Source organism: Eucalyptus grandis, chromosome 10 (genome assembly GCF_016545825.1).
Source record: "Eucalyptus grandis isolate ANBG69807.140 chromosome 10, ASM1654582v1, whole genome shotgun sequence".
NCBI lineage: Eukaryota > Viridiplantae > Streptophyta > Magnoliopsida > Myrtales > Myrtaceae > Eucalyptus > Eucalyptus grandis.
Genome location: NC_052621.1, coordinates 7,384,783 through 7,452,497, shown reverse-complemented (window position 1 = coordinate 7,452,497; position 67,715 = coordinate 7,384,783). Strand labels below are relative to the sequence as shown.

Genomic DNA, 67,715 nt, shown 5'->3' with positions numbered 1-67,715 from the left:
TGTCGAGGTCGACCCAGTTGGCGGTGAAGTTGTTGGGGTCGAAAAGGATGGCCTGCTTCAGGGCTTGGAGGCGACATAGGCATTGCAGAGGTGTGGGTTCTCGAATGAGGCAGAGGGGTCGATGGCGACTTGCTCGCCGCAATTGCTGAACTCGTTGAGGTAGTGGAGGAGGTGGCGATGCTTGGCGGCGCCATGGGCGGTGGCGGAGAGGATAGTAAGGGAGGAGAGGAGGATGAAGAGGGCAGTGGTGGTCGAGATTATCTAGCAAATTTAGGGTTTAGGATTTTGAATTGGGGTAGAGACACCAAACGGCGTCATTTTGTTGTTTAAATGATGACTGTACTCTCTGGCGAGCCACATTAGCTTCAAAAATAAATAAAAAAGTACTATGTCGGATTTCTGGCCAACCGGATCGGCATTGGCACTAAAATGATTTGATTGAAACTTTTGGCACAAAAGTGAGCGCTATACACAACTTTTAATACTGATAGTGTACTTATCCTCCCAAAAATCTGAATACAACCAAGAACAAGAATTCACTTCTTTCCCATCCCGCCAATCCATGGCCCTCGTAACTTCGACTGGATCCCCATCTCGACTCATGTCACAACCCAAGAGGACAAATTAGGAAGCAAACCTGCGAACCGTTCTATATATGTGCCAACACTGCCTCATCTGTTTTACAGGGTCTCTCGCATACGAACCATGTTCTTGCTTCTGATCTTGGTCTCGATCTTCATCGGTTCTCGGGAAGTTTATTCTTCGACTTCTTCTTCTAGTCTTGAGCCTACAAATTTCTTTTTCCCTTCTTTTGACCTCAGCTCTTGCACCTGCGAGGAGCTCATTAACATGGGTTCAGCGAGCTTGCAAGACAGGTATTTGAACATCACACCAGAGCTGAAGGAGCAGGGTAATTTGAGCCTTGTGCCCATGCTGACAAACTGGGTAGGGCGGGCTCTTTATTCCCGGCCGGTCGTGGCTTGGCCTGCCATGATCTCCACCATGTTCGCTGTCAGGATCACCACATTACCGAATTCCACAGCCTCTGGCGACGGGATGTCTTTTCTCTTTGCACAAGATAATAGCTCCTCACCATCGGACAATTACGGCTCATCTATCTGAATTTTTTATCAGTCCACTCAAGGTACCTCCACCTAATCCTTCGTAAGAAGAATATGAAATCTGTGGTACTTTGCCGGAGTGTTGATTGAAAGACAATCTCTTTTCGACTGAATATATATAGGCGGCGTTGTCCGACAACTAGCCGTGGAAATGTATACTTTCACGAACAAGTTTGATCCCAACGGGAACCACGTAGGCATAGACACAACAAGGTTATTAATCCAGTCTATGCTGAGAGCCTAAACAACATAGGAGTGAACCTAAAAAGTGAAAGGGACATCAAAGTCAGAATTGACTATGATGGCTATAAATATAAACTCCACATCTCATTGGCATATTCTGGGAATTCGCTAATAAGCGTTCTCAATCATTCAATCAGAATGTCGGAAACGCTCCCCAGTCTTGTGTAAGTGGGTTTTTTGGGATCTACTGGGCCTCTACCCGATAGCCATCAGGTCATTAATTGGGTATTCGTCTTTTTTCCTTTATCATTGGAGAAGCGGCTCAAGAGAGACGACAGGATCAAAACCACACTGATCTGGTGGTGCCAAGCGTGATGACAGTATTGTTCATCGTGTTATGCGTCTACCTACTCATTGAGAACACGCCCAGGAAGAGAAACAAGAAGGATGCCGACATGGAGAGCTAATCGAGGCAGGCTGCGAACGTTCCAAAGATGTTCACCTACAAGGAGCTAGCGAAGGCCACTCACAACTTCAGAAAGGAGCCGCTTGCTACTGATGGTTTCAGAAGAGTTTACAGAGGTTTGATCTCAGATCCTCCGGTTGTCACGCCCCGATCCTCCGAGTGCGCGAACATCCCACTCTGGTCGATAGAAATGCGACTTCCCAGGACACGTCGCCGACCCATTCATTTTTATTACGCATGCGGAAGCGAAACAAATCCCCTGACAACATTAAACTTGGGATAGAAAAGCAGGCAATCAATCACAACCAAACAAGCTTTCTTATAAACACATAGGTTTATATACAACACTAGATTGTCTACAAAATAGACAGGCTCAACAACTAGGGAACCGTCCTATGACCAACTTGTCGACACGTTCACCGATTCTTCAGCCTCCACCTTCCGAACTCAGACTTCCGGTCCTCCACGACCGTCATCTAGGGACCTGAAATATTATCCCACAACCGGGATGAGACTACGTCTGCCGAGTCCTACCATCTAAAACTCAATTAGGAAGAAAATACGCCTCGGGCGCTCTAGCCACACAAATAGGATAGAGGGCTTACCTCGCCTCAATTCCTTCCCGCATGTCGTACAATTCATATTCAAACAATGCTCGCACAAGCTGAAACTACCGACATACCCATCGGTCTATCAATTCAGTCAATCCAATTGATATCATACGATCCACATATCTATCAATTCATATCATCTATTAAACCATACCATCTATTCATCCATCAATACAATTATGGCTCGCACAAGCTGAAATGGATGCAATGCTCTCACAAGCCGATATAGATGGTAGCTCGCACAAGCCGATATATACATAGATGATAGCTCGCACAAGCCGATATATGGATCGTTGCTCTCACAAGCGATAAACGATCATTGCTCTCACAAGCTGATATATATATAGATCGTGCTCGCACAAGCCGATAAAACGATCTTAGCTCACCGAAAGCCATATATATATATATATATGTATATGTGTATATCATAATTGCTCGCCCAAGCGATACATATATATAAACCAATTCATATCTCAATTCAATCAATCAATCAATCCAATCGATTCAAACGGGTCACACAAACCAATTACGGTGCTAAAAGCTAACACCGGGTATTTTCAAGTTAAATACCACAACTTCATAAATTTCACACAATTCCACACTTTTGGAATTATTAACCATAATCATCAATCACTCAATTTCTCAATTTAAACATACAATTAACACAAACCGACCGCACTTCTTCGCGATCGCGCGAAATTCTAACGACCGGCCATCCCGCATAATTTTCGAAATTATTAAATAATTAAATTTAATTCCGAAAATTAAATAATTAAATAATATATTATAATAATATAAAATAATAAAATAATATTTAAAAATTCGAAATAATTATTTAATTAAAAATAATTAATTAGGGCTTAAATTAGATTACACTAATTTAAACATACAATTAGCCCTAATTAAACATCCATTAAACTAATCATACAACTAATCTAATTTACATTAAAATAATCTAATCTAACCACCTAAACCTAATTAGACTAATCTAAACACCCCTTAAGCATGATTAACTTGCTAAGCAAGGTTTAGAGGATAAACTCACCGGTTTTAACGCGCCGGTGAGTTCACGGCGAAGGCGACACCAAGGCGGTCGATAAACCCCAAAGCGGCGACACCAACGGAGGCCGGGAAGACACTGAAAACGGGCCTTGAAGTCTCCAAAACCTTGCTGTCTTCTCGCTTCGATCTGGCTGAACTGCAGAGAAGAAACCAGCAACTTCAACGGCGAAAACGGGCCGATCGGAGCTCCGGCAAGCGGGTGGTTGGCAACCAATGGCTCCCGGGGTCTTGGGGATCTTGTAGGAGGTTGGATGGGCAAAGGAAGGGTCGGAAAGGGGAAAATGGCAAGAAAACGCGAACAGGCGGAACCGGGCGATTCCAGACGGTCCGGCGAGCGGCGCAGCTTCGGGCGGCCGTACGGGACGACCGGAGAATCGTTCGGCGAGCGGCGAGGTGCTCCGGAACGGCTGGATGTCTTCTTCGCGGAGATGGGTGGCTCGTTCACTGATTCAACCGGGAAGTTAACTTTTACTCGGATCTTTGGCGAAAGGTCGGCTGGAGCAGAAACTGGAACGAGGGAAAACAAGGAGGAAATGGGGTCCGATGGGCATGCGACGATGGAGGGCTGGTGAGCTCGGTTTCCTCTGGTTTTTGAGCTTTCCCTTCAACCAATGGAGAAAGCCATGAATAAAGGAAGAAGAGAAGATGGAGAGAGGAGGAAATGGTTAAGGAGAGGGGGTTTCCGAATGGGAGGGAGAGCTCAACACTTGCCATCTTCTCATTGGCTTTGCCCCCACCATGACACCACATGACCTGCCACTCTCTCTCCTCCAATCTTCCTCTACAACCTCTTCCAATAGGTGCAAAATGTGGTTGCCATGGAGCTACGAATTTTGGACATTCCCCCATTCAATCCAATCAATCAATCAATTCCAATCAATTGAAGCTCAATTGAAGCTCAAATAAATCAACCCATGTGTCCTCGGCCTTCTCATGACATTTCCCCATCAAATGATCCAACTTGCATCCCGAAGATTCGATTAAAAATGGCCCTTTGACAATCCCGAACAAAAACGGCATTACTTTGCTTTTCCGCCAAAAATCTTGGTTTGTAGAAAAATCTTCTAAGAGATGAGTCGACATTCCTAAAATGAATTGTGACTTGACAGAACTTCCAATTTCTCGTAATCGGGTTCAATTTCACGGTTAAATTCAATCGGCGCGACTTTAGCGCGTCCTAATCTACCGGGTGGCTTTTATGAATTTTCTGTGCAATTGACATGTGGAAGCCACAAAGTGTATCTTCGACACATTTGCAACTCTCGATTGTCGTAGAAATCTCAAGGTTTCAAATACGAACACAGGGTACCAGAACGACAGAGAAATCGGTCTAGTGCCGATCAACAAGAATTGTGCAATTAGGTGGAATCACCCCACACTAAATTACATGGTTCGTTGAATCGACCTATCCCCGGTCTCTAATCGGTCCGACAATGCCGTAATGACCCTTGCAGATTAGTACGGTCGAGTAGCCGTTTCTGGTCGAATTCTCAAGTCTATTGCGTTTAGATTCCTTAACGGCTTCACCGATAGACTAGTTATCTCGTGAGTGGCCAACTCGAGAATAAAGCTATAGACGCGAAGATGAAATGCCCGACTTATTTAATTGAAACCAGAATTGGAAAATCGGGATGTCACAACTCTTCCTCTTATAAAAATTTCGTCCTCGAAATTTAAACCATTAAAATTCTTCTTCAAAATGGTGGGGTATTGTCGTCTCATCAATTCTGCTCCTTCATTCTGCTTCGCACTGCTATCCAAGATCCTCGGTGCCAATGAAACATTTCCAAATTGACCAAACCAATTCTTGATTCCCAAAAAGGCTAAGCACTTGTCCATCTTTACAAAAATTGAAAATTGCAAAAATTTTGGTTCTCTTTTTTTTTTTTTTTTTTCTTTATTTTTCCACAAAGCGGCTAACTGCCGCGTCGGGATTCGAACTCCCGACTTCGGACCACGAGCTTCATCCCGGATACCAACTTGGCTAGAAGCGCCGACGGTGTCCCAAATCGCTTTCTTTTTCCATTTAGAGCCAAATTTCTTAATTGATCCCAAACTCGAAATATTCCGCCATTTAAACAGTTCCAGCTCTCCTTTCTTAACAATTCGAGATGTCCCTATTCTAGGCGACATCCAAGGATGAACAGGATTCTCAACCTGAAAATTCAAAGGTTTTCGACGCTTAACTGCGTAAATTTCCCGGCGGCTCTGAGCGGTCCTTAATCTGTCACTGATAACTGCAACTGAATCACTGATTTCTGAACCAACTATGGACCTGCGATTTTCGATTCTCGATTCAACTCAACCAACTATGAAGTTCAACACTCGCTTCCGCACCGACTAAAAGGAACTATCCGACGATCTCGGAACCTCTAGTCAAGATCGACATAACTCGACACCGTATGCAAACATCCGATGCACAAACACCTCTGCATGCCTTATCCAATCAAGATCCTTCCGCATAGCCATAGGTGGGTTGATTTCATCAATCTGTCCATTACTACCCAAAATGAAATTATTACCACACCGACTCCTCGATAGACCTGAAATGCCATCTCAGACTGGCCATTGGTCTGAAGATGATAAACATTACTATACTGTAACTTCGTTCTCAAAGCACTCTGCAAACTTTTCTAGAAGGTAGCCACGAACCTCGGGTCTCGGTCTAGAATAATCATCACCGGCATTCCAAATAGACGAACTCTCTGACGTACTTACAACTCAGTGTACTTGTCTAAAACAAGGTCATTTTCTATTGTGATGAAGTAAACCGACTTCATCTATCTATTCACCACTATTCCAATCGAAATCATTACTCCTCTAGTTCTTTGATAAGCCTGTCACAAGATCCATTGTGACACAATCCCATTTCCGCATTAGGGACTTTGAGAGGTTACAAGAATCCTCTCAGATTACAATGTTGAGTCATCACTTGCTAACACGTCAAACGTTTGGCGACATGCTTGGCAATGTCCGTCTTCATATCAGACCATCAATAATGTTCACGCAAATTCTGATATATCTTCATACTAACAAGATGAATGATGTAACTGGTACGATGAGCTTTCGACCAACTCCTCTTTAAGCACTGCATCGTCAAGTACACGCAATCGTCCTCAAAACCGCAATGTTCCGCCTTTAAAAATCTGAAAATCAACCTTTCTCTCATTATGCATTTGCTTGCACGACATTCTAAAACTCTTTGTCTGACGACTGAAGCACTCTGATTCTGATCTATACTTCCGACTCAATTCTGAGGATGGCCATAAGATTTAAAAGGTGGCCTACCTCAGATTTGAAAACTGAATTTCAAACTTTCTCAAGTAAGGTCCATACCTTAACCAGCATATGCACAAATGAAGACTCTCGACTCAATGCATTATGACTTCTTTCATCCTTCCAAGGTGATACCAGATACCACCATCCTAGTCCTTCAAAAGATCTGGTTCGCAACGCTATCTCATATTCAATTTCTTCTGAGAAAATTAATACTTTGAGACTTTAACGGTCAGCGAAGATCTGGAGTCTTTCTTCACACCAACAATATTTCTAAATCTTCAGAGCGAAAATTATTACTGCGGTTCCAAGTTATGCATTTGTAATTCCGTTCACGAGGTCTCAACTGACGGGACGAGTATGCAACAACCTTGCCATGCTGCATCAGCACGCAACCCAATCCTCTAAATGACACACCATTGTAGATCTCGTAACCTCCAAGACCAGATGGAATGGTCAGCACAGGTGCGGTAGTCAACTTCTGCTTAAGCTCTTGGAAACTACGCTCGCACTTGTCTGTCCACATGAACTTCTTTTCTTTCTTTAGTAGTCGAGTCAACGGTGATGCTAAAGCTGAAAACCCTTCCATAAACCTTCTGTAATACTCTGCTAAACCTGGAAAACTTCTGATCTCTTTCACTATAGTCAATCTCAGCCAACTGATCACTGCTTCAATCTTGGACGGGGTCCACGGAGATTTCTTCACCTGAAATCACGTGACTTAGGAACGCAACACGAGTCATCCAAAACTCGCATCTGCTAAACTTATTGTAAAATTCCAGAGTCCTCAAGGTCTGAAGTATCATCCTCAAATGTCTCTCGTGCTCCTTAGCACTCTTTGAACACACTAGGATAACTTCAATGAACATGATCACAGACTGATCCAAGTATCCAATGAACACTATGTACATCAAATCCATACAAACAGCTGAAGGGTTCGTCAAACCGAACAATAATGCAGTGAACTCACAATTGCCATATCAAGTACGAGACACTAAATTCGGTATGTCTTTCTTCAAATCCTCAATTGATGATACCCTGTCCTCAAGTCGATCTTGGAGAATATCAATGCACAAACACAACAAACCATCCTTCTTCTTTACAAACCAAGGTGATGCACTGGAAAGTAAAAATCCCTTATCTAACAATTCCTGCATCTCCACATTCAGTTCTTTCAACTCAGATAAAGCCATTCGGCAAGGAGCCTTAGGGATTGGCTCTATCCCGGGTGCTAACTCAATCACAAACTCGATCTCTCTCTCTCTGGCGGTAGACCTGGCAACTCTTCAGGAAACACCTCAGAAAACTTATGTACCACGACTAAGTTCTCCTTACTTGGTCTTTCAACTGTCGCATCCACTATAGTTGCCATATAGATTAGGCAACCTACATCCATAAACCAGGTCGTCTTCAGTGACGAACAACAGGATCGAAGGTCCTTTTTGACTTCCGGTAAATCAAAACTTCTGTACTTTAACTGAACAAACTGAATTACATCATTGCCACAATTCATAACAGCAGAAAGCTCCTCGAGCCAAATCTTTTTTTATAAATGACTCCCAGGTCATATATAAGCAAACCCCTCAGGTACAACTATAGTCAGAGATTCATCTTCATTTTACTTTATTACAACAACGGAAACTTCACAACTTTCACTCAAAATCCTGCTGCGCTACTCTGATAATAACTCCTCAAAACATTCTTCCCTTGATCGATGCATAGTCAATCCATTCCTATTCCTTTCGCCATCCTAGTGGCGTCATGTCGGCGGTAGCGATGCTCGAGTCCTCTTGGACTTACATGGACAGTTCCTAGCCCAATGGCCATGCTGGCCACATTCAAAGCATGCTCCCATTGCACTTGGTCACCAGGCTGACTCACACTTCTTTTCTCAAACTTGACACACAATCAGTGAGTCCTATCTCCTGTCAGGTGACAGCATGCACTCTTTCTTGTACTGAAGGTCTGTTCCAAAAACCCCACTATGCGTTCTATGGCGCATTCCTTTCAATCTGTCCCATCGGCTTTCTAAGACCATTTCTGGTTAGGTAACCCTGTTGGTTACTCACAGAACAAGCACCCGTCTTACCAGGACATGGGGCTAATCCATGTCGGCTTCCGTCAGCACGACACTCCATTCTGATTCATTGCTGACCTGACCATCCCACATTTCCATTTGGACGGAAATGGGATACTTTTCCCCAATCATAGACTCTTCCCAAACCGGTTTCCATCTTTACTTATTTCGAACCTCGACTCGGATGCAACGGCTTGCTCCCAGATCACATTTCCATGCTGGACCTCAACAGGCACGACAACAACAACGGTTACAACACTGGCGGCGGTAGCAACAGCGGCAACAGCGGCGGCTCGGTCCTGAGCTTACTGACTCAACAAGCTTCCAAGGAACACTAGCGCCTGAACGATCCCATTGAACTTAGGATCGCTCGGTGTTGCTACACTAGTACCGACCTACAGCGGTACTCTCACACACGCGCTGGTCTAAGCCAGTGCTTCACCACGACCACCTCGGGTACCGATCCCTGTCGGCATACCACCCCGAGTAACTGGTCTAAAGGTTCTCTCTAGGAGTCCTCTGCTCCCGATCACTCAACTACAGGATCTTTACAGAAACCTGTTTCTCAATTCTAATCCTAGATTAGAATTTGAGTGATCATCACCAATCAATTTACAAAACAACTATCAGAAACATGCACCAGCATGAATTAAAAGCCATTCCTACTAACTATCCCATAAACAATCGCACCTTATCACTCCAAACACAGACCCGCTCTGATACCACTTAAACGGGGATGTCACGCCCCGATCCTCCGAGTGCGCGAACATCCCACTCTGGTCGATAGAAATGCGACTTCCCAGGACACGTCGCCGACCCATTCATTTTTATTACGCATGCGGAAGATAAACAAATCCCCGACAACATTAAACTTGGGATAGAAAAGGATCAATCAATCACAACCAAACAAGCTTTTCTTATAAACACATAGGTTTATATACAACACTAGATTGTCTACAAAAAGATAAAAGCTCAACAACTAGGGAACTGTCCTAATGACCAACTTGTCGACACGTTCGCCGATTCTTCACCTCCACCTTCCGAACTCTCGACGACTTCCGGTCCTCCACGACCGGGGTCCGCCATCTAGGGACCTGAAATATTATCCCACAACCGGGATGAGACTACGTCTCGGCCGAGTCCTACCATCTAAAACTCAATTAGGAAGAAAATACGCCTCAGGGCGCTCTAGCCACACAAATAGGATAGAGGCTTACCTCGCCTCGCCCCCTTCCCGCATGTCAAGACAATTCATATTCAAACAATGCTCGCACAAGCTGAAACTACCGACATACCCATCGGTCTATCAATTCATCAATCCAATTGATATCATACGATCCACATATCTATCAATTCATATCATCTATTAAACCATACCATCTATTCATCCATCAATACAATTATGGCTCGCACAAGCTGAAATGGATGCAATGCTCTCACAAGCCGATATAGATGGTAGCTCGCACAAGCCGATATATACATAGATGATAGCTCGCACAAGCCGATATATGGATCGTTGCTCTCACAAGCCGATAAACGATCATTGCTCTCACAAGCCGATATATATATAGATCGTGCTCGCACAAGCCGATAAAACGATCTTAGCTCACCGTAAGCCGCCATAATATATATATATATATATATGTATATGTGTATATCATAATTGCTCGCCTTGCTCGCCCAAGCTGATACATATATATAAACCAATTCATATCTCAATTCAATCAATCAATCAATCCAATCGATTCAAACTGGTCACACAAACCAATTACGGTGCTAAAAGCTAACACCGGGTATTTTCAAGTTAAATACCACAACTTCATAAATTTCACACAATTCCACACTTTTGGAATTATTAACCATAATCATCAATCACTCAATTTCTCAATTTAAACATACAATTAACACAAACCGACCGCACCGCGCGATCGCGAAATTCTAACGACCGCCATCCCGCATAATTTTCGAAATTATTAAATAATTAAATTTAATTCCGAAAATTAAATAATTAAATAATATATTATAATAATATAAAATAATAAAATAATATTTAAAAATTCGAAATAATTATTTAATTAAAAATAATTAATTAGGGCTTAAACTAGATTACACTAATTTAAACATACAATTAGCCCTAATTAAACATCCATTAAACTAATCATACAACTAATCTAATTTACATTAAAATAATCTAATATAACCACCTAAACCTAATTAGACTAATCTAAACACCCCTTAAGCATGATTAACTTGCTAAGCAAGGTTTAGAGGATAAACTCACCGGTTAACATTCCGGCGAGTCCACGGCGAAGGCGACGCCAAGGCGGTCGATAAACCCCAAAGCGGCGACACCAACGGAGGCCGGGAAGACACTGAAAACGGGCCTCGAAGTCTCCAAAACCTTGCTGTCTTCTGCTTCTGATCTGGACTGAACTGCAGAGAAGAAACCAGCAACTTCAACGGCGAAAACGGGCCGATCGGAGCTCCGGCAAGCGGGTGGTTGGCAACCAATGGCTCCCGGGGGTCTTGGGGATCTTGTAGGAGGTTGGGATGGGCAAAGGAAGGGTCGGAAAGGGGAGAAACAGCAAGAAAACGCGAAACAGGCGGAACCGGGCGAACCAGACGGTCCGGCGAGCGGCGCTTCAGGCGGCCGTACGGGACGACCGGAGAATCGTTCCGGCGAGCGGCGAGGTGCTCCGGAACGGGCTGGATGTCTTCTTCGCGGAGATGGGTGGCTCGTTTTCTGATTCAACCGGGAAGTTAACTTTTACTCGGAATCTTTGGCGAAAGGTCGGCTGGAGCAGAAACTGGAACGAGGGAAAACAAGGAGGAAAACGGCCGACGATGGCCTTCCGGGCATGCGACGATGGAGGGCTGGTGAGCTCGGTTTCCTCTGGTTTTGCTTGAGCTTTTCCTTCAACAACAATGGAGAAAGCCTTGAATAAAGGAAGAAGATGAAGATGGGGGGAGGAAATGGGCGGCAAGGAGCTCAACACTTGCCATCTTCTCATTGGCTTTGCCCCCACCATGACATCACATGACCTCAGCCACTCTCTCTCCTCCAATCTTCCTCTACAAGCTTCCAATAGGTGCAAAATGTGGTGTCCCATGGGCATACGAATTTTGGACATTCCCCCATTCAATCCATTCAATTTAATCAATTCCAATCAATTCCATCCAATTGAAGCTCAATTAAATCAACCCATGTGTCCTCGGCCTTCTCATGACATTTCCCATCAAATGATCCAACTTGCATCCCGAAGATTCGATTAAAAATGGCCCTTGACAATCCCGAACAAAAACGGCATTACTTTGCTTTTTCCGCCAAAAATCTTGGTTTGTAGAAAAATCTTCTAAGAGATGAGTCGACATTCCTAAAATGAATTGTGACTTGACAGAACTTCCAATTTCGTAATCGGGTTCAATTTCACGGTTAAATTCAATCCGGCGCGACTTTAGCGCGTCCTAATCTACCGGGTAGCTTTTAGGAATTTTCGTGCAATTGACATGTGGTTGATTATTTTCAAGCCACAAAGTGCATCTTCGACACATTGGCGACTCTTGATTGTCGTAGAAATCTCGAGGTTTCAAATACGGACACAGGGTACCAAAACGATAGAGAAATCGGTCTAGTGCCGATCAACAAGAATTGTGCAATTAGGTGGAATCACCCACACTAAATTACATATCTCGTTGAATCGACCTATCCCCGGTCTCTAATCGGTCCGTGCCGTAATGACCCTTGCAGATTAGTACGGTCGAGCAGTCGTTTCCTGGTCGAATTCTCAAGTCTATTGCGTTTAGATTCCTTAACGGCTTCACCTGATAGACTAGTTATCTCGTGAGTGGCCAACTCAGAGAAGAAAGCTATAGACGCGAAGATGAAATGCCCGACTTATTTAATTGAAACCAGAATTGGAAAATCGGGATGTCACACCGGTTGAAGTAGCCGTGAAAAAGATCTCAGCAACCTCAAAACAAGGTCTGCTTCCATACTTGTATCACATCCTTTTAGCACATTTTCTTGAACATGGTCCTGTCAATAAGATCTAAACATCACGTAAATATGGTGCTGGAGCAATTCTGTATTTCGCTTTTGTTCATATTCATCACTAGTCACCACAACTGCGAAGATCCTGTGTGAAGAAGTTCTCGATTTCACTATTTGCCAATTAACTTTAGGGTAATTTTTCAACCTCAAATTCAATAGGAGAAAGAAAGTATTTGGTAGAGATATGCACCATTGGAAGGATGAGGCACATGAACATAGTATAGCTCCAACATTGGTGCAACGAGGGGGAACAACTTCTACTAGTCTACCAATACATGGCTAACGGTAGCTTGGACCGCTTTATTGGCAAGTAGTCCCTCGGCTGGGAGACCCAATACAAGATCTGACTGGCCTGGCATCAACGTTGCTCTACCTCCATGAAGAATGCGGGAACCCCGTGGTCCACCAAGACGTCAAGCCCAACAACGTCATGATGGACTCCAAGTACAATGCCTACTTGGGTGACTTTGGTCTCGCAAGGCTGCTCCAGAACGACGCCTCAGTCACTACCATTCTTGTGGGCACCCCAGGTACCTGGTCTCGGAGGTGGCATACACAGGGAAGGCCACGCTGGAGCCGGCCATGTATAGCTTTGGGATGGTGGTCTTGGAGGTGGTGTGTGGGAGGAGGTCAAAGGGAATCATGGAAGAGAACAGCTTGGTGGATAATATGTGGAGTCTCTACTAAGGAGGCTCACTCTTGGAGTGCGTGGATGGGAAAATGGGAGGCCAATCTGAGGAGGAGCAAGTGAAGGGGGCATTGATAGTAGGTATTGCTTGGCTGCACCTATACTCTGCGTTTAGGCCAAGGATTCAAAAGGTGGTCCAGAACCTGAACAAGCCACTGATGGAGTTGCCCGAGTCCTGACCAGCGGGGTACCGGTCTCATTCTCGAGCTTGACCACCATCGGCTTCTCCTCCAGGACCAGGTCCGCCTTCCATCCCTCACAGCTCAATTCACTGCATGAGATTGAACTTGAGCATGAATTGGGGATGCCGGAGTTGTGATGATGCCATCGAGAACTAGAGATTGAATTGGAAAACTTCGAGCAGTTCGTGTTTGAATTGTACAAGATTGAGTTTTCTTTTTGAGTACTTGTTATGTTACACATGTTGTGCAGAATGAATATTCTTATAAAGCTAGGTGTGTTTACGTTCCTCTGTGAGTATTACATCCTTACATGAACTAGGGAAACGACAGACGTACATTGTTTGACCAAAATGAAATTGAACTTAGTATTTCAAGTCATGACACCTCATGGCAGGAGTTACATGGAGCACACAAAGAAGAAGACTCATTTGAATTAGGAACAATTTACATATGTTGATTCACATTTAAAAATAAAAATAAAAATCAAGGCTCAAATTAATCTAGTGAAAGAAAATGATTAATACCATGAAACATCCTAAATTGACATACATATGATAAATTTACATAAAATAATTTTTTAATCACAAAAAAATCCCTAACTTATTAAAAACGTGGAAAGCAACGTGTAAATGTGACGAAGCAGGAAAAAGTCCAACACCACCGGTTGTTCCTATTGGGAAATCACTCTTGGTTTGTTGGCTGGGTCCACCTTCATATGGAGCCTATCTAGCATTAAATAAAAGAAAAAAAAGAAAAAAGAAAAGAACAAAAAGAAGTGGAAGTGGTGATCGTGCATGTGTGTCCAAAAAGTGAAGAGAAGAGAGAGAAAACAAAAACTGCAGAAGCAAGGGGGAAGAGAAGAAAGAAGAGGGCTGCAACTTTGTGACTCTGGTTCGAAGGCCAAATATTGATGGAATGGGCTCAAATTTCAGTATGTTGTTCGTGAGATCGAGGGCTACAAGTTGATGATTTTTGTTCGTCAAGAACCATCTCCAAATTCTCTAGTTAATGTTTTTTTGCTCCAAACTTATTTATCTACCTATGTGGTGAGAAAATGATTATTATAAAGTTAATATTGAACCTCTAGTGTGTGATTAGAGAAGAATACTTTGTGTATCATACTATTCTTGGTGATTAGTGGATGTTTTTGGGTGGTCCGTGGTTTTTCCCGCATTGGATTTTCTACGTTAAATCATTAGTGTCGTTATTTGCTTTGTCTACTTATTATTTTAGCATTATATTTGCATATTGTGAGGCTATACATTACTGGTTGTTGTTGGAAGTTAAGAGAATTTTATTTGATTTAGTTTCTGGGAAAAATTGATCCTAGATTGCATTTGGCTGTGGTGAATTATTGTACCCGAGTTCTCCCCAACATGGTCCATCCCTCCATTCTCAAAGGCCCTTGCAAGTGCCCCCCCCCCCCCTCCCGGTCGGTTTTTAGGTAGTAATATCATTTAAAAAAGCTAATTGGAAAAAAATTAAAAGAAAAGAAGACTCTAGAGATGGTCATAAAAAGAATTGTTTTTTTTTTCTTTATTGTTATTTAAACTTTTTGAGATCACAAACAATGTCTATTGCCAAGATTGTCTTAGTGCATTTACAAGGTTGTTCTCATGGAAATTTCAATATTGGGCAAATTACAATGGCCTTTCAAGTTAATTTTAGGCTCTATTCATTTCACAAAAAAATATAACATTTTGGAAAATGTTTTCTACGAAATATTTCTTTTAGAAAAATGACAATATTTTCTGATGTTCAATTGAAATCTAAAAATAAAGTGGAAAATATTTTCCTTCAATAAAGAAAATGTATTCCTTCATTTTCAATAATTTTTTTATTATTTTATCTTTTTAAATCAATTTTAAGTTTTTTTCTTTTCTTTCTCTTTTTCTTCTTCTTCCTCAGCCACAATGACTGGCCACAGGCTAGCTCAAGTCTCACTACAGGTTGACAAAGCTCCTCGCCCAAGGCTAGCAAGCTCTAGCCTCACCAAATCCAGCGAGATAGGTGAGGCTTGAGCCTTGCTAGCTTGCTGGATCTAGCAAGGCCCGAGCTCACTAGAGGTTGTCGGGCTCACCTGGGTGAGGAGATGCTCGTCCTCATTGGAATCTAGTGAGCTCGAGCTTTGTCGGCTTGTGGTGAGGCTTGAGCTCGCCGTAGTTAGTTGCTAGCCATCGTGGCTTCGACCAGCCATGGTGGGCGACCAATCAAAGAAGAAAAAATTAAAAATTAAAAATTAAAAATGAATTTTAAAATGAATTTTTTATAAAAGAAAAAAAAAGGCAAAGGTGTTGAGTGAAAAAAAAAAAAACTTGGTTTAGAAGTAAAGAAAGAGGATGGAAAATGTTTTCACTAAAAAGTGAAAAACATTTTCCCATATTTTAGAAAAATTTTGTTGGTGGAAAATGCTTACCAGTTCATATTCCGTCAATCAAATGCCAAAAAATCCTAAAAATATTTTCAAAAGGTTATTTTTTATGAAACGATTGAAGTCTTAATTAGACCGTTTTAGACCTGACCGGAGTGAAAGGCAAGATGGGTTGACTTGGACAAACGAAAATGTTCTCAGACTTTATTTGACCCATTTTGGCCCGCCCAAGCTTGATCAAATTTATATGAAAAAATTTATACTCTCTGTATGGAGCGATTTTAGGCTTGACTACCCATTGATAAAACCTCATTTTTTAAAGGTAAATTGCTCATTAAGAAGGGTGCCAAGATATGTAATATGAGTTTATCGATTTGATCTAATATGAAATATTACGAGTCCCAAAAATCTTTTCTAATCGTTTTATTGAGTAATCAAATCTTAAGAACTACAAAATATGAGAAGTTTAAATAAAACATGTCTTAGGTAATATTACAGCGCCTACCGAAATAGAGGAATGGGAGAACTGTTAACCTAGGAGCTGGATTTGCTTTCTAGGGATCACGAATTTGATAGCGGGCGGGAGCGAGCGTGGTCATAATTGGCGGAACAGAGTCAAGTCGTATCTCTTTTCACATGATAACAACCACCACCCTTTGTAAAAGCCCTAAGGTCAAACCCCTCTTTTTATTTTATTTTTATTTGGAAAATTTTATTTTTTTTTTTTTTAGGTCTACTATAGATGAATTTTAAAATATTGCATTTAAAGGACTTCCTAGAACATACCAACCAACCTAAATGGAAAAGTTTTAAAAATTTACAAGGAATTAGAAGAAGACTTTTCCATTTCCTCATGAGCTATTACTCCGTGCACGAGATGCATGTGAGTCCGATGTTCTATAATTGACGATAGGTCGTGCATGACCAAACCTAGCATGACCGTTGATCACATAGATCTCAGTTGAATCTATTGATCCAAATTTAGGCAAGAATTTCTCCCCAGATGGATCTATCGAGATTAAAATTGACGCCACATTGGGCTCACAAGGCATTTTTATTTCTAGGAATTTTTTTTCTAAATCATTCACTTTCGGCAAAATAAACGCATCCTTAGACTTTATTTATTTTCCAAAAATTAAATAATTCAAAAAATATTTTTCTAACAATGATCGTTTTTATCACTTGATATAATCATTCATTAAAAATACTTTCATTATCGACATAATTTATGTCCGAAGATTGTTGTGGATGATAAAAATATTTTTATTTCATATATTTTTATAAGTGATACGGACAATTATTTTTTAGAAAAATATTTCTTTGGATTATTTATTTTTTGCTAAGTAAATGGAGTCTCAGCTCTCAAATTCCCATGATTTTGTTGACTTTTTTTATTGTTGTATTGATCCAACGAAAATGTGGGCGGGCGATGGCGATCGCCACTATGGGTGGGTGCCCGTGCATCAACGTCACCGGCGTTCAGTGTGGGACCGGCCATGGAATTAGGTTTGCGTATTTAACTCAACTGAAAATGGTGCGAGGATCAAGACATGGGAGGTTGGTCGGTATACATTAATTTTCACAAACTAATAACAAAATTAGGCAAAAGAAAATATACTTATATCCAAATTCATGTTTGCATTGATATATTTTATAGTGAATTCATCATCTTTATTTTATTGCATGTAGAGTGGATCTAGTTATGTTAGTAGTATTGATTTTCAAAATTGTTACTATTTCCTACACTCGTAACCTAATAATAATTGACCAGGACTATTGTGATGATCAATAGTATTGTTGTAAGGTGAAAAACTATGTTTCTAGTTAATGCTTGCATGGCTTATTAGGGATTTTTTAAATTGCTAATGTGTGCTCATATGGCTGCAATCATAAATCTATGTATAAAATGCATTGAAGCAATAGAACTTGTAATTCCCGTGGTGTCTCATTCAAACTGCGATTGCAGATAATGTCATCGACAGTAAAGGTAAACAATGTGACGTATCCAAACGTGAGAGAGACTTCGAGGATGAGCCATCGATTGTGTTGCATTCCACTAGAGGGGATGGGTTGCATGGACATTGTGACGAAGCACATCAACCTCGACTCTTCGGAACCCAAGAAGAGGAGCAACGCCCATTGCAAGAATGTTGTCACTGCTAGTTTCACTTCCGTTGATCCTCCCATTTCTTGCCACACTTCATATGGTTAATTGTTGTAGCTGACAACACCCATGCAATAAGCTAATCGAGGTAGTTTTCTTTTCTCGACCAATGATCAAGATAGATCATATCATTAGTTTAATCACACTTACATACGCCCGGTGGTCAAGATAATTTGTGCAAATTTTGTAATTCATGGGAGGGCCCAAAAAGTGTTAGAATTGATGTTCGGATGAAATTATTTTCATGCCCCTTTTTACTTTATATCGCACCATTTTGAGTCTTTTTTATAAGTACATTTGTTTTGTCGTCTTTTACTTTTTTGGTGGAATAGAACCATAGCATCAATATAAATGCAAGTACATAAAGAAAGATTTCTCCAAGCAAGGTTGTCGGCAATGCTATCGTTATAAAAATGGATAGTATTGACACCTGAATTTTTTCGGCGGATGCACTGAATTTTTTTTGTTAACTAAGAAAGTTAACAAAGACTCCAGTCAACTCAACTTGACCCGGGATTCACCCTGCCCATTAGGCCCGGACCGATATGACTTGATCCAATCCGGGAATAAAACCGTGCCTCTCTCTCTTTGGCCAAATCTCCTATACCACATGGACTCACGTTCCCATTAGTGAATGTTCTCACTATTCACAATGATCGCTCGGGCGTCTATTTCTTTAGGTCAGGTAACGCAAGGTTGGAAACCCCAGAGAAGACAGAGGCGTCTCTTTCACACTCGAACGACTTCTTGCGTTGACTGTAGGGCAGTTGGAAATATGGAGCTGTCTTCGGATTTAAAGAGGTTTCACGTACGAAAGGAGAAAAGGACAGCACAAGGAAAATAGGTCTTATTTTATTCCAAGATATCTTAGAAGGAGAAGGAGAACACGGTTTTCCCTAGGCGGATAGTTCCTATCCTTATCTTGGTCGCTCTCCATTAGCCAGCAGTAACTACCAGTCCGCCATTGCCGGCCACTGACGAGCCTCCTCTTTAAAAAGAACAAAAGCAGAGGGCATGGACTGAGGAGAATTGCGGCCTTTTTTGGGCGTCCAGAAGTCGCTCCCTCCAGGATTCTCTCCGAGCCATTTCTTTCCTTTTCTTTGCCAATCCTCGCCGTCGCAGGATCGCCGTGTCGTCATTGTTGGTTCAGCAAGCGCAGCGAACCCTGTTTTGCCCCTGTTTTTGGGCTGTCAAGATCCGAAGCAACTCGTACGTGTTTGAAGCTTCATGGCCGGCGTGCACTCTCATCGGCAATACTTTTCAAACATGTAAACTTGACCAGCAACCGCAACCCAGAACTCCTCCTTGGTAAGGTAATGTTGAACCCTCTGCCTTTCCCTGTCATGAGTGGAACGCCGAGACTCGGTTTCTTCCGTTCATGCTCGTGTCGGATCTGAATAGGTTAGTTGTGTTGATTTTTGAACATTTCTGAGAGACTTCTTTCGAGCCTGGATGGGAGTTCAAGTCTTGAAACGGTTAAGTACTTTTTTTCCTGAATCCACGTTCATAACCTGTGTGAGGAAATGCTATAACGTTTCTATTTTAAGAATAATTTTTATTTAAAAATAATTATTTTATATTTCTATTCTCGAAAATAAAGATATAGGTGTTTTTACTTCTTTTTTCAAATATATATTATTTTTATTCCGAAAAATAAAATAAAAAATTAATTAATGTTATCAAATTTATTTGTGTTATGAAGAACAAAAGAACAAAAAAAGAAAAAGAAAAATAGGATGTTACCAAAGATGTCCTAACAATCCAGTGCAAGTTAGTTTCCTTTTTTGTCTAACTCGAGAGCATATTGCCCCGGATTAAGTCACCTTAATTGTTTTTCAAAGTCTTTCCAATGACTGAACGCGTTTTTTTTCTCCATCATCCGTTTTTCTTGTGTTCTATGCTCTCGAGGTCACCAATGGCGATTGTTAGTGAGTTGATGATGTTGTATCCGTGGATGAGTGTTTGACCATCATGTGCATCTAAACCGGTACAACGTCCCTTTATCTGCTTTGTCCTAACCATTTAGTTTATGTGTGAACGGTGTTGATGATAGAAGTGGGTATTGATGGCTGGCAGTCAGAGGGGAGAGTAAGCCGTAAATTTGGTGGTGGTTCCGGGGTGAGCAAAGGCGATGCTTGGTTTAAAGCTTTGGGGGTGTAAGTCATGGATGGAACCTTATTTCTTTTTGAGGTGATGCTAGCGGTCCGGAGAATTGCAACAAAAACTTTCTTTTTCCAACACAACCGCGTGGAAATTGCTAGGTAAAACTCAGCTTTCTCCCCTTCATGGAAAATGTATGGTCGAGGGTTCACCGTTTATTTTCCTAAAACTTTCTTTCTCCAACAAGTGCGTGAAAGTTGCCAAGCAAACACAGAGTTTTCTCCCTCTGATGGAAAATGTTTGGATGAGGGTTCACCTTCTATTATTAGCAAATCAATTCCCTCATTTTGTCGTTTATTGTAAGGGGTCCCTTCTTTTTGTACTCATAAATGCTCAAAGGTAATTTATTGTAAAGGAAATTGATTGGCCGGTTGTACTGTTAGTTTGGAAAACAGATGGCGAACCCTCAGCCATATATTTTTCATGAGAGGGAGAAAAATTTGTATTTTGCTTGGCAATTTTCTCGGGAAAAAATCGTCAGATGGTCACATCATCATGCTAGCATCACCCTATTGTAAGAGAACACGGGGTGGAGTTCTGGGAATGGGAAGTGGGAGTGGAAGACGACGAGAACACAAGGAAGAGGAGACTGGGTTTGGTGAAGGTGGGCTTAAGTGAGATTTTTGGGCTTCAATTCGTTTGATATATTTGGGCTTAGTTGTTCTAGTTATGATTGGGTTGGTAATTTTCGGGCTTGGGAATTGGGTTGATGGATCCAGGCTTAGAGTGGGCTTGACGCTTCCCTTTAGTAAAAATGGGCTTGCGTTGTGGTAGGTTCCAATGTGTCTAGTTGATTTGGGCCTAATCTGTTTCTAGTAAAAAGGGGCTTGGTTTATTTCCAGAGGAAATTGGGCTTTTGAATTTCTACTGGAGAGAGGCTTAACTAGTAAGCCCTTTTGCCTGCGGTGGCCCGTGTCCATGTGAAGCCCATGCCTAATCCCACACGCGGGTAATAATTTTTTTTTAAAAAAAAGGGAAAACATTAGAAAAAAAAAAAAAAAATCAGAAAACGGCTAGGAATAAAATCCTTGATTAGGTTGTTAAATCTTAGTGATATATTTAGCTTAGTTTCGGTTGGATAACATAACTCTTAATTTTTCGAGTTTTAGTAGTTACTTTTGAGATAGCTTTGACTTAGATAGATCAATCTTTTAAGTAACAACTTCAACCCAATTTGAACTTAACTCATGGGGTTGCTATCCAGGCCTTAATAACAGTGCTATGTGTATTTTGTAATTGGTGCTTCATTGAGTATACTTTTGAATGCTTTATCTTTATTGCATTGATTATGATTGTCTACTTATCTTTGATCACGCTCATGCATGGATAGCATTTATAGGCATAGGTTAATTAAAAATGTTCAAAGATTAAGTGAATTATTTAGGTACCAAAAGAGCACTAGTTAGACAATTAGTGCAATTAAGTCTTGGTCTTAAATCTCTGATTGCATAAGAAATAAAGTATCCTCCGCTTCACTTGACTTCTAGTCGATCAATTTCAATCGTAGTTTCCTAATGTTGAGCAAGTTAACAGTTTGGGAAAATCCATGCTTATTGAAGACTATTGGTTCCAAACTCGACATTACCTCCAAACCTATCATCTCCTTGACATCAATAGATAGTGCTAGAATTATAAGCTTCTTTTCTTTTTTGGTTTGTGCTAGTATTTTAGACTTACTTTGTAGAATTGTTAAAAAGAATCTTGTCAGGTGATTGGATATTACTTGGTAAACCATTCTTATTAGTAAGTTTTAATATCTCTAGCCAGCAATACACTATATGCAATTTGAGTAATCAGATAGTGATGTCTTCTATTAATATGTTAATAGTCACTTAAGCAAAAATTGAAAGGACAATTAATGTCTAAAACTCATTAGTACAATAAACTAATTAAAATAATTGTTGTAATCCCAACTTATATGGAAAAAGATAAACAAGGGAAATGCGCAAAATGAAAATTGAGATGTACTATAATATCATATTATAAAGGAAGCATGCCAAATGCCCTCCTCATTTTTTCACCTTTTTGCTCTATTACAACTTTCTCTCCTTTATTTTTTTAAAGGGATAAGTGCACTAGAATTCTTAAAACTTTTTAAAAAGTGCAATTAAGTCCTTAAAAACTTATCAAATGATACAATCAAGTCGTTCTATTAATTCCTTCTTATTGTTTTTAGTCAAAAGCTCCATCCTACTTGGTTAATGTAAAATGTTTATTGCTATTTTCTCTCTCCTATGTAACGTTGACATTACTAAAACATAAAACATGTCGCTAAAATGACATTGTTTTTATTTCAAACCAAATTTGAGTTAAATTAGATTAAAAATAAAAATGCCATTTTGTTTTATGAAAAAAGAACACAAAACAAATCAACCCTTGTCGCTATCATCCCACCATTACTAAAAATGGCAATGGGGGGTTGGGGTTGGGGTGGGGTGGGGTGATGCCCGATTGCTCAGGTCTCTAGCTAATAGTCACTAGTTCCTAGGTCTTTAGTCCCTACCTAAGGTTGAAAGTGTTGCAAGGCACCATTCTTTTTCTTTCTCTCTTTTTAAAAAAAAATGTAACCTTTTATTTAAAATTTGGCTAAAAAAGAATTAGATTTAGACCAAAACGATATCATTTTAGTATTATGTTTTTTGTTTAGTGATGTCAACATCACGTAGTATAGAGAAAATAGCAAACAAGTCATGTTACTTTTTTTTTTTTTTCCAATAGTCAAGTTGGATAGAGTTAACAACAAGACTAGATTACATTAATTTATAAATCTTCGAACTTAATTGCACTTTTGAAAAAATTAAGACTCAATTGCATTTTGGTGATAAATTTTAAAATTTCAAGTATATTTATCCCTTTTTTAAAATACTGTTCTGCTTCTTATTAAACAAATTATCCAAAGAACCAAATCACTCTCCCTGGAAAAAAAAAATATCAACCTAGATCTAATATTACCAACCACAAACTCATAACAAATCTCCAAAGCCTAGTCTTCTACACCCACATACACTTGCACTCGTTGATCATGGCTAGCTATCACAGGCACTGCAGCTTTGCTCTCTAGCGCAAGCCCACTGTCTCTCTCTATCTCTCTCTGTCTCTCTCTATCTCTCTCTCGCAAGGACCGTGAAAGGGCATGGCGACCTCATGTCTTAGGGTGGTGAAGGCCATGGAGACAAATGACGGTACGAAGTTGTTGGGGGTGGACGGGAGTTGGGGAAATCGGAATTTGTGCTAAGGAATAAAAAGCGGTTCTGTAAGTCTAGTCTGTCAACTGATATGAGGTATATGGTTAGCTATCCAACGTAAGACTTATGTTACAAACTCTTATTTTGATATTAAAAATAAAGGATACAAAGCATATTTTCTAAGCTTTGTAGTCATTACATCGAAGTGGTCAATTGCGCAATGAAGTGAAACATGTCATTTTCCAATGTGCATGGACGCATTATGCTTTGATTAGGAAAATAAAAACATAATTGTTCTTTTGGGCTTCTGCTTTTGCTACATCCATTTAAATTGAATTGCCTCTTTAGCTCAGCACTCGTAACTTAAATTGCATCACCATCTCTTGACTCGTGTCACCACCCAACACAAAAAATTAGGCACTAACAATGCCTCATCTGGTGTTACAGGGTCTCTTGTGTCCAAACCATGTTCTTGCTTCCGATCCTTGTCTCACTCTTCCTTGGATCTCAGCAAGCTTATTCCTCAACTTCCTCTTCAAGTCTTGAGCCTACAAGTTTCTTTTTCCCTTCTTTTGACCATGGCTCTTGCACCGGTAAAGAGCTCATTTGCATGGGCTCAGTCAGCTCGCGAGATGGGTATTTGAACATCACGCCAGAGAAAGGTAATTCGAGCCTTGCGTCGATGCCGACAAACCAGGTAGGGCGGGTTCTTTATTCCCAACCAGTGGCTGCTTGGCCTGCCATGATCTCCACCACGTTCACCGTCAGGATCACCCCACCGCCAAATTCCACAGTCTCTGGTGACGGGATGGCTTTCCTTTTCGCACAGGATAATAGCCCCTCACCGCCGAACAGTACTGGCTCATACATGGGGATTCTTGATCGGTCTACTCAAGGTACTTCCACCCAAGAATATGAAATTTGTGGTACTTTGCTGTAGAGTGTTGATCAAAAAATGATTTCTTTTCAATCAACTGAATATTTAGGTGGTGTTGTTCGACAACTAGCCGTGGAGTTGGACACTTACATGAACGAGTTTGATATTGACGGGAACCACATAGGCATAGACACGACGAGCACTACTAACTCAGTCGTTGCCCAGAGCCTAAAGAGCACAGGAGTGAACTTAAGAAGTGGAAGGGACATCACGGTCGAAATTGAATATGATGGCTATAAAAATGAATTCCAAATCTTAATAGCATATTCTGGGAATTCACTAACAAGCGTTCTCAATTATTCGATCAAAATGTCGGAAACGGTCCCTAGGCTCGTGTATGTGGGCTTTTCGGGAGGCACTGGTCCTCTTCCCGAAAGCCACCAGGTGATTAATTGGGCATTTAGCTCTTTTCCTTTATCTACAGTGGAAAAGCGGCTCAAGAGAGACAACAGGATCAAAACTATATTGGTTTTGGTCGTGCCAAGTGTGATGACGGTATTGTTCATCATTATATGCGTCTACCTCGTTAAAAGAGCACCAAGGAAGAGAGACAAGAAGGACACCGACATAGAGAGCCAATCGAGGGTGGCTGCGAACATTCCAAAGATGTTCACCTACAAGGAGCTAGCAAAGGCCACTCGCAACTTCAGCAAGGAGAATCTGCTCGGGACTGGCGGTTTCGGAAGCGTTTACAAAGGGGTGATCTCAGATCCTCCGGTCGAAATAGCCGTGAAAAAGATCTCGGCAACCTCGAAACAAGGTTTGTTTCTTTACTTGTATTATGTCCTTTTAGTACATTTTTCTTGAACACGGTTCCCTAGATAAGATCTAAACATTACAAAAACATAATGCTGAAGCAATTTTAGCACATTTTGCTTTCATTTTTATTCATCGCCAATTGTTGTGAATAAAGTGGGAGAGAGATATTCTATATATTTTCAATATATCTAGAATAAAGTACTTGGAGTCTATTTATAGGCTTGAATAGACGACAACCTAGGGAAATCAAATGGGATATGCATAATCATAATAATTAAAGAAAATGTCCTTAATATCTCTAGAAGATACCTAAATATCTCTAATACTCCCCCTTACGTTAGAGCATAGATAATAGTCACATCTAGCTTATTATAAATATATTCTATCCTCCCATTACCTAGAGGTATAGTAAATATGTCTAAAAGTTGTTCACCAGTCGTAATGTGACTTGGAAGGATCACTCCACTCTATAGCTTCTCTTTTATATAATGACAATCGATCTCAATGTGTTTTGTTCTCTCATGAAACATAGGATTGGAAGTTATATATGCTGCAACCTTGTTGTCACACCACAAAGGCATAGAAACCTAAGTTTTAAAGCCTAATTCAATCAATAGCTACTAAATCTACACTAATTCATGTGTCACTTGTGTCATGACTCTATATTCTGATTTAGCACTTGAGCGGACAATAGCATTCTATTGCTTACTCTTCCATGATACCAGATTTCCTTTAACCAAGGTACAATAGCTAGTGGTCAATCTCCTATTATCTGGAGACCTTGTCCAATCAACATCAGAGAATCCTAAAACTCTGCTATGGCCATGATTTTGGTAAACAATTCATTTCCTCATAATCTTCTTCAAGTGCCTCAAAATCCAATGATTGCATCCCAGTGAAATGTACAAGGAGAAGACAAAAATTAGTTTACCACACTAATTGGAAATGCAATGTCTGGTTGAGCAATTGTGAGATAATTTAGTTTGCCTACTGGTTTTTAATTATCTCTTAGGATTATCAAGAATCTCTCTTCCCTTAGCAACTAGATTATCTCCTTGTTCCATTGGTGAATCAAGAGGTGTTGATTCCAACATGCCTATCTTAGCGAGCAAATTATGGGCATGCTCTCACTATAATAGAACAATACCTTTTTGTGACCGTGTCACTTCAATTTTTAGGAAATACTTCAACTTGCCCAAGTCTTTAGTCTGAAACTATTGTTAAGGGTAGAGCTTTAGTTAAGCTATACTAACCAAGTCATCTCCTGTGACAATAATAATATCATCAATATATGCAATTAAGAATAACTTGCCTCCCCTTGATTGTTTATAAAAGGAGTAATCATTTCCATATCTAAACATTCCAAAAGAATGTTAACTTTCAGAAAATCTTCCAAACCACGCCCGTGGGGACTGCTTCAAAGCGTGCGGCTTTTTTAACTTGTAAACTAGTTTCCCAAATGTCCCCTAAGCAACAAATCCCAGAGGTTGCTCCATATGCATATTCTCATATTCAATAAAGCATTCTCGACATCAAGCTGAAATAATGGCCAGTTATATGTGGCTACAAGAGAGATCAAAATACCAACATATGTGAACTTGGCAATAGGAGAAAATGTGTTTAACTAGTCAACCCCACACAATTGAGCATACCATTTCACAACAATTCTTTCTTTTAAATGAGCAAGAGAACCATCGGGAATGACTTTGATAGCATACACCCATCGACAACCAATATCAATGTTGCCTAAAGGAAGAGGTGCCAAGTCTCAAGTTTGATTAACTTGTAAGGCTTTTAATTCTTCTACCATAGCTAATCTATAGCCAAAGTCATGTAATGCCTTGGCTGCTAGCTTAAGGACAAAATATTGTTCAATAGTAGATAAAAAGGATTGAAAGAAAGGAGACACGGAAGAGTATGAACTAAAGTTTGCAATAGAATATTAAGTACAAGCATGATATCTTTGTGATGAAGAATATGGGTCAGCTAATGGCAAATCTAGAGCTAAAGATGACATAGTAGTGGTGGGAGGAAGGGAGGAGCAGTAGCTACTTGAGGATGCCGAGTATAGACCTTGAGAGAAGTTGGTTCTTGTGTAAATATTAGGGAAATTGGTGGATCAATTGATCAAATGGTGATCACATGTAAGATTTCATCCACCTCAAAAATAGTAATTGAAACATCATGATATGCTATAGATTCAAAGAAGAAAACGGTAGTACGAGAATAACATAGAAACGTTAGAAGAATAACAATGGTATCCCTTTTAAGTGTGAGAATAACATAGAAACGTATACTTGATGGCCCTAGGATCAAATTTTAATACTCTAGGTCAATGACCATGGAAAAAACAGACACAACAAAAAATATAGGGTGGTAAAAAAAATAATGATTGATTGAGAAACAAATTAGAAAATGGAATACAACATTGTAAAACATAAGAAGGAATGTGATTAATTAGATAGTATGCAATCGGGGCAACATAAAAAAAGAAAAAGAAAAAGGTTTTACAAATCATCATCTCAAATAACATGGACCTAGTGACTTCCAATAATGCCTATTCTTTCTTTCAGTTACATCATTTTGTTGTGGTGTATCATAACAGGAAGATTCATGGATCATACAAGGTTGAGTCATAAAGTCAAAAAAGATGCGAAAAAGTACTCTTAGCATTATCAAAACAAAAAATTTTAACATGTATACCAAATTGATTATGAAATTCGGAATTAAAAGCACAAAATATATAAAACAATTCTAAACGACTTTCCATTAGATGTAGTCAAGTGACTTTGGAATAGTCATCAACAAAAGTAACAAAGTATCTAAAATCTACCAAATATCTAAATGAACTAACGAAAAATGAGGCATTACTAGCTTAATGACTCATGGCAAGTAACTAACACGATGCAATTTGCCAAGTTGACATAACTCACACTCTAAACTAGAAAGAGATTGCAAACTATAATCTAAATTTTGTAGATTGTGCAACCAAGGATGGCCAAGACAACAATGGATTTGATGTAAGGAAGCAACACTAGAACATGAAATAGATGAATCATTTTCAAGCACATACAACCCCCCACCTCACGTCCTCTACCAATCATCATCTTTGTAGCCAAATCTTGAAAAATACAAGAATCAATGTAGAGTGTCACCTAACACTGAAAGTTTTTGGTTAATATTCTAATAGCCATAAGTTTAAACAGAAATTGTGGGAGATAAAGCATTGAGGATAATGTCAATGAAGAAGTTGGATGAATTCCATCAAGCCCCTTAACTTGTGTAGATGAATCATTAGCTAGGGTTACAATGGATGATGATGGAGTAAGAGACAAAAATAAAATAAAATGAAAGACCTAACAAGGGACAAGATATAGCTAAAAGGCATGTGGTAGTATTACTTGTTCATACAAGAGTAGCAGTGAAAGAATTAGGCTGTGTTGAAACTAGTTGTATCGAGCAAATTCCTTATTAGACATAGCCATCGCGTTGCCTTTTGAAAACTATGGCAAAGAAGAAGAGTAGGTACTAGATGCAACATTTGCAAAATGTAGTTGCTACCCTAGTCTCCCATGTAACTTTGTAACAAGATTTTTGAATGCGACTAGTTTTGCCACATTAATGACAAGTCCAAATGGCCCTTGAACTATTAGTGGAATTGTGGGACTGTCCATAAAGCTCTTCTTGGCCTTAGCTGCTTCTTGTTCCTATGCCTTAGCCAACACCATGGCCACCACAAGCGTTATGTCCTCTACGTGTTCCTTTATCACTCCCACTACCGCCACTGATTCAAGACTAGGACACAAGAGCTATCTACCATAGACATAGTGTCCTCAGAAGACTCATGAGATACCCAAAGAACTCAAGCAAAGGTATTTGTGAGTGATGCAATAGTCTCTCTCTCCTAAGAATTTGGAAACTAATAGTTTCTAGTTTGGACCGAAACCTCCTTAAATCCCAGTACAACCAACTATTCTCTCTGAAGTTGCTTTTTCTCAGCAGTGGTTGAAATAGGGAGAAGATGATTTAACTCCTCATACATCTTCTTAAAGTTAGCAAAGTACTGTGTAACGGAACACCCCTTCCTATTAGATCGGTAAAACTATTGGAATAGCTAATAAATTCGTGAAAGGTTATTTTGGCCAGAATGCAATATAGCCAAATGTTGCCATAATTATTTAATTGTGTCAACATGAGTTACGAGATCAACTATATTACTCTTCATAGAATTCAGCATCTGACCAAGAATACGTGAATCAACTGCATTTTAAGTTGCATCAATACTAAGTTTAGGCTTAGTCAAGTGTGTAAGTTGATTATGTCTATCGAAGTTAGCTTCACAATTTTCTTTTATTGTTGAAAGTCGGCACTATCCTCAAGCTTCTTATTGATAATTCGATTAGAAGAAGAGGAAATCAACTTGGTCATCATAGTATTACTCTTCTCAAAATCACCCATTGTTTAATAAGAATAAGAAAATTACCACAATATTTTCCTTCAAGCAACTCAACTTCAATAATTCAACACAACTGATCATCAATGGATTGTCAACAATGTTGTCACAACATTGACAACCAATTGAACAAACAATCCAGACATAGGTATAGAGTACCTGTAGCCTTCGAAGGTTCTTTAGGTAGAAAGTTCATATATCGATGATCATTCCAACTGACCGATCATAGGAACAAGGGCAACAAAGACCAAATTAGATAACCCTCCTAGATTTTGTATAAATCTCAAAGAGTCTTGCAAAGTCAATTTTCGCAATCCAATTTCCTTGAATTTACCCTTGAGATTCCAAACATCCCTACCTCTAGAGACCACACCAATTAACTTCACCAAACTGTGCAATAGCTCACCACCCACTCACCTAGTGCATTGCATAATGAAACATCTCAATTAGTGCAAGCTAAAACTACTAGAACATTCCAATCTAATCCAATATAGCTCGACCATCGAACATAAGGCCTGATCTAGGCGGTCTTGGAAGACTTTGAAAAAATAGCAAATAGAGGAAAGCACCAAATTGACCTTAGTGAAGAGTATGAGTTAAGCCCAAGAACCTATGCTCCAGTGGTGAAAAGCCGAAGAGAGGGAACATGTGGCATTTGACGGTGCCAAATTTGACCTAGGTCAGATGGCGACGCTCGGTGACACTAGATCTAGGCTAGCGACTTTTTTTATTTATTTATAAGAATTTCTACAATGGGTGGCAACTCTAATTCTAGTGAATAAAGTGGGAGAGAGAAATTATGTTTAATTTTCAAAGTATCTAGAAAAGAGTACATGGAGTTTATACATGGGCTTGAATAAATGGCAATCTAGGAGAATTAAATCGGAGATGCATAATCAAAATAATTTAAGGAAATATCTTAAATATATTTAGAAGACACCTAAATATCTCCAACAATTGCCACAATTGTGAAGATTCTCTATGAAAAAGTTCTCTAGTATTTGTTAATGAACTTCAGGCAATTTTTCAACCTCAAATTCAACAGGTGAAAGACAATATTTGGCAGAGATATGCACAATTGGGAGGATGAGGCACAAGAACATAGTGCAACTCCAAGGTTGGTGCCATGAGGGGGAACAACTTCTATTAGTCTACCAATACATGGCCAACGGTAGCCTTGACCGCTTTATCGGCAAGTTGTCCCTCAATTGGGAGACTCGATATGAGATTTTGACTGGTATAGCCTCAGCGCTACTCTACCTCCATGAAGAATGTGGGAACCCTGTGGTCCATCGGGACATCAAGCCCAATAACGTCATGCTAGACGCCAACTACAATGCCTACTTGGGTGACTTTGGGCTTGCGAGGCTGATCCAAAGCGACGCCTCATCGACAACTATGCTTGCAGGCACCCCTGGGTACCTAGCCCCGGAGGTGGCATACTTAGGGAAGGCCACACCGGAGTCGGATGTGTACAGCTTTGGGATGGTGGTCTTGGAGGTGGTGTGCGGGAAGAGGTCAAAGGGGATCACAGAAGAGAACAACTTGGTGGATTATGTGTGGAGTCTTTACGGAGAAGACTCGCTCCTGGAGTGTGTAGATGAGCAAATGGAAGGCCAATTTGACGAGGAGCAAGTGGAGAGGGCACTGATAGTGGGCCTTGCTTGCCTGCACCCGTACTCTGCATGCAGGCCGAGGATGCGAAAGGTGGTCCAGATTTTCTTGAACCCGGATGAGCCACTAATGGAGTTGCCCAAGTCCCGGCCTAGCATGGCATTTGTGCCAGTCTCATTCTCGGGCTTGACCACCGTTGGCTACTCCTCCACCTCTAGGACCAAATCTGCCTTCGCTCGCTCACCGCTCAGTTCACCACAGGAGATAGAACTCAATCATGAATAGGGGATGTCGGGGTTGCGTTAATGGTCTTGACAACTAAAGATTGTATCAGAAAATTTCAAGTGAGAGTCATACATGAATAAGTTTTACTATGTATTATGCTACAATGTGGTGCAGAATGGATACACTTTGAAGCTAGGTGTGTTGTATTTACATTCCTCTATGAATATTATGTTCTTATGTGGAATCAAGTTGGAGTCGTTCAAGTCATGCCGCCTCATTGCAGGAGTTACATGGAGCATGCGAAGAAAAAGACCCACTTAAATCAGGAACGATTTACATATGTCAATTCATATATTTATGAATTTCAAGGCTCATGGCTCAATTCACCACCAGAGATAGAACTCGATCATGAACAGGGGATGTCGGGGTTGCGTTAATGGTCTCGAGAATTAACATTGGATTAGAAAATTTCACTCGATTCATATATGAGTCATATAGGAATGAGTCTTACTCTGTATTATGCTATGATGTAGTGCAAAATGGATACTCTTTGAAGTTAGCTATACTGTATTTACATTCCTCTATGAATATTATGTTCTCACGTGAAATCGAGTTGGAGTGGGTTGAAGTCATATCGCCTCATTGCAGGAGTTACATGGAGCATACGAAGGAAGACCCACTTAAATCAGGAACAATTTACATATGTCAATTCCTTTTTTTCTTAATGAATTTCAAGACTCATGGCTCAGTTCACCACCAGAGACATAACTTGATCATGAACAGGGGATGTCGCAGTTGCATTAACGGTCTTGAGAATTAAATATTGTATTGGAAAATTTCACGCAATTCATATCTAAGTCAAACAGGAATGAATTTTACTTTATATTATGCTACGATGTGGTGTAGAATGGATACTCTTTGATGCTAGCTATGCTGTATTTACATTCCATGGTGAATACTACGTTCTTATGTGAAATCGAGTTGGAGTGGTTCAAGTAATGCTGCCTCATTGCAAGAGTTACATGGAACATACGAAGAAGAAGACCCACTTAAATCAGGATCGATGTACATAGGTCGACTCATATATTTACGACTTTCAAGCCTCAAATTAATCCAATGAAAGAAAAATAATGTGTAAAATGAAAGAGAATTGTTTCATTTGCTCACGACTCAATACACCATGGGAGATGGAACTCGATCATGAACGAGGATGCCAGGTTTGCGTTAATGGTCTCAAGAATTATAGATCGTATTGGGAAATTCCACACGGTTCACATTTGAGTCATATAGAAATGAGTTTTGCTCTCTATTATGCTACGATGTGATGCAACATGGACTCTCTGAAGCTAGCTGTGCTGGATTTACATTCCTATGTGAATATTACGTTTGTAAGTGAAATCGAGTTGGAGTGGTTCAAGTCATACCACCTCATTGCAGGAGTTACAAGCATAAGAAAAGGAAGACCTACTTAAATCAGGAATGATTTACGTATGTCAATTCATAAATTTATGAATTTTAAGGCTCATATTAATCCAATGAAAGAAAAATAACGTGTAAAATGAATGAGAAGCGTTCTGGCGAAAGAGAACCTGGTTTTGCAGCTACAGGGAAGTCCCAAAAAAAAGGCATACCGACGTGCGTCTGTCGGGAGTCGAACCCAAGTCTATCGCTTGGAAGGCAATTATCCAAACCGTTGGACTACAAATGCCAACACAAATGCTTTTGTACTATATAATTTTATAAAGATTCTATCTGTCTCTACTCTTTTACATTAAGGCTGCACGACTAACGAACCATTGGGCCGATTGGGCTCGAGCATCGCGGTTGAGATAAAAGGAGCAGCAGACATCTAACGAATGCAAGTGAGCATTTAAGGCCACACCTGTGCCGACTGACACATCACATAAATGAATTGGTCTGTCTTCGCCCAATCTAGAACGAGTTGAAAAGCCGAGATTCTCAGGTCAGCCTTGGATACTCCACACTGGATTGCCAGGTGACAAGCGGCGAGCACTCCTTTTGCGACTGCATAAGTAGTTCTCCGACTCTACATTTGAATCAGGCATTGGTGGTCTTATTCAGTGGACGGGCCTCGGCTCACGCCTAACCCTGTTGCGGAGTGCGGGTTTTGACTCCAAAGATCAAATGGAGCACGCTAATCCTGAATTATATCATGAACTTTATGCATCACCGACGTTCAGGAGAAGGATCGCCGTATAGTAGTTGGCGAGACTCCTGTGATCTTGTTAATGATACAGCCAAGTTCAGGCCCATTATAAAGTGACTCAAACCGATGTACATGACAAAAATCTTCCGTTCGTGCTGCAGTTCACTCTCACTCTGTGGAAAAGCTTATACATGCACTCTCCGAAAACGATTGGGATGACGTAAGATCCTATACAAAGTCGTCGATCAAGCTAAGGATATCTGGGATACTGAGTAGCAATGCATGCTACTCCAGGGATCAAGCTCAAGATTACAAAAATAAAACCCTTGTTGTCTGGGTTTGCACTCTCAGGAAGATGGCCTTTGATCTGTTTCAACGCTCCCGAGAGCTTGATGGTTGAGAATGGTTTCTACTTACGGAGTAGCTGGTGAGTCATTCTCTCATCTGATATGGGATTAGCCTGTTATCAGAATAGATCTCGATCGAGGATTTAAAGCTTTAACCCCTCATTCTACACTTCAAGTAATTCCATGGAAGCCATGAGAGTCCTCCTCTCTTTCTGAGCAAGTGCAGAGGCACAGTGGAAGCTAAAAGCTGATAGTTAAGAATAATAATACGGCAAAAAGGAATATGGAAATTTATGCATACTTCGATGTTTATTAATGAAGACTATATTGGTCTATATTAGATAATTATTCTAAAATAGTATCTCAATCGAGATGTGCATAATCAAAGAGATATATGCAATTTTGAGATATAAGGATAACTAACATAGAATATTATTATAAAAAAATCCCTAATTATCTCTAACAACCCACTCGATTGTAAGCGATTGAGACATGGCAAATGAGGCGGCATCCAACCATTGTTCATGGCAAAACTTCCTGATCTAGCTAGTTTGAGGGCAGTAAGTTTGGTGGTGTTTTTGGCTTCTTGACACGCAAAAGGTAAGAATTGGAGGGGAAACAACAAGTGACCGATATAGTTAACAATAACTGTGCGATGTAGCCTATACAGCTGGCATCATAACGTCAAGTGGCCTATATAGCAGGATTGAGAAAATAGTTATTGAGTGATGCGACCTATGCAGGTATATTGAAAGAAAAATCACTTCTATGAAAAACGATCAATTAGGCAACACAACCAATGCGATTCGAGTCAAAACACAACAATCATGAAATGCACTCAATTAGATGTTTTGTTAGATGAGACTTGTGCATATAGAGTGAAACTTGTTGAGCGGTAGGGATGGATTTATTTGGGTTGTAACTAAGGTTCTCAAGGTGCACACCATGCATTTAAGGTTTCCTCAATATTAGTACTCCGGTACCAAGTCAAGAATAGTAAAGCGAAAAAGAGGAATGAAAAAATTTCTATGTACTTCAATATATGTTAATAAAGAATATATTGATCTATTTATAAGTTTTATTAGATATGCACAATCAAAGGGAGATATACGTGTAATATACATGCAGTCTTGAGAGATACAAATAATCAATAAAAACATCATAATTATCTCTAACATATAAAATTATCTTAGAAAAATCCCTAAATCTTTCCAATGTTGTCATCATTTTTAGCTGTAGGAGGATATTGAAATATATTGGAAATGCAGTTGTGATATGTTTTTATTTAGGCAGTTGTGATATGTTTTTATTTATGCCTTTTAATTAGGCCATTCACTTAGGAAGTTTTGTGTACATATCTTTTTTATTGTGTTGTCCTTGTATTTTTGGTAGTTTAGCCTAATTAGGATATTGTTTGATAGCTATATCTTCTTGTATATATGTTGCATTTCTATGGTAATGAACGACAGAATTCTCATTCCAAAATTCCTTAGTTCTTTTACATGATATCAAAGCCATGGCTAATGGAAAAAAAAAGAAAAAGGTGAGGAGAGTTTTGGAATAGACAAGAAAACCTCTAGCCCTTACACACCGAATTCGAATGACAACTCAGGTAACTTGATTACCCAAGTTTAGTTTAAGGGTGAGAATTATGAAGAATGGGCGCGAGCTATGCGGACTGCATTACGAGCCAAGAAGAAATATGGTTTTATTGATGGATATGTCAAGCAACCAGCAGATGATTCGCTGGAACTTGAAGATTGGTGGACGGTTAATTCCATGTTGGTTTCTTGGGTGTTTAATACCATTGAACCGACACTTCGTTCGACTATCTCTCACTTGGAGAACGTGAAAGATTTGTGGGAGGATATCAAACAGAGATTCTCAATTGGGAATGGTCCATGGATGTAGCAACTGAGATTGAATTGGCCAATTGTAGGCAGGATGGTCAACCCATCGTGTCCTATTTCGGTAAACCCAAAATCTTGTGGGATGAAATAAATAACTATGATCAGATACAAGTGTGTGTTTGTACAGGTTGCAGATGCAATATAACCATTGAATTGGAAAGAAAGCGTGAAGAAGAGAGAGTTCATCAATTTTTGATGGGCTTAGATGAAGAAGGATATGGAACAGTGCGCGCTAATATTTTGAGCACTGAACCTTTGCCTAATCTAAATCGTGTCTATGCTATTGTTGTTCAGCAAGAGTGAGTGCAAACTATGACACGAACTAAGGATGAAAGAGGCAATCCCATGAGTTTTGCAATCTGAGCAGGTGGTCAAAATTCAATGGGGGATAAAGAAAAAATCCTATTTTGTTCTAATTGCAACCGAGAGGAACATGATGCTGAAAGTTGTTTCCAGCTAATAGGATATCTAGAATGGTGGGGTAATAGACCACGTGGAACCTCTGCTAGACAAAGTAGTGGTCAAAAGTGTAGTAATAGAGGTGGACGTAACAAGGGAGGTGGTGCTCATGCCAACGTCTCACAGGTAACTGGAGTTGATGGTGGGCGAGGAGTTGTGACGGATTCAGATCGAAAGGGTCTTAGTGGATTGAATGATGAGTAGTGGGCAACTTTATTGGGAATGTTAAGTTCTCATCAAAATGGTGCGCATGAGAGGCTGATAGGTAAACATAGTATTTTTCCTTGGATTATTGACACAGGAACTTCCCACCATATGACAAGAACGTTGGCATTTTTTAGAGAATTGCGTGACATTGTGCCATGCTCAGTCGAGTTACCTGATGGATAAAAAACCATGGCAATGAAGAAGGAACTGTGTTTCTTGGAGGAGACTTGAAATTGCGATGAGTTCTTTTTGTGCCCGATTTGAAATGCAATATGATCTCTGTATCACAACTACATAATGATTCAAATTTGGTTATTCAACTCACTAAAAAAATATGTGCTATACAAGACCTAAATTCGAGGAACCTGATTGGAGCAAGTGAGCAATGCAAGGGGCTTTACTTTCTCAAGGGAGTGACTTCAGTACATGCTTGCACGGTGGCTGATATGGAATCCTTTGAGCTTTGGCATAAAAGAATGGGTCATCCTTCTTCTAAGGTGGTGGAGTTAATTCCAGAAGCTGCCAAAATGGTTAGGAAAACCAATAAAACTTGTGAGGTTCAAACAAGAGAGATCTTCTTTTCTAGTGACAATAAAGCTAAAGATTGTTTTGAATTAATACATTGTAATTTGTGGGGACCTTATAGAGTGCCAACTTCATGTGGAGCAATTTATTTCTTGAAAATTGTTGATGATTACTCTCGTGCTATGTGGATATATTTGCTGAATGGAAAAAATGAAGTGGCTTATGTTCTTAGGAAGTTTATTGCGATGGTTAGATGCCAATTTGAGAAAAATGTGAAAATTATTAGAAGTGATAACTGAAGTGAATTTTTGTGCTTGAAAGAATATTTTGATGAACATGGGATATTGCATCAGACTTCTTGTGTTGGAACACCTCAACAAAATGGCCGAGTGGAAAGAAAGCATTGCCATATCCTTAATGTTGCAAGAGCTTTGCGTTTCCAAGCAAATTTACCCATAGAATTTTGGGGAGAATGTCTACTCACAGCTGGGTATTTGATTAACAGGACTCCATCTATATTATTGAATGGTAAAACCCCATATGAGATTATTTTTGGCCAACCTCCTTCTTACAAACATATTCGGATTTTTGGTTGTTTGTGCTATGCGCATAATCAGAATCGGGATAAAGATAAATTTGCTAGTAGAAGTTGTCGATGTGTTTTTGTTGGTTATCCGTTGGGGAAGAAGGGGTGGAAATTGTATGATTTAGAAGCTGGTGAATACTTTGTATCAAGAGATGTAGTGTTTGCTGAAACATAATTTCCATATGCTGATGAGAAAACAGTAAGTGATGAACTCATTAAAAATAGAGTTATGGAGTTGGGTGATGAAGTTGATGATTTAAAAGGTGACTTGAGAGAGGAGCATGTTGAAAGTGTAGATAGAGAAAATGAGGTGAATCATGAAATTGAGGAATCGATCCACACAAACAATGAGGATGTGGAAAGAAGTGAAGTTGTTGAAGCGCAACTAGGTAGGGGACAAAGGGTCAAGCAACCATCTATTCGTTTGAAAGATTATGTGACAAACACCATCAAAATAAGCCCATCGACATGCTCATCTGCCCAATCTGATTCCTTAGGTATTCCTTATTCTATAGTACGTTATGTGAGTTATAAAAAAAATTTCTGCGCAACACCGGTGTTTCTTGGCAGCAATTACTATAGGACATGAACCAAACTCTTATGCGGAAGCAATTAAAGATGAACGGTGGAGAGAGGCCATGAGTAAAGAAATACAGGCTTTAAAAGACAATGGCACATGGACAGTCGAAAATTTGCCGCCTAGGAAGAAAGCAATTGGGAGCAAGTCGGTGTATAAAATTAAGTATAATTCTGATGGAAGCATTGAACGATACAAGGCGTGGTTGATGATACTAGGAAATAAACAAGTTGAAGGCATAGATTATTAGGAGACTTTTGCTCCTACGGCAAGAAATGTGCACTGTACGCACATTTCTTGCCGTTGCGGCTGCAAAGAATTGGGAACTTCATCAGATGGACGTTCAAAATGCTTTCTTACATGGCAATTTAGAGGAAGAGGTTTACATGAAGATGCCGCCTGGATTTGCCTCTCAATCGTCAAGGAAGGTATGTAGATTTCAGAAATCTCTATACAGTTTGCGGCAAGCACCTAGATGTTGGTTTGTGAAATTGGCAACATCTTTGAAAGCTTATGGATTTCAGCAATCATATTTAGATTACTCCTTGTTCACTTTTCAAGTTGGGATTGCTCAATTGAATGTGCTTATTTATGTTGATGATCTCATTATCTCCGGTAATGATATTTCCGCTGTGCAAAAGTTCAAGAACTATTTAAGTCGTTGTTTTCATAAGAAAGACTTGGGGAAGCTGAAATTTTTCTTGGGGATTGAAGTGGTGAGAAACTCATATGGTATTTTCTTGTGTCAACATAAGTATGAGTTGGATATGATATCTGAGGTCGGATTGCTGGGTTCCAAGCCGGCTAAAACTCCTTTTGAACAAAATCACAAGTTGGCCCTTATTGAGAGTGATGATGTAGACAACCCTACTCAGTATAGGCACCTAGTGGGTCGGCTTATTTATCTAACAATAACTCGACTTGAATTGTCTTACTGTGTACATATTCTTGCACAATTCATGCATCGGCCAAAGAAAGCTCATTGGGAGGCAGCTGTGAGAGTTATGTGTTATTTGAAAGGAAATCTAGGTCAAGGTATTATGTTGCGTGCCAATTGTGACCTCAAATTGTCTGCTTACTGCGATTCTGACTAGGCTAGTTGTCCTTTGACAAGATGATCTTTAACCGGTAACTTTGTTCTTTTGGGAGAATCACCTATCTCATGGAAGACTAAGAAGCAACAAACAGTGTCTCGCTCATCCGCTGAAGCTAAATACAGGTCTATGAATACTATAGTTTGTGAACTTAAGTGGTTGAAAGGATTATTGGATTTTCTTGGTGTGGAACATTCTCAACCTATGCAGCTGTATTTCGACAGTCGGGCAGCTTTACATATAGCTGCCAATCCTATTTATCATGAGTGTACCAAGCATATTGAAGTGGATTGTCATTTTATTCGTAATGAGATACTTAATGGTAACATTCAAACAGATTACATAGGTAGTTCAATGCAGCTAGCTGATATCTTCACGAAGGCGTTGGGAAAGGATAAATTTAACTTTCTTCTTCACAAGTTGGGCATTCGGGATCTCCATGCTCCAACTTGAGGGGGGTATTGAAATATATTGGAAAGGCAATTGTGATATGTTTTTATTTAGGCCGTTTACTTAGGAAGTTTTGTGTACATATCTTTTTTATTGTGTTGTCCTTGTATTTTTGGTAGTTTTGCCTAATTAGGAGATTGTTTGATGGCTGTATCTTCTTGTATATATGTTGCATTTTTGTGGTAATGAACGACATAATTCTCATTCTAAAATTCCTCAATTCTTTTACAGAGGAAGAGGGTCAATGGTGGTTTTATGGAAACCATGTGAGTCCTCTCTTTCCGAGTAAATGCATGAGCGACTATGGAAGCTAAAAGCTAAGGGGATGCATGACAATTACCTATTTTTGTTCCAAAAATAATTTTTTTTATTCCAGACTTATTTCTGGAATAGAAATCTGTTTGATAAACTTATTCCGTTTTTCTATTTCTAGAATAGATTTCTATTTCAGAAATAGGTTTGGTTTAGAAATCAGAAATAAAAATTTTCTACTTCTCTATTTCTGGAACAGAAATAAGAAATAAAAAAAAAAAATCATTGTTCGTCAACCGGTCCTTCATTCGTTGCCACCGATCACCGTTCATTGGTTGCCGCCGCCGCCCCCGATCGCCACGCCACCGGCGGTCCGCCACCGTCCAAAAGGAAGAAATTTTGTGTCGTTATCAAACAAATTTCTATTTTTAAAGTAGAAATTTTGTGTCGTTATCAAACGGTTATTTTTTCTTAGAAACTCTTTTAGAAATAGAAATAGAAAAATCTATTTCTATTCTATAAATTATTTCTGGAACAGGAATTGTTGTCATGCACGCCTTAATTAGCTGACATCTTTTTCAGCTGTGAGAGGAAGAGTGTCGATGTAGGTACTGTGCGACTCGTTGCCCACAGATCCGTCCGCTTAGTCCCCCAATGAACGGGTCGCTGGCTGTCCCCCACCGGTCTCAATCCGCGGTGGGCGTTTCTTCTTGCTGTCTTCCACGAGTGCATCATGTGGAAAGGTTATCTAAAACTGCAAGTTCGAGGAAGAAGGGAGGGGACAACGGAAGAGCCTGATTCCACTGCTCTGTCTTTGTTTAATTTCCCGAGCTGATGCAGAAAAACTGGACAAACCCTCCTCAGGCTCACACGAGTCTGCGCATTTAGCATCGCCCCTTAAAAGTTTTGCTGGTGGAGGCTTTTGTTTCAAGATGAAACCTCATGTTGTAATCTAGTCAGGTTTTATATATCGCATGAAATAGAAAAACTGTTCTTTCTTTAGGGAAATAATTGTCGGTCTGCACTCTTGATTATGTAAATAGATCCGACAATCAGGGACAATACATTGCACTATCAGTGTCAGCACAGTTGTAGGATTTGTGAGGAAATCTGGCTCGAGAATTTAAAGTTACCTTTGTTGATCCAACCAATTATATGTGACCTGCTCTAAATCACGATGTGACTTGACCAGTTCAAGGAGTTTGTGAAGTATAGTCGGGTCTCTACCCTTGTGCCCCCGTGTATTAACAAAAAAACTTAAGGATATGCTTGTTTTGATGGAAATTAACCAGCAAATAACTTTCCCTCATTTTCTTGCCATTTGGCACCTCATAAACATTGGTTAAAAAAATTCTTGGCAACAAATGAAAAATTGTATTAGAGTTTGAGGAATTGGCTCATGTTTCTATCGACTGAACAACATTGAATAACAAACTACATTGACAATACTGGAAGATACACTGCAATCCTTATACTTGATTGACAGACGATTCCAACCAACAAAGGAACATGAACTTGGTTTATTGATTCACTGCAAAGTTTGACTACAGTTTGTCAATAACATGAAACTATTGACATCTAAATTATCAAACCATTTAAGTATTAATTGCATAAAAAATAGAGATTATTCCTAGCCTCAAAACAATTTTTTTAATTAAATTGTATATGATTATTAGGAGCATTTGTATTAGTAGAAATTTGATAAGTCCATATAGTTTGCATTTAAATTGGATCAACTGTGGATAAACTTAATTAAATCACATAGTCTAAGCCCATGACAAAATAGAGAGAACGAAGAGAATAGTTTATAGCCAAATCCCCTCTCGGGCACGCTCTCCTTGCTGCACCACCATTGCACGCCAGACACTATACCGTTTTCTCCCAACCATGCTGCAATCTCCTTCAAAGAAGCAACAGCCTCAAGACCAGCCTTATTATTGCCAGTTGGAAAATATGTTTTTGAATTGGATAGAATAATCAAGTCAAACTTCAAGCTGTGATATCACTTTCTTTAAAAATTTCTTTACCCCATAATGTGGCTTATGGTTACAGCAAATTTTCTCCAAAATACAACAAAGTCTCAATTAAGAATACTAGATAGCAATTCTAGTTTTTCTCCATGATCTCTTTAGAAAACAATTAAAATGATGATTGTAGTTTAGAAAAGATGACTCGAAACTGACTTGATTCTCACTCATACCAAAAAGTGGCATATGTATGGTCTTAAATAGCATATGCAACTCTTCAAGAAATATTGCAAAGTGAACAAAGGCAACTATTCAGGAAAGATCGTAAAGTGAACAAATGCAACCCTCGGAAAATGTTTCAAACTGAACAAGTATAATTTCAAAGGTTACATTGAAAATACACATATAAAATTCAAAATAAAATAATTAAAAATAATAATTTTTTTAATAAAATAAAATTTTGAATTTCGTAATTTCTAAAAACATTGAATGAACAAATACAATCTTTCCACTAATAAAGGTTAACAAGATAATCATACGAAATAAAAATAAAAATAAAGAGGTTAATGCTAATTAAATGGCGGGAGCGCAAGCGTGCCAAGTGCATAATACATCTAATAATTGCACACCCGCATGCTTGTAGGTTCAATCCACACCCCAACCTTGTTCTTTGAACACATTAGAAAAGGCTCTAACCCATTTCGTCTCAACTTTCATACGTGGGACAATGAAAAATACATTTTGTTTGTTTTACAAACAAACAAACAATACTACCTAGCCAAGACGCAACTTCCCTAGCAATTTGCCCGCCAGCTGCACCACAACCTGTTGATCGATCCACCACATCCTCTGCTGGGCCACGGCGAAGCAGACTTCCCGCGCCAACCTGCACTACGAGTCTGCACTATCTTGAGCTTGCATCGATGCATCTCCATCGTGATCACCTCAAACCAGCCGCGAAGTTGCTTGACGACGAATCAACCAATTCCCATTGCTCCGCCGTCGCCTACACCGTTGGCTTGTCACAAGCCCTACACCCCTGCGACGCCTCCACCTGCTTGTTGAGCCATACCAGTAGCGCAAACCAAACTTGCTGCCCTCGTCGCGACGAAGCTGTTGTCCCTCACTGCCGGTCCTTGCTATGAACACTGATGTCTTGGCCCCATCGTGATTTGCCACCGAGAGTTCCCATCTACAGACGCCCTATTCGAATATTCGATATTTTATTGCCTAATTTGATATTATTGTGATCTAACTTGGTTATTTTGAGAATTTAGGCATATCACATCCAAAAATTTATGATTCCAAAGTCTGCGTAGGGACAATAATTCGATCTTTGGGCATTAAGATTGTGTTATGATTCCGAAGTTTGCTTTATTTCTAGAATTTTATTTATTCAATGCTTTGTTTATTGAGTGTCATTTTATTAGTTGTGTACCCGCATGATCATCTTTCATATATTAGTGGCTAGGTCACAAGTATTTTTTGAGAATATAGAAAAGATACTAAAAGGGTGTAATTAAGTCCAAAAATCCATTAAATCTATAGTTTGTAAAAGTAAAATATGTTCTCATACTTCACTTCGATTTATAATTGACCCACCAATAATAGATCAATTGCGTCTCCTTAATAAATTAATTTGCATGTTAAAATTGAATCGAAAGCTGAAATTAGTATGGGCTTAGAAGAGCTTAAGCTATGTGAACTTAGGCCTTGTTTGGTAATACTCTCGAGAATAACTGATTATGTTTTTTATTCCTGGGAGAAAAAAAAGAGCAAAGATTCGTTTGATAATTTTTTTTGTTTCCAGGAATAGATTTGGAACAGAATTAAGAAGTAGGAAAAAGTTGTTTTTTTGTTCTTAGGAACAATTCTTAAAATCAATTCCAATTTTTTTCTACTCTTCTCTTTTCTTCTCTTTTCTCTTCCCTTTTCTTCTGGCCTCGACCATGGCCATCGACTAGCCAAACGAGGGCTAATGACCTCGCTAGAGTGTCATCGGCCCTCAGCAACGCCAAGCCACGGCGAGGCTTGTTGGCCCAAGCCTCACCTGGCCACCTCCAAGTCGGCATTGCCTAGTGGTGGCCCGGTGGGGTTGAGTCTCGCCGATGGCTAGGTAAGCTCGGGCTCGCCAGATCTAGATGAGGTTGATCTTGCCTAGCCAACGCGAGGTCGAGGCTTGCCGTCACCGATCTAGTGAGGTCGAGGCTCACCTCGGCAAGGCGAGTGTGGCACCCCTCGAACGGCCCCCGATCCGCTAGGGTCGCCACAATTCGCTTATCTTTTTTTTTTCTTTCCCAAATAACATGTCACTCTGATACCATTTTTAGTTGCAGCGGGTCCATACAACCATGGGGGTTTACATCTTTTATTAACGGTCCCTTGCGCAATTTATATAACGGAAGCATATCCAACAATTCCCTTCCCTACATTCAGAAATCGATGCACACCTACTAAACATCTTATATAAGTTAAAACCAAACACGTTTATTTACATAGAGCAAATGGACATCATTCACCGGTACATCAAAATGCCATAGTTTTCTATACTAGGCTATACTTCAAAAGATGACCGACGTCTCTTCCAATAGTCATACCCTTAAAGTCCATCGATCAGTGTCGGCGTCAAAAGTTCCCTCCTTTGCTATCCTTCTCCTCGCGTCATATCCAACCGCTCAATCCATCTACTAATCTAAAATGTTGGTCCCAAAGGGAATTGAGTAAATTTCAGCGGATAAGGAATCCAAATAACTCAACGCATCATGCAAATCATACATGCATTGCAAGCGTAACTTACCTGCGGCCATGCAATACTATCATGCATCATCATGCCTTATCATCATGCATATCATATCATCATATGTCATCATCATAATCATCATCATGGCATCATTATATCATACATGTCATCCTTATCATGACATCATGACATCACATATCATCATCATCATCATGCATATCATCATGCATATCATACCATGGGTGATCATCATATCACATCACATATCATCACCATCATCATGCATATCATCATGCATATCATACCATGGGTGATCATCATATCACATCACATATCATCATCATCATCATCATGCACATCATCATGCATATCATACCATGGGTGATCATCATATCACATCACATAACATCATCATCATCATGCATATCATCATGCATACCATACTGTGGGTGATCATCATATCACATCACATATCATCATCATCATCATGCATATCATCATGCATATCATACCGTGGGTGATCATCATATCACATCACATAACATCATCATCATCATGCATATCATCATGCATACCATACCGTGGGTTAATTTTCATATTTATCTTTAAATTTGATCACCACATCACCCTTCCTCGATTCATCAATTTCATCTAATATTTTACACTCGCATCCCATGCGAGAAAAACCTCCGGGCATGTATCCAAGATACAACCGGCATCCGCCCCCACATTCCGGGCATCTCGCATCCCAACTAGCATCACGAGGAACCTCCGGGCATGTATCCAAGATACAACCTCCCAGGACATCTGGCCTTACCCTTCTAGCCAGGCATTTCGCACCCAAATCCTGGCATCGCGAGGCATTCCCTTCGGGCAAAGACCTCCGATAGGGCTTCCGGAATTATGTACCGACATACCACTAGATCTCCCCTGGAATTACGTACCGTATACCACCGGGCATCCCGACACTCCCGGGGAAATCCGGCAATGTATCTCTATACATTCCGGCCATCATCCTCCACCACAACCATTTCCTCATTTCCCATCATCCACATTGCCAATATTTTAATCTCAAATTAACATGGCATATGGTGTGACATCACACAAGTCATACTTGGCATAGGATTCACACATGCAATCTCAGCTCAATGTCATACATATACCAAGACTTTATCATATGCATCTCGATTCAATGTCATACATACCCAAGACTTTATCATACATGCAACAAGATAAATTTAATGGAATTTATGGCCAATAAAATAATCCCCTTTTATCTTATTATTATTATTTTATTATTATTTTTATTTAATTTTATTATCATATTTATTTATTTTCATAAATAAATATTAAATTCAATATCTATGATTTCCCAAAATCATAATATTCAAACAATCATTAAACAAACCAATAGGATGACAATTTCATGCAAAATTCATGGCCAAATTGAATTTCACACAATTTCACAATTTCCAGCCTACGAAATTTTACAGAGTGATAGAGATTTTTGCAACTTTCATGAAGACTTCCAAGCCAGATTAATTTTAGATTATATTATACAACCTGACGAAGCTTCTGGATCCATTACCGCATCGTCCAGTGTACACATCACCGAAATATTGAGATTTCACCTACCTATTCTCTTTCGTTTTCCATCAAGATGACAAGTTTCATAAAGAAATATAAGTCAAATAACCAGAATATAGTCATCATTTAGGTCCTTGAAGTCTCGGGTATCTCGGAATACATCACCAGAATCACCGTCTACAAGATCTAGTCGATTTACTAAGCTATACTTGTTCATTTCACTTCAAATCTGGTGAAGGATATTTTCATCACAAACCAACATGCAACCACGAATCCAACAAGAGGCAACAAAGAATGGACTTTAACCCCTCAAATCTCCATAATTTTCCACGAAATTTTAGTATGTTGTATTTCAAGACGTTAGCTACAAAGAAGAAATCAAGAAAGACTCCAAACAAGAAAGAAAAAGCTCAAACAAAAAAAAAGCAAAAAAAGAAAAAGGAAAAAGAGAAAAATAAAAGATATAAATACATATAATGGCCCATTAAAGGCCAATGGGCCAAAAAAAGAATTCTTCTATAAATATTTTTAAATTTCAATTTTCATCTTGGCCAAAGTCTTGGGACATTTTTGCTCATTGAAATTTAGTTTATAAATCATATGGCCGCATAAAAATTAAAAGAAACTAAATAAAAAAGTATAAAAATCACCTAAATTAAAGACTTTAAACGCATTTCTTTATTATGAGAATACCTTGAAATTGCTATTCACGATGGTGGCTAGTGACTAGCAACAAAGAAGGAGAAAGAAGAAGAGAAAAGAAAAAGAAAGCAAAAAGAAAAAGGAAAAGAGAAAAATAAAAGAGTTTTTGTATAAAAATAATACCAAACGCATTTCTCACAAATTGTTCTCGAGAATAGAATCAGAAAAATCATTTTTGATAAAAAAAATTATTCTAAGGAACAAAATCGTTATCAAACGCGCCCTTAGTAACCCATTAACTATCTCTCGGATGGTTCATCGAAGAGAAGGTCGTGACTAGAAACCTCAAACTACAAGAGCAAAGGTAATCGTGCAAGGAAAAATATGCAAATAAATTGACTGAAAGTAAACAAAAAATATCTTGAGTCAAGAAAAAAAATAACAATATTTTCTGATGTTCAATTGAAATCTAAAAATGAAATGGAAAATATTTTATGCTGTTCAATAAAGAAAATGTTTTCCTTCATGTATTCCTTTTCAATAAATTTTTTTATTATTTTATTTTTAAATCAATTTTTAAGTTTTCTTTTCTTTTCTCTCTCTTTTTTCTTCTTCTTCCTCGGCCACGATGATTGGCCACAGGCTAGCTCAAGTCTCACTACAGGTCAACAAAGCTCCTCGCCTAAGGCTAGCAGGCTCTAGCCTCATTAGATCTAGCAAGATAGGTGAGGCTTGAGCCTTGCTAGCTTGCTGGATCTAGCAAGGCTCGAGCTTGCTCAAGGTTGTCGCTCGCCTTGGTGAGGAGAGGCTCGACCTCATTGGAATCTAGTGAGCTCAAGCCTTGTCGGCTTGTGGAAAGGCCGGAGCTCGCCCGTGGTTGGTCGCCGGGTCGTCGTGGCTTCAACCACCACGGTTGGCAACTAGTCAAAGAAGAAGAAAAAAAAAAAAAAAATTAAAATTAAAATATTTTTTTTAAAAAAAAAATAAAAATAAAAGGCAAAGGTGTTGAGTGAAAAAAAAAAAAAAAACTAGGTTTAGAAGTAAAGAAAGAGGATGGACAATGTTTTCCACTTTCTAAAAAGTGAAAAACATTTTCCCATATTTTAGAAAAAAATTGTTGGTGGAAAATGCTTACCAGTTCATATTCTATTAAACAAATGCCGAAAAATCCTAAAAACATTTTCCAAAAGATTATTTTTTATGAAACAATTGAATTCTTAGACCGTTTTAGACCCGATCGGAGTGAATGGCAAGATGGGCTGTCTTGGACAAGCGAAAATGTTCTCGACTTTATTTGACCTGCTTTGGCCCGCCCAACCTTGATCAAATTTATATGAAAAAATTAATACTCTCTGTATGGAGTGATTTTAGGCTCGACTTACCCATTGATGAAATCCTCTCAATTTGCAAAGGTAATATTACTCATTATAGAAAAGAAGGGTGCCAAGATATGTAATATGAGTTTATTGATTTTATCTAATGTGAAATATTATGAGTCCCAAAAATCTTTTCTAATCGGTTTATTGAGTAATCAAATTTTAAGAACTACAAAATCTAAAAAGTCAAAATAAAACATGTCTTAGGTAATATTGCAGCGCCTACCGAAATAGAGGAATGGGAGAACTGTTAATCCAGGAGCTGGATTTTCTAGGGATCACGAATTTGACAGCGGGCGGGAGCGAGAGTGGTCATAATTGGCGGAACAGAGTCAAGTCGAATCTCTTTTCACATGATAACAACCACCACCCTTTGTAAAAGCCCTAAGGTCAAACCCCTCTTTTTATTTTATTTTTATTTGGAAAATATTTATTTTTGTTTTGTTTTAGGTCTACTATTGATGAATTATAAAATATTGCATTTAAAGGGCTTCCTAAAACATACCAACCAATCTAAATGGAAAAATTTAAAAGTTACAAGGAATTAGAAGAAGACTTTTCCATTTCCTCACGAGCCATTACTCCGTGCACCAGATGCATGTGAGTCTAATGTTCTATAATTGATGATAAGTCTTGCATGACCGAATCCAGCATCACCGTTGATCACATAGATCTCGGTCGAAGCTATCAATCCAAATTTAGGCAAGAATTTCTCCCCAGATGGACCTATCGAAATTAAAATCGATGCCACATTGGGCTCACAAGGCATTTTTGTTTCTAGGAAAAAAATTTCTAATCATTCACTTTCGGCAAAATAAACGCATCCTTAGACTTTATTTATTTCCCAAAAATTAAATAATTAAAAATATTTTTCTAAAAATGATCGTTTTTATCACTTAATATAATAATTCAATGAAAAATACTTTCATTATTGACACAATTTATGTCCGAAGATTGTTGTGGATGATGAAAATATTTTTATTTCATATATTTTTATAAGTGATATGGACAATTATTTTTTAGAAAAATATTTCTTCGGATAATTTATTTTTTGCTAAGTAAATGGAGTCTCAGCTCTCAAATTCCCATGATTTTGTTGACATTTTTTTATTGTTGTATTGATCCAACGAAAATGTGGGCGGGCGATGGCGATCGCCACTATGGGTGGGTGCCCGTGTATCAACGTCACCGGCATTCAGTGTGGGACCGGCCATGGAATTAGGTTCGGGTATTCAACTCAACTGAAAATAGTGCGAGGATCAAGACATGGGAGGTTGGTTGGTATAAATTAATTTTCACAAACTAATAACAAAATTAGGCAAATATCCAAATTCATGTTTGCATTAATATATTTTATAGTGAATTCATCATCTTTATTTTATTTTATTGCATGTAGAGTGAATCTAGTTATGCTAGCAGTATTGATTTTCAAAATTGCTACTATTTCCTACCCTCGTAACCTGATAATAATTGACCAGGACTATTGTGATGATCAATAGTATTGTTGTAAGGTGAAAAACTATGTTTCCAGTTAATGCTTGCATGGCTTATTAGGGATTTTTTAAATTGCTAATGTGTGCTCATATTGCTGCAATCATAAATATATGTATAAAATGCATTGAAGCAATAGAACTTGTAATTCCCATGGTGTCTCTTTCAAACTGCGATTGTAGATAATGTTATCGATAGTAAAGGTAAACAATGTGATGTATCGAAACGTGAGAGAGACTTCGAGGAATGAGCCATCGATCACGTTGCATTGCACTGGAGGGGATGGGTTGCATGGACATCATGACGAAGCACATCAACCTCGACTCTTCGGAACCCAAGAAGAGGAGCTACGCCGATTGCAAGAATGTGTCAATGCGTGTTTCACTTCCATTGATCCTCCCATTTCTTGCCACACTCCATAAGGTTAATTGTTGTAGCCGACAACACCCATGCAATAAGCTAATCGAGGTAGTTTTCTTTTCTCGACCAATGATCAAGATAGATCATATCGTTAGTTTAATCACACTTACATACGCCTGGTGGTCAAGATAATTTGTGCAAGTTTTGTAATTCATGGGAGGGCCCAAAAAGTGTTAGAATTGACGTTCAGATGAAATTATTTTCATACCCCCTTTTACTTTATATCACACCATTTTGAGTCCTTTTTATAAGTACATTTGTTTGTCGTCTTTCACTTTTTTGGTGGAACAGAACCATAGCATCAATATAAAGACAAGTACATAAAGAAAGAGCTCTCCAAGCAAGGTTGTCGGCAATGTTATTCATTTGATTACTCATGCTTATTCAAAAGCATTTATCGTTGTAAAAATGGATAGTATTGACATCTGAATTTTTTTGGCCAATGCACTGAAATTTTTTGTTAATTATGAATGTTAATAAAGACTCCGGTCAACTCAACTTGAGCCGGGATTCACCCTGCCCATTAGGCCCGGACCGATATGACTTGATCCAATCCGGGAATAAAAGCGTGCCTCTCTCTTTGGCCAAAGTTCCTATACCACATGGACTCACGTTCCCGTGAGTCAATGTTCTCACTATTCACAATGATCGCTTGGGCGTCTTTTTCTTTTGGTCAAGCAGTGCAAGGTTGAAAACCCCAGCGAAGACAAAGGCTCTCTTTCACACTCGAACGTCTTCTTGCGTTCACTGTAGGGCAGTTGGAAAAATGGGGATGTCTTCGGATTTAAAGATGTTTCACGTTCGAAAGGAGAAAAGGACAGCACAAGGAAAATAGGTCTTATTTTATTCCAAGGTATCTTAGAAGGAGAAGGAGAACACGGTTTTCCCTAGGCGAATTTTCCCTATCCTTATCTTGGTCGCTCTTCGTTAGCCAGCAGTAACTACCAGTCCGCCATTGCCGGCCACTGACGAGCCTCCTTCTTAAAAAAGAACAAAAGCAGAGGGCATGGACTGAGGAGATTTGCGGCCTTTTTCGGGCGTCCAGAAGTCCCTCCCTCGAGGATTCTCTCCGAGCCATTTCTTTCCTTTTCTTTGCCAATCCTCGCCGTCGTAGGGTCGCCGTGTCATCATTGTTGGTTCAGCAAGCGCAGTAAACCCTGTCTTGCCCCTGTTTTTGGGCTGTCAAGATCCGAAGCAACTCGTACGTGTTTGAAGCTTCATGGCCGGCGTGCACTCTCATCGGCAATACTTTTCAAACCTGTAAACTTGACCAGCAACCGCAACCGAGATCTCCTCCTTGGCAAGGTAATGTTGAACCCTCTGCCTTTCCCTGTCATGAGTGGAACGCCGAGACTCGGTTTCTTCCGTTCATGCTCGTGTCGGATCTGAATAGGTTGGGTGTGTTGATTTTCGAACATTTCTGAGAGACTTCTTTCGAGCCTGGATGGGAGTTCAAGTCTTGAAACGGTTAAGTACTTTTTTCCTGAATCCACGTTCATAACCTGTCTTACAAAATGTCTATAGGAGCGTGTTCGATATCGTTTCTATTTTAGGAATAATTTTTTTTAATTTTTATTCTCGAAAATAAAGATGTAGATGTTTTTTACTTCTTTTTGTTTCAAATTTATACTATTTTTTATTCAAAAAAAGAAGTTATTTGATGTTATCAAATTTATTTGTGTTCCAAAGAACAAACAAATAAAAATAAAATAGAAAAATAAAATGTTACCAAACATGTCATAACAATCTAGTGCAAGTTAGTTTCCTTTTTTTTGTTTAACTCGAGAGCGTATTGCCCTGGATTAAGTCACCTTAATTGTTTTTCAAAGTCTTTCCAATGAAAGAACTCGTTTTTTTCTCCATCATCTGTTTTTCTCGTGTTCTATGCTCGTGAGGTCACCAATGGCGATCATCGGTGAGTTGATGACGTTGTATCCGCGGATGTGTTTGACCATCATGTGTGCATCTAAACCGGTTTTGCTTACGACGTGCCTTTATCTGCTTCCCTAACCATGTCGTTTATGTGTGAACGTGGTTGATGATAAATGTGGGTATTGATGGCCGGTGGCCTGAGGGGAGAGTAATCGGTAAATTTGGTGGTGGTGGGTGAGCAAAGGCGATGCTAGTTTAAAGCTTTGGAGGTGTAAATCATGGATGGAACCCTGTTTCTTTTCGAGGTGATGCTAGCGGACGACCGTCGGAGGATTGCAACAAAAACTTTCTTTCTCCAACACGAGTGCATGGAAATTGCCAAGTAAAACTCAGAGCTTTCTCCCTTTCATGGAAAATGAATGGTTGAGGGCTCACCGTCTATTTTCCAAAAACTTTCGTTCTCCAACAAGTGCGTGAAATTGCCAAGCAAAACACACAGCTTTCTCCCTCTCATGGAAAATGTACGGTTGAGGGTCCACCCTCTATTTTCCAAGCTAACGGTACTATTAGCAAATCAATTCCCTCTTGTCGTTTATTGTAAAGGGTCCCTTCTTTCTGTACTCGCTCAAAGGCGATTTATTGTAAAGGGAATTTGATTGGCCAGTTGTACTGTTAACTTGGAAAACAGATGGCGAACCCTCTCAGCCATATATTTTTCATGAGAGGGAGAAAAATTTGTATTTTGCTTGGCAATTTTCACGGAAAAAGATTGTCAGATGGTCACATCACCAAGCTAGCATCACCCTTTTGTAAAATAACACGGGGTGGAGTTCTGGAAATGGGAAGTGAGCGTGGAAGACGACGAGAACACAAGGAAGAGGAGACTGGGTTTAGTGTAGGTCGGCTTAAGTGAGATTTTTGGGCTTAAATTCTTTTGATATATTTGGGCTTAGTTGTTCTAGTTATGATTGGGTTGGTGATTTTCGGGTTTGGGAATTGGCTTGATGGATCCAGGCTTATAGTGGGCTTGACGCTTCTCTTTAGTAAAAATGGGCTTACGTTCTGGTAGGTTCAAATGGGTCTAGTTGATTTGGGCCTAATCCCTGTCTGGTAAATAGGGGCTTGGTTTATTTCTAGAGGAAATTGGGCTTTTGAATTTCTACTGGAGAGAGGCTTAACTCGCAGCCCTTTTGCCTGCGGCGGCCCGTGTCCATGTGAAGCCCATGCCTAATCCCACACGCGGGTAATAATTTTTTAAGAAAGGGAAAAAAATTCGAAAAAAAAAAATCCGAAAATGGCTAGGAATAGAAGCCTTGATTAGGTTGTTAAATCTTAGTGATATATTTAGCTTACTTTCAGTTGGATAACATAACTCTTAATTTTTCGAGTTTTAGTAGTTACTTTTGATATAGCTTAGACTTGGATAGATCAATCTTTTAAGTAACAACTTCAACCCAATTTGAACTTAACTCATGGGACTTCTATCCTGGGCCTTAATAACAGAGCTATGTGTATTTTGTAATTGGTGCTTCATTGAGTGTACTTTCGGATGCTTTATCCTTATTGCATTGATTATGATTGTCTACTTGTCTTTGATTGTGCACTCATGCATGGATAACATTTAGAGGCATAGGTTAATTAAAAATGGTCAAAGATTGCTTGAATTATTTAGGTAACAAACCAATCAAGTTAAGAGTACCAAAAGAGCACTAGTTAAACAATTAGTGTAATTAAGTCTTGCTCTTAAATCTCTAATTGCATAAGAAGTAAAGTATCCTCATATGCTTCACTTGACTTCCAGTCGACCTCATAGACTAGTGGTGACTCCTATTACGGATAGATCAATTTCAATTGTTGTTTTCTAATGTCAAGTGATTTAACAATTTGGGAAAATCCATGCTTATTGAAGATTATTGGTCCTAAACTCAACATTACCTCCAAACCTATCATCTCCTTGACATCAATAGATAGTGCTGGAATTGTAAGCTTCTTTTCTTTTTTGGTTTATGCTAGTATTTCAGACTTACTTTGTAGAATTGTTAAAAAGAATCTTGTCAGATGATTGGATATTACTTGGTAAATCATTCTTATTACTAAGTTTTAGTATCTCTAGCTAGCAGTACACTATATAAAATTTGAGTAATCAGACAGTGATGTCTTCTATTAATATATTAATAGTCACATAAGCAAAAATTGAAACGACGATTAATGTCTAAAAACTCATGAGTACGATAACCAATGAAAATATTTGTCGTAATCCCTAACTTATATGGAAAAAGATAAACAAGGGAAATGGACAAAATGAAAATTGAGATGAACTATGATATCATATTATAAAGGAAGCATGCCAGATACCCTTCTCATTTTTTCACCTTTTCGCTCTATTACAACTTTCTCTCCTTTATTTTTTTTTAAGGGGATAAGTGCACTAGAATTCTTAAAACTTTTTAAAAAGTGCAATTAAGTTCTTAAAATCTTATCAAATTGATGCAATCAAGTCGTTCCATTAATTCTTCTTATATTTCTTATTCAAAAGCTCCATCCTACTTGGCTAATGTAAAATGTTTATTGCTATTTTTTTCTCTCCTATGTAACGTAGACGTTACTAAAACATGAAACATGAAGCTAAAATGACATTGTTTTTATCCAAATCTTTCTTTTCCAAACCAAATTTGAGTTAAATTAGATTAATAATAAAAAAGGCTTTTTAAAAAAAAATAACACAAAACAAATTGACCGTAGTCACTATCATTCCACCATTACTGAAAATGGCTGGCAATGGTGGGGTGATGCTCGATTGCTCAGGTCTCTAGCTAACAGCCACTAGATCCTACGTCATTAGTCCTCACCTAAGGTTGCAAGGTACCAGTCTTTTTTTCTCTCTCTCCTTTTATGAGTCCTATTTTTTTTTTTTAAATGTAAGCTTTTATTTAAAATTTGGCTAAAAAAGAATTAGATTTAGACCAAAATGATATTGTTGTAGTATTATGTTTTTTGTTTAGTGATGTCAACATCACGTAGTATAGAGAAAATATTAAACAAGTCATTTTTTTTTTCATTAGTCAAGTTGGATAGAGTTAATGGCAAGACTAGATTACTTTAATTTATAAATCTTCTAACTTAATTGCACTTTTGAAAATTTTAAGACTCAATTGCATTTTGGCGATAAATTTTAGAATTTCAAGTATATTTATCCTTTTTTAAAAATATTGTTCCACTTCTTATTAAATAAATTATCCAAAGAACCAAATCAATCTCTCATACAAAAAATTATCAACCTAGATCTAATATTACCAACCACAAACTCATAACAAATCTCCAAAGTCCAATCTTCTGCACCCACCAACACTTACACCCGTCGATCATGGCTACCTATCACAAGCACCGTAGCTTTGCTCTCTGGTGCAAGCCCATCGTCTCTCTCTCTCTCTCTCTCTCTCTCTCTCTCTCTTGCAAGGACCATGAAAGGGCATGGCGACCTCATGTCTTAGGGTGATGGAGGCCGTGGAGACAGACGACGGTCGGAGGTTGTTGGGGTTGGACGGGAGTTGGGGAAATCGGAATTTGTGCTAAGGAATGAAAAATGGTTGTAAGTCTAGTCTATCAACCGATATGAGGTATATGGTTAGGTATCCAACATAAAACTTATGGTACAAACTCTTATTTCAATACAAAGCGTATTCTCTAAGCTTTGTAGTCATTACGCCAAAGTGGTCAATTGCGCAATGGAGTGAAACATGTCATTTTCCAACGTGCATGGACGCATTATGCTTTGACTAGGAAAATAAAAATCACAATTGTTCTTTTGGGCTTTTGCTTCTGCTGCATCCACTTAAATCAAATTGTCGACACCAGTACACTTGAAGTGCCAAAAACTTGGCATGGAAGAAGATTTAAGTACCAAAAATTATGAAAGTGATACTTAAGTGCCAAAATCGGAGTAAAATGGATTAGTTAAGGCCAACGATGAGAAAATTTGGCCAAAATGCTAACGTAGTGATTTTTCGACGAAATAAGTGCAAAATGACGTCATTTTGCACGTTGTTGTCGTTAGATAAGTACAAAAATGACGTTGTTTTGTTTCTGACGTGGATAAATAAGTAATATAAAAATTAGTTAAATCAAATTTAAAATCAAATAATAAAAAAGAAAGAGGAGATTATGAATAGTGGCTAATGGCGCGCAGCTCTCTACCGTCACTGGGAAGGGCCAACGATGGTGGGGGTTGCTAGGCCTTTGCTAGGGGTCGGCGACCCATCTGACCAACGATGAGGGCCTGCAAGCCCTTGCTTAGATCTAGGGTGAGGGTCTTGGCCCTCGCCGCTAGTTTGCCGAGGTGGCCAACCCTCCCTCCATCGTTGCCAACCCTTCTTGGTGACGACGGGGAGGTGGTGACAACGAGGGCTGAGCCCTCAACCGCTATTCGTCTTCTTCCTTTTTAAAAATGATTTTAAATTTAATTTAATTAATTTTTAAATTCAAATTCAAATCAAAGCCAAAATGAGGTCGTTTTTTTTTTTTTTTTTTTTGCTAAGTTAGCTCTCGGCGAGCCACGTAAGTGAGCAAAATTAATAAAAAAATTATCACATAAGATTTCTAGCGGCATTCACTGAAGGTGGCACTTAAATGTTCCATTTTTGTTAAAAAAAAATTACACAAATGTCACTTTCCTAACTTTTGGCATTTAAGTGTCCCTTGTGCTAAGTGTTGGCATTTAGAGTGTTCTTTTGCCTCGAATTGCCTCTTTACCATAGCACTCATAACTTAGCTTGCACCACCATCTCTTGATTTGTGTCACCATCCAACACAAAAAATTATTCACTAACAATGCCTCATCTGGTGTTGCAGGCTCTCTCGTGTCCAAACCATGTTGCTTCCAATCCTACTCTCACTCTTCCTCGGTTCTCAGGAAGCTTATTCTTCAACTTCCTCTTCAAGTCTTGAGCCTACAAGTTTCTTTTTCCCTTCTTTCAACCTTGGCTCCTGCACTAGTAAAGAGCTCATTTGCATGGGCTCCGTAAGCTCGCAAGATGGGTATTTGAACATCACGCCGGAGCGGGGTAATTCAAGCCTTACTCCGATGCCGATAAACCAGGTAGGACGGGTTCTTTATTCCCAGCCAGTGGTTGCTTGGCCTGCCATGATCTCCACCACATTCACTATCAGGATCACCCCACCGCTGAATTCCACAATCTCTGGCGACGGGATGGCTTTCCTTTTTGCACAGGACGATAGCCCCTCACCGCCTAACAGTACCGGCTCATACATGGGGATTCTTGATCGGTCTACTCAAGGTACTTCCACCCAATCTTTTGTTAGATGAATACGAAATATGTGGTACTTTGCTATAGAATGTTGATCAAAAAATGATTTCTTTTCAACTAATATTTAGGTGGCGTTGTTCGACAACTAGCCGTGGAGATGGACACTTACATGAACGAGTTTGATATTGATGGGAACCACGTAGGCATAGACACAACGAGCACTACTAACTCAATCATTGCCCAGAGCCTAATGAGCATAGGAGTGAACCTAAGAAGTGGAAGGGACATTAGAGTCAAAATTGAATATGATGGCTATAAAAATAAATTCCAAATCTCAATAGCATATTCTGGGAATTCGCTAACAAGCGTTCTCAATTATTCGATCAAAATGTCAGAAACGGTCCCTAGGCTCGTGTACGTGGGCTTTTCGGGAGGCACTGGTCCTCTTCCCGAAAGCCACCAGGTGATTAACTGGGCATTCAGCTCTTTTCCTTTATCTACGGAGGATAAGCGGCTCAAGAGAGACAACAGGATCAAAACCATACTGGTTCTAGTCGTGCCAAGTGTGATGACGGTATTGTTCATTATTATATGCGTCTACCTTGTTAAGAGAGCACCAAGGAAGAAAGACAAGAAGGACGCCGACATAGAGAGCCAATCAAGGGAGGCAGCAAACGTTCCAAAGATGTTCACCTACAAGGAGCTAGCAAAGGCCACTCGCAACTTCAGCAAGGACAACTTGCTCGGCACTGGCGGTTTTGGAAGTGTTTACAAAGGGGTGATCTTAGATCCTCCAATCGAAATAGCCGTGAAAAGGATCTCAGCAACCTCGAAACAAGGTTTGTTTCTTTACTTGTATCATGTCCTTTTAGTACATTTTTCTTGAACATGGTCCCCTAGATAAGATCTCAACATTACAGAAACATAGTGCTGAAGCAATTTTGCACATTTTGCTTTCGTTTATATTCATTACCAATTGCTGTGAATAAAGTGGGAGAGCGAAATTCTATATAGTTTCAATATATCTAGAATAGAGTACTTGGAGTCTATTTATAGGCTTGAATAGATGACAATCAAGTGAAATTAGATCGGATATGCATAATCATAATAATTAAAGAAAATGTCCTTAATATCTCTAGAAGATACCTAAATATCTCTAATACTCCCCCTTAAGCTAGAGCATAGATATTAATCACATTTGGCTTGTTACAAATATATTCTATCCTCCCATGACCTAGAGGTTTAGTAAATATGTCTACAAGTTGTTCACCAGAAGTAATGTGACTTGGAAGGATCACTCTACTCTATAGTTTCTCTTTTATATGATGACATTCGATCTCAATGTGTTATGTTCTCATGAAACACAGGATTGGAAGCTATATACTGCAACCTTGTTGTCACACCACAGAGGCATAGGAACTTAAGTTTTAAAGCCTAATTCAGTCAATAGTTGCTGAATCCACACTAATTCATATGTCACTTGTGTCATGATTCTATATTCTGACTCAACATTTGTGCGGACAACAACATTCCATTACTTACTCTTCCATGATACTAGATTTCCTTTAACCAAGGTACAATAGCTAGTGGTCTATCTCCTATTATCTAGAGACCTTGTCCAATCAACATCAGAGAATCCTTCAACTCTGCTATGATCACGATTTTGGTAAACATTCCTTTCCTTAGAATCTTCTTCAAGTGCCTCAAAAACCAAATAATTGCATCCCAGTGAAATGTACAAAGAGAAGACAAAAATTAGCTTACCACACTAATTGGAAATGCAATGTCTAGTTGAGCAATTGTGAGATAATTTAGCTTGCCCACCAGTTTTTTAATATCTCTCAAGATTTTCAAGAATCTCTCTTCCCTTAGCAACTAGATTATCTCCTTGTTCCATTAGTGAATCAAGAGGTGTTGATCCCACCATGCCTATCTTAGTGAGCAAATTATGGGCATGCTCTCACTATAACAGAACAATACCTTTTTCTGACCATGTCACCTCAATTTTAAAAAAATACTTCAACTTGCCCAAGTCCTTAGTTTGAAACTATTGCTAAAGATAGAGCTTTAGTTTAGCTATACTAACCAAGTCATCTCCTATAACAATAATATCATCAAAATATGCAATTAAGAATAACTTGCCTCCCCCTAATTGTTTATAAAAGAAGTAATCATTTCCATATCTAAACATTCCAAAAGAAGGTTAACTTTAGAAAATCTTCCAAACCATGCCCGTGGGGACTGCTTCAAACCGTGCGACTTTTTGAACTTGTAAACTAGTCTCCTAAACGTCCCCTAAGCAACAAATCCTAGAGGTTGCTCCATATACACCTCCTCGTATGCAATAAAGCATTCTTGACATCAAATTGAAATAATGACCAGTTATATGTGGCTACAAGAGAGATCAAAATACCAACATATGTGAACTTGGCAATAGGAGAAAAGGTGTTTAGCTAGTCAACCCCACACATCTAAGCATACCTTTTCGCAACAATTCTTTCTTTTAAGTGAGCAAGAGAACCATCGGGAATGACTTTGATAGCATACACCCATTGACAACCAATATCAATTTTGCCTAAAGGAAGAAGTACCAAGTCTCAAGTTTGATTAACCTATAAGGCTTTTAATTCTTCTTCCATAGTTGTTCTCCAACCTAAGTCATATAATGCTTCTGCTACAAACTTAAGGACAAAATATTGTTCAACAATAGATAAAAATGACCGAAAGAAAGGAGACATAGAAGAGTATGAACTAAAGTTTGCAATAGAATATTAAGTACAAGCATGATGTCTTTGTGATGAAGAATATGGGTATGCTAATGGCAAATCTAGAGCTGAAGATGACATAGTAGTGGTGGGAGGAAAGGGGAAGCAATATCTACTTGAGGATGCTTAGTATAGATCTTGAGAGAAGTTGGTTCTTGTGTAAATATTAGGGAAATTGGTGGATCAATTGACCAAATGGTGATCACATGTAAGATTTCATCCACCTCAAAAATAGTAATTGAAACATCATGATATGCAATAGATTCAAAGAAGGAAACATCAATAGTTATAAAGTAATTATGCAATGATGATGAATAACAATGGTATCCTTTTTAAGTACGAGAATTATATAGAAACATATACTTGATGGCCCTAGGATCAAATTATAATACTTCAGGTCAATGACCACGAACAAAACAGAAACAACAAAAAATACAAGGTTACAAGAAAAATAATGATTGATTGAGAAACAAATTAGAAATGGAACACAACCTTGTAAAACATAAGGAGGCATGTGATTAATTAGATAGTTTGCAATCAAGGCAACATTAAAAAAATAAAAAAGTTTTACAGATCTTCATCTAAAATAACATGGACCCGGTGACTTTCGATAATGCTTATTCTATCTTTCAGCTACATCATTTTGTTGTGGTGTATCAAAACATGAAGATTTGTGGATCATACCATGTTGAGTCATAAAGTCAAAAAAGATGCAAAAAAGTACTCTTAGCATTATCAAAAACACAAAATTTTAACATGTACACCAAACTTATTATGAATTTCAAAATTAAAAGCACAAAAATAAAAAAACAATTCTAAATGACTTCCCATTAGATATAGCCAAGAGACTCTAGAATAGTCATCAACAAAAGTAACAAAGTATCTAAAGTCTACTAAATATCTGAATGAACTAACAAAAAAGAGGCATTGCTAGCTTAATGACTCAAGGCAAGTAACTAACATGATGCAATTTGCCAAGTTGACATAACTCACACTCCAAACTAGAAAGGAATTTTCTAATGTCTTCCAAGACTGCCTAGATCAACTACATTCTGTCTATCGAAGTTAGCTTAACAATTTTCTTTTATTGCTAAAAGTCGGCACTATCCTCAAGCTTCCTATTGGTAATTCAATTAGAAGAAGAGGAAATCACCTCAGTCATCATAGTTTTACTCTTCTCAAAATCACCCATTCTGTAGTAAGAATAATAAAATTACCACAATATTTTCCTTCAAGCAACTCAACTTGAATAATTCAACACAATTGAAAAATATCATTGATAGACCATCGACAATGTTGTCACAACACTAACAACCAATTGAACAAACAATCCAGACATGGGTATAGAGTACCTGTAGCCTTCGAAGGTTCTTTAGGTAGAAAGTTGATGCACCAATGGTCATTCCAGCTGACCAATCATAGGAACAAGGGAAACAAAGACCACATTAGATAACCCTCCCATATTTCGTATACATCTCACAGAGTCAATTCTTGCAAAGTTAATTCTCACAACCCAATTTCCTTGAATTTACCCTTAAGATTCCAAACATCCCTACCTCTAAAGACCATGCCAATTAACTTCACCAAACTGCACAACAACTCACCACCCACTCACCTAGTGCACTGCATAACGAAACATCTCAATTAGTGTAAGCTAAGCTAAAACTGCCAAAAAATTCCAATCTAATCCAATATAACTCAACCATCAGACAGAGGGCATGATCTAGGCAGTCTTGGAAGACATTGAAAAAAATAGCAAAAATTGAGGGAAGCACCAAATTGACCTCAGCGAAGAGTGAGAGTTAAGCCCAAGAACCTATACGCCAATGGTGGAAAGCCAAAGAGAGGGAGCAAGTGACATTTGACAGTGCCAAATCTAACCTAGGTTGGATGGCGATGCTAGGCAATGCTAGATCTAGGCTGGCGACTCTTTTTTTTTTTTTTAATAAGAATTTCTACAACGGGTGATAGCTCAAATACCATGTGAATAAAGTGAGAAAGAGAAATTATGTTTAATTTCAATGTATCCATAAAAGATCCCCCGTTAATTAACTTAAGGCAATTTTTCAACCTCAAATTCAACAGGTGAAAGACAGTATTTGGCAGAGATATGCACAATTGGGAGGATGAGGCACAAGAACATAGTGCAGCTCCAAGGTTGGTGCCACGAGGGGGAACAACTTCTACTAGTCTACCAATACATGGCCAACGGTAGCCTTGACCGCTTTATCGGCAAGTTATCCCTCAATTGGGAGACTCGGTATGAGATCCTGACTGGTGTGGCCTCAGCGTTACTTTACCTCCATGAAGAATGTGGGAACCCTGTGGTCCACCGGGATGTCAAGCCCAACAATGTCATGTTGGACGCCAACTACAATGCCTACTTGGGTGACTTTGGGCTCGCGAGGTTGATCCAAAGCGATGTCTCATTGACAACCATGCTCGCAGGCACCCCCGGGTACCTAGCCCCGGAGGTGGCATACTCAGGGAAGGCCACTTCAGAGTCAGATGTGTACAGCTTTGGGACGGTGGTCTTGGAGGTGGTGTGCGGGAAGAGGTCAAAGGAGATCATAGAAGAGAACAACTTGGTGGATTATGTGTGGAATCTCTACGGAGAAGGCTCGCTCTTGGAGTGTGTAGATAAGCAAATGGAAGGCCAATTTGATGAGGAACAAGTGGAGAGGGCACTGATAGTGGGCCTTGCTTGCTTGCACCCATACTCTGCGTGCAGGCCGAGGATGCGAAAGGTGGTCCAAACTTTCCTAAACCCGGATGAGCCACTGATGGATTTGCCCAAGTCCCGGCCTAGCATGACCATTGTGCCAGTCTCATTTTCAGGCTTGACCACCGTTGGCTACTCCTCCACCTCCAGGACCAAGTCCCCATTCATTCGTTCACAGCTCAGTTCACCACAGGAGATAGAACTTAATCATGAACAGGGGATGCCAAGGTTGCGTTAATGGTCTTGAGAATTAAAGATTGTATCAGAAAATTTCAATTGAGAGTCATACATGATAAGTTTTACTCTGTATTATGCTACGATGTAGTGCATAATGGATACACTTTGAAGCTAGGTTTGCTATATTTACATTCCTCTATGAATATTATGTTCTTATGTGAAATCAAGTTGGAGTCGTTCAAGTCATGCTGCCTCATTGTAGGAGTTACATGGAGCATACAAAGAAAAAGACCCACTTAAATCAGGAACGATTTACATATGTCGATTCGTATATTTATGAATTTCAAGGCTCATGGCTCAATTCACCACTAGAAACAGAACCCGATCATGAACAGAGGATGCCAAGTTTGCATTAATGGTCTTGAGAATTAACGATTGTATCGGAAAATTTCACACGTTTAATACATGAGTCATGCATGAATGAGTGTTACTTTGTATTATGCTACAAGGTAGTGCAGAATGGATACTCTTTGAAGTTAGTTGTACTATATTTACATTCCTCTATGAATATTATATTCTTACGTGAAATCGAGTTGGAGTGGGTTCAAGTCATGTCGCCTCATTGCAGGAGTTACATGGAGCATATGAAGAAGAAGACCCACTTAAATCACGAACAATTTACACATGTCGATTCATATATTTATGAATTTCAAAGCTCATGGCTCAGTTCACCACTAGAGACAAAACTTGATCATGAATAGGGGATGTCGGGGTTGCGTTAACGGTCTCGAGAATTAAAGATTGTATTGGAAAATTTCATGCAATTCATATCTAAGTCATACAGGAATGAGTTGTACTCTATATTATGCTATGATGTGGTGCAGAATGGATACTCTATGAAGCTAGCTATGTTGTATTTACATTCCTCTGTGAATAATACGTTCTTATGTGAAATCGAGTTGGAGTGGTTCAAGTAATCCCACCTCATTTTAGGAGTTACATGGAGCATACGAAGAAGAAGACCCACTTAAATCAGGAATGATTTACATATGTTGATTCATATATTTATGAATTTCAAGCCTCAAATTAATCCAATGAAAGAAAAATAATGTGTAAAATGAAAGAGAATTGTTTCATTTGCTCACTGCTCAATTCACCATAGGAGATGGAACTCGATCATGAATAGGGGATGCCAGGTTTGCGTTAATGGACTCGAGAATTAAAGATCGTATTGGAAAATTCAATACAGTTCACATTTGAGTCATATAGGAATGAGTTTTGCTCTGTATTATGCTACAATGTGGTGTAGAATGGATACTCTTTGAAGCTGGTTCTGCAATATTTACATTCCTATGTGAATATTACATTCTAAGTGAAATTGAACTGTAGTGGTTCAAGTCATGCCGCCTCATTAAAGGAGTTACAAGGAGCATATGAAATGAAGACCCACTTAAATCAGGAACAATTTACGTATGTTGATTCATAAATTTATGAATTTTAAGGCTCAAATTAATCTAATGAAAGAAAAATAACGTGTAAAATGAAAGAGAAGCGTTTTGGCGAGTGAGAAAAAAAGAAGAAGGGCAAATTGACGTGCGTTTGCCGGGAGTCAAACTTGGGTCGATTGCTTGGAAAGCAATTATCCTAACCGTTGAACTACAAGCGCCGAGCGAAGCAAGATTGTGTTATATATTTTATAAATATTCTGTCTCTCCCCTTTCCATAATGGCTGCATGACTAACGAACCATTGGCCCGATTAGGCTCGAGCATCGTGGTTGAGATAAAAGCAGCAGCAAACATCTAACGGATGCAGTTGAGCATTTAGGACCACACCCGTGCTGACTGACACATCACATAAATGAATTGGTCCGTCTTCGCCCAATCTAGAATGAGTCGAAAAGCCGAGATTCTCAGGACAAACTCGGGTACTCCACACTAGATTGCCGGGTGACAAGCGGCGAACACTCTTTTCGCAACCGCATATGTAGTTCTCCAACTCTACATTTGAATCAGGCATTGGAGGGCTTATTCAGTAGACAGGCCTCGGCTCGCACCTAACCCTATTACAGAGTGTGAGTTTTGACTCCAAAGATCAAATGGAGCATGCTCAATCCTGAATTATATCTTGAACTTTATGCATCACCGACGTTCAGGAGAAGGATTGCCGTATAGTAGTTGGCGAGACTCCTGTGATCTTGTTGGTGGTACAGCCAAGTTTAGGCCCATTATAAAGTGACTCAAACCGATGTACATGACAAAAATCTTCTGTTCGTGCTGCAGTTCACTCTCGCTCAGTGGAAAAGCTTATACATGCACTCTCCGAAAAAATCGGGATGACGTAAGATGAGTTGAATCACAGTGAGATCCTATACAAAGTCGTCGATCAAGCTAAGGATATCTGTGACTAATCTGAGTTGGTGGGTAAAATTACAAAAAGTCACGACATCATTGGAGGTTTGGAGTAAAAAATTCTCAAACGCCCAGAGGCAAATCAGGTCTTTAAAAGAGAACTTGAATCCATCACAAATAGCAAAGAGGTCGAGCACAAACAGAAGAGAGTCAAAGAAGTAAAAGAAAATATTGAGCTGTTATGGAAGCAAGAAGAACAGTTTTGGGGGATGAGATCGAGAATTACCTGGTTAAAATGGGGGGATAGGAATACTAAATACTTTCATGCTACTACGATTCAGCGCAGACAAAGAAATAGAATATCCATGCTTCAAGTTTCAGATGGTGAGTGGAGCAAGGATGAGGGAAGACTGAAAGAGGAAACTATTGCTTTCTTTACAGAATTATACAGCTCAGTTGGACCTCGCAATTTCCAACCCATCATTGATCAATGCCCTACTGTGGTGAATGATGAAATGAATACAGCTCTAATAGCTAAAATTACACTACAGGAAGTCAAAGAAGCTGTCTTTCAACTCGGTGCAATCAAAGCCCCAGGACCAGATGGTATGAATGGTCAGTTTTATCAACATCATTGGAACGACATTCAAACAGATATTCTGGAAATGGTAGAGGACTTCATGGAGAAAGGATACCTCGATCCAACTCTGAATAGAACTCAAATCACACTTGTCCCTAAAACTCCAAATCCAGGAAAATTAGATCAATTTCGGCCGATTAGTCTTTGCAACTTTACTTATAAAATCATTTCGAAGGTGCTGGCAAATCGACTGAAAATATGGCTACCTCAGCTAATTGAAATAGAACAAAGCGCTTTTGTGAGTGGAAGACAAATACAAGACAACATTCTCATAGTTCAAGAGGTTCTCCACCAACTTAGAATCAGGAAAAGAAAGAAGAAGTTCCAGGGTCCGTGCTAAAACTAGACATGAAGAAGGCTTATGACAGAGTTGAATGGGATTTCTTAGAAGCTTGTATGCTGAAGATGGGGTTTAACACTAAATGGGTATCATGGATCATGCAATGTGTGACTACTGTATCTTTCAGTGTGAAATTCAATGGAGAATCTCTACCTTATTTTCAACCAACTCGAGGTATTAGACAAGGAGACCCTCTATCCCCTTACTTGTTCATACTTGTTGCAAATGTCTTATCTTTTTTGATGAAAAAAGCAGTTGAGGAAGGGAGATTAAAAGGCATTAAGCTGAACAGAAATTGCCCCACATTATCTCATCTATTGTTTGCAGATGACTCGATTTTCTTTTTGGATGGAAAAATTAGTGAATGCCAAAATCTAGCTAAGGTGCTAAATCAATATTGTGTAGCAAGTGGACAAGCTGTGAATCTGAACAAATCAGGGATCCTTTTCAGCACGGGCTGCCCTTAGAGTCTAAGAAGAAATATGGCAAGGGAGATGAGAGTCCCAGAGATTGAGAAAACTGGAAAATATTTGGGCATCCCTTCTGATTGGGGTAGTTCAAAAAAACAGATGTTTGCATGGATTTTGGCTCGGGTAAATATGAAGTTAGAAGGATGGAAGGAAAATTTGCTGTCAAAAGCTGGAAAGGAAATCCTGTTGAAAGCAGTGGTTCAGGCCTTGCCACAATATGCAATGTCCATATTTAAAATCCCGATATCTATTTGTAAAGCTATTGAACAAAAGATCGCTTCCTTTTGGTGGAAAAACAATGAAGCGAAAGCTGGCATTCACTGGAAAAGCTGGAATGTAATGAAGATGAGAAAAGATAATGGAGGGATGGGTTTCAAAGATCTAATTACTTTTAACAAGGCCATGCTAGGCAAGCAAGCATGGCGAATGGTCGACAATCCTCCCACACTATGGAGTCAGCTCTTTAAAGGGTTATATTTTCCCAATTCCGACTTCTGGCATGCAAGGGAGGGGCAACGATCCTCGTGGGGATGGAAAAGCTTACTAGTTGGGAGGGATGCCATATCAGATTCGGTTCAATGGGCAGTGGGGGATGGACAATCCATTAGAATACGTGAAGATAAATGGTTGAAGCTGGGTACACTTATAGGACCAGCAAATCGAGAAGAACCTAAGCGTGTAACCGAGCTAATCGACATGCGACTCTCTCATGGAAAGAAGACATAGTACAGAA

General features: G+C 39.2%; 2 protein-coding genes across 3 annotated transcripts; both read left to right on the top strand.

Annotated features, from left to right (window-relative positions):
- Positions 1-19,120: 19,120 nt before the first annotated feature.
- On the top strand, positions 19,121-32,144 carry LOC104437044 (probable L-type lectin-domain containing receptor kinase S.5). The gene is made up of 5 exons (XM_010049913.3): positions 19,121-19,565; positions 20,306-20,513; positions 24,045-24,493; positions 24,584-25,294; positions 30,792-32,144. The coding sequence occupies exons 2-5, from the start codon at positions 20,416-20,418 to the stop codon at positions 31,643-31,645; spliced, it is 2,112 nt and encodes a 703-aa protein (XP_010048215.2). The 5' UTR covers positions 19,121-19,565; positions 20,306-20,415; the 3' UTR covers positions 31,646-32,144.
- Positions 32,145-51,239: 19,095 nt separating this feature from the next.
- On the top strand, positions 51,240-63,428 carry LOC104437043 (probable L-type lectin-domain containing receptor kinase S.5). Of its 2 annotated transcripts, none has more exons than XM_010049911.3 (4): positions 51,240-51,687; positions 57,103-57,548; positions 57,647-58,357; positions 62,369-63,428. In XM_010049911.3, the coding sequence occupies exons 2-4, from the start codon at positions 57,122-57,124 to the stop codon at positions 63,241-63,243; spliced, it is 2,013 nt and encodes a 670-aa protein (XP_010048213.2). In that variant the 5' UTR covers positions 51,240-51,687; positions 57,103-57,121; the 3' UTR covers positions 63,244-63,428. The 2 variants fall into 2 exon arrangements, with proteins under 2 accessions (XP_010048213.2, XP_018726300.2); XM_018870755.2 differs by lacking the exon at positions 51,240-51,687 and adding an exon at positions 51,705-51,849.
- Positions 63,429-67,715: the final 4,287 nt, after the last annotated feature.

What these genes read in the sequence shown, in the direction of transcription:
- LOC104437044 (XM_010049913.3), top strand. Translation starts at nt 20,416, where the DNA reads ATGGATGGAACCTTATTTCTTTTTGAGGTGATGCTAGCGGTCCGGAGA. An exon ending in TCTTGATCGGTCTACTCAAG is followed by an intron (nt 24,494 to 24,583) that starts GTACTTCCACCC and finishes CTGAATATTTAG; the next exon opens with GTGGTGTTGTTCGACAACTA. An exon ending in CTCGGCAACCTCGAAACAAG is followed by an intron (nt 25,295 to 30,791) that starts GTTTGTTTCTTT and finishes CAAATTCAACAG; the next exon opens with GTGAAAGACAATATTTGGCA.
- LOC104437043 (XM_018870755.2), top strand. Translation starts at nt 51,827, where the DNA reads ATGGGAGTTCAAGTCTTGAAACG. An exon ending in GGAGTTCAAGTCTTGAAACG is followed by an intron (nt 51,850 to 57,102) that starts GTTAAGTACTTT and finishes CTGGTGTTGCAG; the next exon opens with GCTCTCTCGTGTCCAAACCA. An exon ending in CTCAGCAACCTCGAAACAAG is followed by an intron (nt 58,358 to 62,368) that starts GTTTGTTTCTTT and finishes CAAATTCAACAG; the next exon opens with GTGAAAGACAGTATTTGGCA.